This window comes from Vombatus ursinus, unplaced genomic scaffold (assembly GCF_900497805.2).
Source record: "Vombatus ursinus unplaced genomic scaffold, bare-nosed wombat genome assembly UNPS02014863.1, whole genome shotgun sequence".
Lineage (NCBI taxonomy): Eukaryota > Metazoa > Chordata > Mammalia > Diprotodontia > Vombatidae > Vombatus > Vombatus ursinus.
In genome coordinates, this window is record NW_020954641.1 from 208,372 (window position 1) to 280,460 (window position 72,089).

General features: G+C 40.6%; 1 protein-coding gene across 2 annotated transcripts; it reads right to left on the minus strand.

The window, feature by feature from the left end:
* Nucleotides 1-8,556: 8,556 nt before the first annotated feature.
* On the minus strand, nucleotides 8,557-58,445 carry HRH2 (histamine receptor H2). Of its 2 annotated transcripts, XR_003567284.1 has the most exons (5): nucleotides 58,237-58,445; nucleotides 49,465-49,560; nucleotides 26,870-28,718; nucleotides 15,923-16,052; nucleotides 11,645-11,733 (listed from the first exon to the last, which is right to left on the minus strand). XR_003567284.1 is itself a non-coding variant. In XM_027841860.1 (4 exons), the coding sequence occupies exons 3-4, from the start codon at nucleotides 27,949-27,951 to the stop codon at nucleotides 11,556-11,558; spliced, it is 1,260 nt and encodes a 419-aa protein (XP_027697661.1). In that variant the 5' UTR covers nucleotides 27,952-28,718; nucleotides 49,465-49,560; nucleotides 58,237-58,445; the 3' UTR covers nucleotides 8,557-11,555. The 2 variants fall into 2 exon arrangements, 1 of the variants encoding a protein (XP_027697661.1); XM_027841860.1 differs by lacking the exon at nucleotides 15,923-16,052 and having other exon boundaries at nucleotides 8,557-11,733.
* Nucleotides 58,446-72,089: the final 13,644 nt, after the last annotated feature.

A 72,089-nucleotide genomic window follows, 5' to 3' on the forward strand; every position in this document is an offset into this window, starting at 1 on the left:
AAGTGCCCTCCAGACTACTGGTACTGCTTCTAGTCTGGGGTCCCCAGCCATCAATGAGAGGAAAAATCTCTGTGGAGAAGGGACCCATCTTCCTTAATACCACCACCCCAAATGCTAGTATTGATAGGTGATCCCAAGAGCCCTGGAAGGGGTGACACCTTACTGCCCCCAGACCACTGGTTCTGCTTTCAGACCAGACCTACAGTTATCATCCTGGAAAGCAACTGCCATGGTAATTTGGCCTAGTGACTGCTTCTGTAGGTACTGTGGTCACAGCTACTGAAAAAAACTTGGCAGAAAAAAAGAGTTCTCACGGTCACATCCTTGACACTGCCAAATAGCTCAACACCAGAAATTGTTATAATCTTATCAGTGAAAACGACATGAAAGAAGATGCATTATCATCTGCTTTGCTTTTGTATCCTAAGGACCTAAAACCTTTTCTATGTGCTTTCTCCTCCACCAGAATGGAGGCTCCTTGATAACAGGGACTTATAATTTTTTACTGTTTGTTTCCAGTGCTTACTAGAGTGCTTTGTGCATGAGATTTAAGGAATGTTTTTCATTCATTCATTTCATTCAGTGAAATCTTCTGATCCATGCTCTCTACAAATTCTCTACAAATTCATGTGAAAATTAGAGCAAGGCATTGTGGATCAGTGGGGGATTGAATTCCAACTCTTCCACTTACTTGCTGTTGGACCCTGGTCAAATCAATTCAATTCAACAAACATTTATTTATATAGGACAATAGCTTCAAATGGGTGGTAAAGTCAAGAAAAGGTCTTTGAAAGGTCTCAGAATGACAGAGTGTTAGTTTGTTTCTGTTTTCTCTGCCAAGATGAATGACCTTTGTGCTAGAAATAGAACAAAAAATGGCTAACAGTGAGTTGATAAGCAAGGCAAGGAAGGAGATGGTGAGATAGTATCTTGTTGTCCTTGAAGAAATCAAGTCACCTTGCCCAGAAGAACTATATCTTTGGGTAATGAAAGAACTGGCCAATACGATTACTGAGTCACTATCAGTAGCATATGAAAAATTGTGGCAAACAAGTGAGGTATCATGAAATTGGAGAAGAGCAAATGTCCCAGTTTTCACAAAAGAGAAGAGAATAGTCTGCAAATTATAGAGCACTGAGCTTGGCTTTGATTTTTGAGAAAATCCCAAAATGAATTTTTACAAAGATTGTCAGAAAATATATAGAAAGGGGATCAATGATTGCAAAGAGTCAGCATAGCTTCATCAAGAACAGGTTACATTAGACTAACTTTATTTTTCTTTTTTTTTACAGGATTACTAAACTAGTAGATGAGAAAGCTGTCAATATAGTTTACCTAGATTTTAGAAAGGCTTTTGGTAAACTATTCCATACTATAATGGATTCAGATTTTGTTGGATGATTGGGCTCAAAAAGTAGTCAATGGTTCAAAATCAAAGTGGTAGGAGACCTCCAATGAAATATATCAGAGATCTGTGGTGGACCCTGTAATATTAAACATTTTTATCAGTCATTTGGATAAAGAAATAGATGACATGCTCTTAGAATTTGCAGGTGACACAAAGCTGGGAGGGATAGTTCATACATAGGATGAAAGGATCAGGATTCAAAAAGATTTTGACAGTCTAGAATATTGTACTGAGTCTAATAGGATGAAATTTAATTGATCACAGCAATAAACTTCAATCAATCGATTACTCAACAAGCATTTTAAAAGTACTGACTGAGCATCAGTCATTGTGGTAGGGACCAGTACATTTAGGTTTGATGTCAGGAAAAACTTCCTAACAATTAGGGCTGTCCCAAAGTGGAACCGACTACTTTGAGAAATGGAAGGCCTTGGAGGTCTTCAGGCACAGATGGGATGATGTAGGGAGGATTCCCTTTCAGGACCATGGGTTGGACCTAATAGTTACTAAGGCCCTTCCCAATTTTCGAAACTGTGTGTTTCTGCAATTATTAGTCATCTATCTTTTATAGACCACTATACTAGATTCTGGCTGCAGTTACAAAGACAAAAACAAAATGGTTCTTGCCTTCAAAAAACATGTTCTATTTGGGGAAACAGCATTCATTCAGAAATTACATGCAATATATATATACATACATACATATACACATATACATACATACATACATACATACATACACACGCACACATACAAATACAAAGTAATTTCCAGGGGAAGGGAATTATCTATCTCCCCTTTTCTTACCCTCCCCCCTCCCCCTCCAAGCCCCAGTATCAGTATAGGTTTCCTGTAGGAGGTGGTATTTCTGCTGAGCCTTGAAGGAAGCTAGGAGTTCTAAAGGGGAGAGGTGAGGATGGTGGGCATTTCAGGCATCAGGCATAGGGCATGCAAAGGCATAGACAAAAGAGATGGGAAGTTGTATAAAGAGAAGATGGAAGGAGTTCCGGGAAAAGCTCATAATCCAGCCTGGCTGGAACATAAAAGTCATGACATGGAGTGTTATGCAATAAGGCTAGTAAATCATGTAGAAGTCTGATTATGGAAGGCCTTAAATGCTACACTAAGGAGTTGATATTTTATTCCAGAGACTACTATCTCTGAAGATTTTTTTTTTGTTAGCAGGAAAGTGACACGAGGACAACTATGCCTTAGAAAGATTATTTTGGCAGCTATGTGAAGGACAGATAGGAGAAGGTGGAGACTGGAGTCAGGGTGACCAATTTTGAAACTGTCCAGTCATTGGAGAGAGGCAAAGAGGACCTGAACAAGGGTGAGGGCTGAGTGAGCAAAGAGCAGGAGAGAGATGCAAGACAAGTTGTAGAGGAAAAAGGGACAAGACTTGGGGGAGAAAAAGACTGCAGATGGTAGCAACAAAGATCCTTAATGGAATATGGACTGGCAGTGTGAACCTCCATGTTATTTATAGGGGTTGTTGGATGGTGGTGGTGGAGGAAGTACCTGGGGGTATCAATGAGAAGTAAGAAATATGCTTAATCCTTCTCCTAGCTAGATGTGTAAGGAGAATTAGTGAACATACAACCAGCCCTGAGGCAGATAGGTATAAGAGAGGTGTGCTTGCAAATGTTTAACAACAAGCTCTCCAGAAAAGAAAACTGCATATAGGACACATTTTAAAGTCTGGTCTGCATCATTAGCATTTTCTGCATCACTGAAGAAATTGAGTCTACAATAACAAACCAGAAAATCCAGCCCTGATCTGAAGTGTTTGCTGATTTCCAAGATATAGATTCTCAGACTAAAAATTTGACAATCAGTTCTATGTAAGTTGGCACCAGCAGATGTCAATATAATAAACCTTTCCAGAGAGAATTAATTTTCTGTGAGCTCCAGAAGACGGAAAGAGGATGAAAGGAAGAGCTCTAGGATGAAAGAAAGTTTGTCAATGATTGAAGGGGGTTGGAAGGAGGTTTCTAGGGGCCCAGTGGGAAAGTATGGAGGGCATGAAAGGGACCAGGGTTCAACTGGATAGGAATGAGAGCATGGGAAGAACTTTTATGGGGGGAAAAGGAGGTTTTTGCTTTGGAAGATGGTGATTCTGAATTACACAGACTAGGGGAGCAGGAAGTGAGAACTTGTTAGCCACAGGACTAGCGTAATATCTTTTGTTGGGGCCTCTACTGGCCAATCTTCTGTGATGATGGAGGGTGGGTGCAGGCATTTCTTCTTCAAACACATGCATCTTGGGGATGGTGACGACTGGGATTTCAGGCCAGAGGTCTGGTTCCCTGGGGACTAGGCTGAACTAACAAGTGACACCGATTTTAGGAATGTCCCAAGACAGTGAAGGATGAGGCTCATTCAGAAGATACATGCACTTAGTTCTGTGTCAAGTATGTTGTTGGAAGCTGTGGTACTTGTAATGTTAGGCTGAATGTCGGAGGTCTTGACTCTGAGGGACCATATGAGGCCTTTGCAAGACCCCAAAAGCCATTAGGCCTCAGTAAAATGAAGAGGCTGGACTAGTTGTTTTAAAAAGTTTCTTCCAGCTCTAAATACTATGATCTTAAACTTGCTTCCCATGGTGGTAGTAGTATGGGATTGTCTGAGTTCCTGTCCCAAAGGCGGGGACAGGGAAGATATGCCTAGGGAAAAGGCTTCTACTAAACATCTAAGACTCAGAGAGGAGAAAAGACTTATCTGTGAATGTTACACAGAGGTCAGCAGAGGCTAGGGCTAGGACACAGAGGCCTGGGAGGCTATGACCATTACTTTTTCTGGGTCTTTCCAGGACTCTGGGAATTTGCAAAGGAGAAGGGGTTGTTTGGTGGTGACCAACTTTGGTGGAACTATTGCTATCTTTTAGACTCAGAATATTAGAACTAGAATGGATTCTAGGGATCATGTATGCCATCCCTCTCATTTTATTTTGAGTATCTAGGTGGAATAGTTGCAAGGATCAAATGAGCTAACATGTGAAACACTTTGCAAATCTTAAAGCTCTATATAATGCTAGCCATTATTATTATCTTAAAATGCTTTATTGACATTCTTTTCTTACATCACTGTTACTTTCCAATGACTGATTCTTCTGCCCTTTCCCTCTGCCAATAAAACTTTACCTTATAACAAGTAAGTATGGGTAAGCAAAACAAATCAATAATTTGGCTATACCTAAAATTGTACACCTTTTTCTACATCTAGAGTCTACCTACCATCTCTCTGCCAAGAAGCAGGGGGCATATTTCATAATCCAATCCATGATTGGATTAATTAGATTGCATTAATCAGAGTTCTGAAGTCTTTTAGATTATTTTCCTATTGATTATCGTGGTCAACACATAATTTGTTCTCCTGGTTCTCACTTTGTTCAGCATCAGTTCATCTTTTCTTCTCAAGTTCTTTTGAATTCTTCATATACATCGTTTCTTATGGTGCAATAATACACCATTACATTTATATATAAATTTTTGCTTAGTCATTTGATGATTTGTGAGCACCTCCTTTTCTTCCAGTTCTTTACTACTGCAAAAAAAATGCTACTGTAGATGTTTTTATATATGGGACTCCTTTTTCTGTCTTGGACCACCTTTAGGTATATGCATTTTGGTGGCATACCTGGGTCAAGAGTCCCTTTCATTTTATAAAGGGAAAAAATGAATCCTAAAAGGAGAAAACTTCTTGCCAGATCCAGAGCTATGTAAAATACTGTAGATATACAGGAAACACAAATACCTACCAAATTTGGATCCAAACTAAACATTTGAAAACAAATTTGTTGCAAGTGTTTAGAGATATTTCTTAAATCTTAACAAAAAATGCTTTTAGAAAATAAATGCTAGCTCTTTTTGTTGTGGCAAAGAGTTGGAAATTGAGAGGATGCCCATCAATTGAGGAATGACTGAACAAGTTGTGGTATATGAATGTAATGGACTACTATTGTGCTATAAGAAATGATGAATAGGCAGACTTCAGAAAAACCTGGAAAGACTTGTATGGTCTGAAGCTGAGTGAAGTGAGCAGAACCAGAAGACTGTTGTACACAGTAACAGCCACATTGTGCGACGAGTAATATTGATAAACTTAACCCTTCCCAGCAATACAAAGATCTAAGACATCTCCAAAGGCCTAGTGATGGAAAATACTATCCACATCCAAAGAAAGAACTATGGAGTTTGAATGTAGATTGAAGCATATTATTTGCTATTTTTTTTCTTCTTCTGTTAAGTTTTGTTTCCTTTTTCTGGCAGTTCCTCCTATTGGTTCTAATTCTTACTTACAACACCACTAATGTGAAAATATGTTTAATAGGAATGTGTTTGTATAGCCTATATCAGATTGTGCACCCTTTTGGGGAGGGAGGTGGGGAGAGAGGGGGAGAAAAATTATAAACTCAAAAGCATATGGAAATTATTGTTGATAAATCAAAATAAATTAATAAAAAAATAAATAAAACTCAACATGTCACTGAATGTGTGACCCTGAATGAGTCATTTAACTTCTCAGCGGTCTAAGTTGCAGAGAAGGTAGGTGGAGGGAGTTTCCTCACCCTGGAGTTCCCTACACCAATGAAATCACAGGTCCAGTCCCTATCCCTTTGAATATTTCAGTTTTAGAAAGTATCATTCACAAGTATCATATTTATTGGATAGAATTTTGGTTTCTTATTATTTTTGAAAGCATATGAATACCTCCATCCTGTAAAATTAATAATGAGAAACCAAAGATCTAATTAAATAACTATAACACTTGTAATAATATTCTATTTATTACCTTAAAAATGGAATTTTTTGCTTTTTCATTCTTAATTGTAAAGGCCTGTGAATAGAATATCTCTCTTTAAAACATTGCATTAATTTCATTATAAAAATATAAAACTCAAAAAAAAGAAAATAAATGCTAACAAATCCTGTTAATTTTTTAATGGCATGTTATATTGAAATAAAAAGGAAGTAAAACAAGGAAAAAAAAGGCTGAAGGAGGGTCCCTGGTCTATTCCATGTTTTCTATCCCTCTGGGATAGTTTCCTCCTGAATAAAATGGGGAGAATGCTTCCCCCTGTGATAATAATAATAATAATAATGATAATGTTTACAAAGTACATTAAGTATACTAACTTATTTGAATCGTCTTCTGGGCTAGGTGTTGTAAGTAGTTATTCTCATCTTATTAATGAGGAACCTAAGGTTTAGAGAGAGGAAATGACTTTCTTCATTAATATGTGTTATAATCCAGATGTTCTGAATGCAAAATTTTGTGCTTTTTCTATTACACCACAGCTGTCTTAATTCAAAATCTGCCCTGGAGCTACATAGGAAGGCTTGTGGGGCCCCAGAGTGTGCTGGTTGGGATTATTTTGTGTGTCTCCTTGTAAAACTAGGACCTGGGTTCTTCCCTGATTACCAAGGGCCAGAAGGATTTGTTGGGAGGGACCACAAAAAGTGGATCCTGTGTTTGAAACCGAGATCTGCAGTGAGGGAACCATTGCCAGGAAGTGAGACTGTCTGTGTAGGGCTAACCCCTCTCTGTGTGAAGGGACATCTGTGAAGGGGTGGACCACTATTTTCATGAAGAGAAGCTTCTCTGAGAGCAAGGGGCTGGTGCTGTCAGTGTAGGGGTGAATATTTTCTGCATTTGACACCTTCCAAACACACAGACCTGGCTGTCTTTCTCCCAGTCACTAAATAGAATTGGGTCTGTAGTGAGAGAGCAAAGAATGCTGGCATAGAGGGCATATGAAGAGACATCTAGTCTTAGAATCCCTGTCAGAGCTAGAAGGGAGTCTAGAGATCGTTTTACAACTATTGGAACTTAGGCCAGAAAGGGGAAGTGAAAGCTGAAAGTCATAGAGCTGTAGGCTTCCAAATTTAGAAGGGAAAGCATCAAACTTTGCCTGGGTGTGGTGGTATGGGTGTGCCTGTTTTGCCAAGTCCATGCTTGAGCCCAAGCACTTCCCTGGCATTCTCTGTGTCCATGGGTGTTTGGATTGTTAGGGAGAGAGAATGGTGGGGGCATCAGGACCTTGTGGGAATTTCTCAACTCACACTCAGTCTCACTTCCTCATCCTGGTTTCCAGTATTCTGCATGGTCCTTTTCAGAAAGTCCTCTTCCTTTTACTTTCTCTCTCAGTCATGTGGTGAGGAATGAGGGGGCAGGACTCTGCCAAAGATGAAGTACGTGTGGATGATAACCTTCCCTAAGACCTGAAACAAAGGCAGTTAGAAGTATGCCCATGTCCACCCTTACCTGCATTCCTCCCCCAACCAGGTTTTTGGAAGGAAATGGAATGGGTTACTGTTTAAATGGGCAGGATAACCTCAAGGTAAGGTCAAAGACTTAGGTATTTGTTTCTGAGTAAGATTTGGAGTTTGTGGTATTCCTGGTTTAGTTAGGCATTAATCTAGTTTGGGACAATTTCCAAGGAGCTGACAAGAATAACTAATGTCTCATCTCCCAGCTTTCCGAAGGCCCTGGAGCTATCTCTATCTGTGGACAGTGCCATCTTAAGCTACTTTAACAGAAACCTAGCATCCAGAGGAAAGGAGCTCATAGCCCTACTGTCCTTTGCCTTCATTAGATAACATATGGAGTAATGTTTCCAGGTTGAGGTATCACATTTTAGGAAGGATGTTGACAAATTGGAACATATCCATGGAAGGTTGACCAGGGTAATGAGTGGATTGGAAATCAAGACAAGTGAGGATCAGTTGGAGGAAGAAAGGATGCTTATTCTGTAGAGGAGAAGATTTAAGAAGGATGTGACAATGACCTTCAAATATCTGAAGGGTTGCTTTGTGGAAGAAGGACCAACCTCAGGTTGGTCAGAGGGTAGAACTAGGAACAGCTCCTGGGATGTAGATTTCAGCTTGATACAAGGAAGGACCTCTTAGTAATCAGAGCTGTCCAGCAATGGAATGGTAGTGACAGAGTGAACTTAGTGTCACTTGAAGTACTCAAGTGGAGGCAGTATGAACACTTGATGGTTACGTAGACAGGGATTCAGGATAAATGTAACAATTGAACTAGACAGCCTCAATGATGCCTTTCACTTCAAAGATTCTATTGATTCTCTAGGCATAAATAATTGAGAAAAAATACAGAATGCATATTTCATGCCCTGCATGCTGTTTTCTACAAAAATAAACTCTTTATTAAAATAACAACATGAATTAGTTAATTACTCATGATACAAGGTGGCTAAACATTGAAGTACAACAAGGAACACAATTTCAGAGAAGCACAAACACAAGTTCATGTTGAAGCCTTCTTTCTCACTTTAAGCTCATATTTTAATCATTGGTCTTATTTCTTGTGCTTGGTCAGACTTTCACTTTTACCTTTTAGCTTTATTTCTCCTCACCTTTCTAATGGCGACTATCTGGTTTGCAAACCACTCTGGCATCCAAAGCTATATTTTACATACCTCAGCTACTTTGAGGCTTTTAGGGCTTTGGATTCATTCATTCATTCATTCATTCATTCATTCATTCATTCATTCCTCAATCATTTTTTTTAAAGCTTGTCGCTTTTTCCAATTAGTTCATCGGTATAAGCACCTTTGCTCACAACCTCTCACCTGCTTGCTCTAAAAGATGATTAGTGACTAGGAGTCTCTTTTAGTAACAGAGGAAAAAAAATAATGGAATCTTTTTCTATCACCTTAAGCTCAAATGGACCTAGGTGATACTGACCCTTGATAGATTTCAATAATATTCATTCAACAAACATTTATTAAGCACCTACTGTGTGCAGAGTCTTGTGTTTGTTGCTGGAGAAGATTCGAAGTTTATGAAAGGTGCAGTCCCTGTTCTCAAGGAACTCATAATCAGGGGATAAGATAGCAACACAGATAGGCATAATACACAAGGATACATGCATAAGAAAAGTGCAAACAAAGTGCTCTGTGAAGTTTCAGGAGGAAGGTCATTACTGTCAGGTTTCCCAGAGGTGGTCTCAAGGATCTTTTGTTGTTTTTGGAATCTCTGCCCTGGTAGTCCTTCTGCATTTCTGTTGGCTGCCTGATTTTTCCATGGAATGCTAGTGCTGAGAGGGCTCTTATAATGGAGTCCAGCCCCCTTAATTTTAAAGAGAAGGAAACTGAGGCCTGGAGGAGGGAAGGGAATCAGAGGCGGAAGAGACCTTAGAATTCCTAGTTCAACACCTTTCCCTGCTCCTCCTTGCCTTTTACAGATGTGGGGGCTGGGGCTCAAGAAAAGGAAGATATAAATCTGCCCAAGGTCATGGATCAAGTTACTGACTGGAGCCTGTCTCATATGTCTCATGACTCCTAGGTCAGTGCTCTTCTCAAAGCTGTCCTGCCTCCTTGATCACCCCTGTCCTGCCGTACTTTGTGGACTTTCCTGTTCTCACCAGGCAAGTTTTCCACTTTAAAAAAGGGGCCTTTGCTCAGAAGTTTCATTAATTCTGCCAGTTGGGTAGGTGAGGAAAGTCAGAGGGACCAGGAGGAGGAAGTGAAGGAGAATTTTTGATCACATGGCCCATTCGATGCACAGTTTGCTCAGTCCTCAGTTTTCAATAGTGTTTGGAAACTGAATCCTTACTTCCTGTGGGGCTTCTCTTAATAAAAATTCTTTACATCAGGACCTCCTCCGAGCTTCCCTTTTATTTTAGAAGAGTTCTTTCTTGTAAAATTCAGCAAATGTGAAATGTTGTTTGTTGTTGTTGTTGTTGTTGTTGTTGGTGGTGGTGGTGGTGGGGTGTGTGTGTGTGTGTGTGTGTGTGTGTGTTTGTGTGTGTTTGTGTGTGTTTCTCGGGGAAGGAGGAAATCTTTCCTCTCCAGGAAGTTAAAAATTCTGAAAGGATCTAAGGAGGATCTGGGAGGATATAATGGAGGCTTGGGTAGTGCCTTAGCTCCATGCTCTCAACTCATCTTCTGCAAGTTTCTCAATCTGCCACCTCTCATCTATTCTTTTGATCTCTCATTTTGCATTCCCTTCATTCCCCACCTCTCTTTCCCACTCTATCTCCACCCCCACCTCATATCAGTCTCATTCGCAGCTCTTATTCTGTTTTATTCCCCCACCCCTCATCTCCCTTGTCTCATATCTCAGATGCTCCTCATTCCTGAACTGGTACCCCCTAATCCTCCGCCTCACCCCTTCCTTCTTGTGTTCCCCTCATTCCCCACTTTTAACCCTGCTACTTCACTTATTCAAAGGAAAAGTGCTTAGCACAGTTCCTGGCACACAGTACATGCCACATCTATGTTTATTTCCTTCCCCTTCCTCTTTCTCACATCTCTCACATCATGTAGTTTATCTCATATGCCTTGTATCTCTCTTAGCCTCCTGTCAGCCTCCTTACATTATCCACTTTCTCCCTGAGGCTGTGGTGAGTCTGCTGGACATCTCTGGATTCACAATTATTTGTGTGTGTGTGTGTGTGTGTAGGTTTCAGGACTCCAAGCTCCTTAGAGGCCCCTTCTGCCTTCTTGCTGGAACTGTTCTAAGGCAGGGTTTCCTCATCATGAGTGAGATAAAAGGAAGTGTGAATTCCTTCCTCTTCGCTGTGGTTGGATGTGGGTTGAGGTGAGCCACAGATTTCAGTGGGGAGGATAAGAGGAAGTGGTGGGGTTGGGAAAAGGAAGGCATTTCAGAGGCCTGCAGGTGCCTCTGTAGCTCTAATCTTGGCTGGATGAAGATTAAAGGAATATTTCTCCTTTTTGCTTCTTTTCTGGGGTTCACAATCTCCCAAATGACTGACAGGCTTTTTAATGAGTGAGTTCTTTCTCTGTCCCAGTCAGTAGTCACATGTGCACATGTGTGCACACACTCATGTTTGGAGACTTATTTCACTATAAGGGGAGTCTCATAAACAGTTTTCTGACATCCAGGAATCTAAATTCAGGTTCCCAGACCTCAGTTTGAAAACTCCTGAATCATTGTTCTCCCAGTCTGGCACAAGAATTTGTCTTGAATGTCTGCCAATCAGACCATAGGAAATAAAATTCAACAATTCAGAGGGGAATAATGTACTCAGTGAATTGAGAGTGGAGAGGTGGCCTTATGTACCCAGGGTATGGTGTCCTTGGTAACCTGGCTGGTCTTGGGAATGCTGCCCTCATTGGCATGGGAGGGTTTCCAAGATAGCTTGGTGAATGATGTCCTCAGTGGTCTGAGAGGTGGTATCCTGAGTGATCTGGGGGTGGTGGTGTTCTCAGTATGTCAGAAAGTCCTCCCCCAGATTCCTCCACTTGCCTCTGGGAGAGGAACTTCAAGCCCCATACATTTTTCCAGCAGGTGAGGATGTTTCTAGAGTTGGAGGTAGAGGCCAGAAAATGCTTCCTGGAGGAAGGATAATAAACACAGTGATTAGTATGGCATTATCCATCTCAGGAATGTCCAATGTGTCCAGTGACTGTCAGGTTGTCATTATTTTCTATCCCACCCCAATCAAAACCTTTCTTTCCCCAAGGTGGGAGAGGGAAGAGGATTCATACAATATCAGAATTGGAAGGGACCCCAGAAGTCTTCTAGTTGACTTCTACTTCAATAGGAATCTTTTTAATTGCATTCTTGACGAGTAGTCAGCAAACCTTCATCCACAGACCTCTAGGGATAGGGAGCTTACCATGGAACAGTTTAGTATAGTGAAAAGATCTCTCAATTTGAAGTCAGAGGACATGGGTTTGAATCTTGGCTCCTATACTTACTGGCAAGTGACAGTCTCTCTGAATCTCAGCTTTGTAAAATGGGGCTAATAGTACTTATAATATTACACTTATATAATCCAGACTATGAAATGCAATTGGATGGATGTTCCATAGTCTTGACCTATTAGTGTATGGATCTTGGATAGACAATATGCATTGACCATGAGCTGGGTTCTGAACTGAATAGGAGGAAAGCAGGTAGGATTGTTTTTGGAAAATCAGGTCAGGCTTTTAATGAACCCAGGGTCCTCCCTGAAACACCAAGGGTCATGTCTTTTTAAAATTTGTTTTTTAAAAAGGTGATCTTTTGGTAACGTTGTAGTCATGGAAGTCATGCCAGTCTTGCAATACAAAGTCTCTAAAGACTAAAGTTGCGGGTCACCTGAAGAACCTTGCAACATCCATCATCAATCAAGAATTGCCCAAGAGGATGCCATAAAGGATGATATCAGGGAGATGTATGACCAGAGAAGAAGGTAAGTCTGTCATGTATCTAGAGTGAGGGATGACCAGTGGATTGGTTGGGTACTTCCTTGGCATCCATGTAAAGTCAAGAGGTCTAGAAGAAGGCCCTCCCCACCCCACATATGTTGGGTAGACCTCCTGTATTAGATATATAGGAGGATATAGATGAGTCAGCATGGGCCACTTGTATTAGATTTATGGGAGGATATGGGTAAGTCAGAATGGGCCCCCTGTATTAGATTTGGGGGAGTACATGGATAAGTCACATAGAATGGGCAGGTACGGATAGGTTATGAACTCAACCATTGTGGGGAGTACTTACTGATGACATCACAGATCCCTCAGAATATGAAATAGATGGACTTGTGCTACCTAGCTCACAGGGTATTGTGAGGAAGAGCTGGGTAAACCTTAAATTACTCCAGAATGATAAGTATATCATGAATGAGGCTGCCTATTTCATTTCTGGACAGCTTTGATGGTTTAAGAAGTTGTTTCTTACTTTAAACTTAAATCCATTTCTCTGTTACTTCTATCCAATATTCCTAGTTCTGTCTCCTGGGGCCAGGCAGAATAAGTACAGTCTCTCTCTTCTACAGGACAGCTCTTCAGATATTTCAAGAAAGTGATTCTTTCCCTTCCTCTCTATCTTTTGTCTTTTCAAGGTGAAATACCTTCAGTTTCTTCAACCAAATCTTGTCTGTCAAGGTTTACAGTCCCTCCCCCATCCTACTTTCCCTTCTCTGGCCCAGTTCCAAATTGTGATTGTTCTTAAAATGGGCACCTAATAATATGTGACAGTGCCTTTTATCTTCTGCTTAGCAATCAGGAGGATACTTAATCAGCTGTGAGTGATCTAGGGTTTGCAGAATGAGCTTAATTCAGAGTCCCTGAGGAGGACAATAGCAATCGGTGAATGGAAGCTTAGGTTAGATTCTAGGGGGCAGGGCAGGCACTGTGCTCTTTGGGGCCCATGAGACAGCTGGAAAGCATGTAATGGGCTCCTAGGATCTCATGAATGATAATTTAAACCTGGACAATTTTGATTGAACGTCAGGCCTTTTATTTACACAGTTAAAGATCTTACCTTGGGTGATATATTGCAAAGAACACTGAATCTAGAGTCAGAAGTTTATCTGGAGCCAGACTTTAAATGTGGGCTCTGCTACTTGTTACCTTTGTGATAGTGGATAAATCACTAAAATTCTTTGGGCCTCAGTTTCTTCTTCTGTGAAATGAGGAGGCTGGACTAGATGAGCTATGGTACCTTAGTGTTCTAAATTCTATGATTATTTCTGAATTTATCGATTCTCTCTCTTTTTAAAAAAACACTCAGAATATACTTGTGGTATGGATCATATAGGGTATGGAATATATAAGATTAGAAAAAAAGAGGGAGTGGTATTTAGTGATGGTGGAAGCAAGAGAGGAAGGAGATAGGCTAATTAGAGATTGGTTAAGGCAGATTCCTGAATATTGGAAAATAATAATAATAATAACTAGCATTTATATAGCACTTTAAGATTTCCAAAGTGTTTTATATATTATCTTATTTGATCCTTATAACAGTAAGGTAGGTGCTATTATTAACCCCATTGTATAGATGAAGAAACTGAGACTGACAGAGGTTAAGTAACTTGCCAAGGGTCATACAGCTGGTAAGTGACTGAAGAAAAATTTGAATTCAGAGACTCTATGATCGATCAGGTGCATGGAACACTAAAGTTGTTACTTGCTGGAGAAGGAGGTTAGACCATGCTGGGAGTGATATATTCAATTTGGGGGCCTCATTTGAGAAAGGACCTTAACACTCAGGAGGATGTTTGAAGGAGGGTGATTTGAATGCTGAGGGAATGGAGATTATGCCAAATGCGGATTGATTGAAAGGATTAGTGGTGTTTACCTTGGAGAAGAGGTTTAGTGAGCATAAGCCAGCAATCTCCAGTTATTTGAAAGACTAGAAAGGGATCATAGGTCTAGATCTGTAAGTGACCTCAGATGTCATCTACTCCACACACCCTACCCCCTCATTTCACAGATCAGGGAGCTGAGGTCCAGGGAAGATAAGAAACTTTACCAAGGTTACACAGATAGTAAACATCAGAGACTAGATTTGAATCTACGTCCTTGGTCCCAGGAGCCAGTGCCTCTCTCTCTCTCTCTCTCTCTCTCTCTCTCTCTCTCTCTCTCTCTTTTCCTTGCTCCTGTAACACACTGTTTCTTTGATAGAAAGGAAATTAGATATGTTCTGCTTAGATCCAGGAGGAAGAATTAGGAAATTGCAGAGATAGATTTCAATTCATTGTAAAGAAAGAGTTCCTAACAATTTTGTTGTTGTTGAATCATTTCAGTTGTGCCTAATTCTTCGTGACCCCATTTGGAATTTTCTTGATATAAATACTAGACTGGTTTGCCGTTTCCTTCTCTAGCTTATTTTACAGATGAGGAAAATGAGGTAAACTGGGTTAAGTGACTTGTTCAGGGTCCCCCAGCTAGTAAATGTTTGAGGCCAGATTTGAACTCAGGAAGATGAGTCTTTCTGATCTCAGGCCAGACATTCTGCACCACCTAGCTGCCCCTTCTAACAATTAGAACTTTTCAAAAGAAAACTGGGCAGCCTTCTGAAGGAGATAGAAGCCTTTCCTTATAGGTCCTGTAGGTCCTCTAGGAGAGGCTGGGTGTCTAATTGCTTGGGACATTGTAGAGGAGATTCCTGTTCAGCAGAGAATAGGACTCAATGGACCATGGGTTGGTCTGGTCCAACTCTAGGGATCTGTGATTCTGTGGTTTGAAATTATGGATCCATAAAATGGGGATGGTAATTGGAGGATGTTGGTAATAAAGTACTTTGTCAACCTTAAAGAGCCACAAAAATGAGAATTACTATTATTTTGCTATTTTTCAAATTCTTGGGAACAAACTCAAGATTAGGCAAGCTCTACTTGTTGACAAAATAGCTCCTTGAAATCACTTTAAGGCTGAGCAACCTTGGGCAGGATAGAGTACTACTGACAGTAGGGCTCTGGGTAGGTCCTACATAGATCAGTCTGATCTGCACAGTCAACTTAGTGAAAGGGAGTAGGGAGTAGGATCATCTTTGCTTGCAAAGGTTTTTGAGTAAGGAAGTCACCTAGTCAAACAGAAGAAGTGCATTCCCATTTCATATTTGTTAATTGCTTCTCAGAGTCACAGAATGTTAGAACTGGAAAGGACCTTAGATGTCATATAGTTCAAATTCTTCCTTTTATAGATGAGGAAAGTGAGGCCCAAAGAGGTGAAGTCACTTAATGATGAGAAGAAATAATGTTTACTCTTTTCTAGATTTGCATGCACCCATAATGTCTCCAGATACTCACCAAAGAGCCCCGCTTCTGCCTTTCCTGTTTCCAGTTGTAAGTCTAAGCGTGGCCTTAACCTCAATCGAATTAGGAAAGGATTGGGCTTTTCTACACCGGGACTCATGGAGACTTAGGAAACTGTCCAGAGCTAGAAAAGGTTAAATTACAGACAAAAAAAATTAAATTGATCAGGGATCCATTGCATAACTTGAATTTCAAAGACCTTGTTTATGGTGCCTAAACCTCAATGTACAATTTGAAAAAAAAAATTAGTGGTTTCCTATTGCTGAAGGAACCATGCTCTGACTCCTTTGCTGGCATTCAAAATTCTCTCTAACCTTCAACCACTGTGCATCCCTAGCATTACCTTATACCATTCCCCTCCATATACTCTAACAAGTGTAGCAGCATACAACTCTCCCTTCTCTGAATGTGCATTGTATCTTTAAACCTTTGCTCAGGCTGTTACAGGTGGCTAGGTGATATAATGGAGACAGCACTGGAGTTGGAATCAGGAAGACTTGAGGTTGAATCCTGCCTCAGATATTAGCTGAATGACACTAGGAAAGTCATTTAACCTCTCATAAATGGTTTCCTTATCTCTAAAATGGAGATAACAATAATACCTGCACGCAAGGTTGTTGAAGATCAAATGAGATAACATATGTAAACATGCTTTACAAAGCTTAAACACGCTAAATAAATACAAGCTATTATTATTAAGTAGTATTCCCTATTCCCATTTTATGAGTAGCTAGATAGTGTAGTGGATAGAGTGCTGGACCTGGACTCAGGAAGACTCATCTTTCTGAGTTCAAATCTGGCCTCAGACACTTACTGTGTGATCCTGCGCAAGTCACTTAACCCTGTTTATCTCACTTTCCTCATCTGTAAAATGAGCTGAAGGAAGAAATGGCAAACTACTCTAGTATCTTTGCTAAGAAAATCCTAAATGGTGTCATAAAGAGTCAGATGTGACAGAAAAATGACTTAACAACAGGTATAAGATGCAGAAGGCGTCAGAAAAAAAGATACGAGGATTTTCATGAACTTGAAGTTCAGGAGCTTCTGAGTCAACAGTATAGACTGGTGGTCAGAAAATCTAATGTGATCTGAGATCAGGCATGGTATCCAGAATGAGGGAAATTAGGGGGCAGCTAGGTGGTGCTTTGGATAGAGCACTGGCCTTGAAGTCAGGAGGACCTGAGTTCAAATTCAGTCTCAGACCAAACACTTGACACTTACTAGCTGTGTGACCCTAGGCAAGTCACTTAACCCCAATTGTCTAAAAATAAAAAAAAAACAATCCTTTACAAAAAAAAAAGCAAATGACAAAAAAAGGATTAAAAAAAACAAAACAAAACCAAAAAAGCAAATGACAGAATGAGGGAAGTGATAGTCCTGTTATACTCCTGTCAGCCTATATCTGCTGTACTGAGTTCCATACTTCTCTATACTATATTTTGCAATGGATATTGATAACCTGGAGGGTGCTCAGAAGAGACCTGCCAGGATGGTGCAGGTCCTCAAGATTCTGCTTTGTCAGGATCACTTGGGGGAACTAGGATGTTAACCTAGAAAAGAGATCGGGGTAGGGTGACATGGTAGTAGTCTTCAAGCATTTTAAGAATTGTCCTGTGGAAGGGGGAATTAGACTTGTTCTTCTTCCAGGTGTGGGGAACCTGCGGCCTCAAGGCCATACGTGACCCTATAGGTCCTCAAGTATGGCCCTTTGACTGAATCCAAAATTTGGAGTTTGGATTGAAGGTTCAGTCAAATTGAGGATCTAGAAAGCCACATGTGGCCCTGAGGCCACCAGTTCTCCATCCCTGAGAAGGGAGAACTAGGAGCAATGGGTGGATGTTGAAGAAACATTTGTTGTTCAGGCATTTTTTGGTCATGTCTGACTATTTTTGACCCCTTTTGGGTTTTTCTGGGCATAGATATTGGAGTGATTTGCCATTTCCTTCTCTAGCTCATTTTACAGATGAGGAACTGAGGCAAACTGGGTTAAGTGACTTGTCCAGGGTCACACAGCTTGTAATTATCTGAGGCCAGATTTGAACTCAGGAAGATGAGTCTTCTTGACTCCGGGCCCTGCACTCTATCTATTGCTGCTACCTAGCTGCCATGAAGAGAGACATCTTTAGGCTCAAAGTAAGGAAAAATATCCAAACAAGTACAACTATCTAAAAGTGGAATGAGTTGCCTTGGGACATAGTTCATTCCCTCTTACTAGATGTCTTCAAGCAAAGGAATGAGAACTACTTTTGGAGTATTTTGTAGAGGAGCCCTGTTTAGGCATGGATTGGGCTAGGCCTCTAAGGGCCTTTCCAACTCTTGTAATTCTGTGCTTCTTCACCTTGCCCAATCTACCACACAGCGTTGTTGTGAAGGAAGTGTTTCTAAATCTCAAAAAAATACTACATATATGAGAGGCAGCAGATGCATAGGGGTTCTAAGCCTGGGCTATGGAAACTTGGTTTTCACATATTTTGAAAACTATATTTCAGATGAATGGTTTTCCTTTGTAATCCTATGTATTTTATTTTATGCATTTAAATATGTTATTATGAGCTGGGGTCAGTAGACTTCACTAGACTGCTGGAGGGGTCTATGACCCCCTTTCCCCCAAAAAGGTTGAGAATTCCTGGTGGGCTGGCCTTAAAGTCAGGAAGAACTGTGTTTAAGTCCTTTCTCTTACACATACTGGCTATATGACCATGGACAAATCCCTTCATCCCCAGGCACTCGGTACCTTAAGTTAGAGGAGTTAGAAGAGACTTGCTGAGTTTGTGGTGGAAATTTCCACATAGCAAGAAGTGCTGACACATATGAAACCACAGGTCTGCAGCAAAACAAATATATGCACTTTTATTCATATTATTTATTCAGGTCCTCCTCTGAAGTCTTATTGTGGCCTTGGGATTACTTCAAAGGGCTCTGCCAGTTTAAAGTAAAATCTGGCAGATTTGAACAAGCTTGAAAGGCTTTCAATATGCGTTCAGTAATGTGTATCTATAGTCCAAGGACCAGCTAGATAAGAATAGAGAAGTTTGTCATTGGAGGGAAATCTCTTAAGGTTTTTAGCCTACTTGGGGACCTCATCAAATAAGGATTGAGGAGTATTTAGCATTTGCATTAGTTAAGAGGTCACTCACAATGATGAAACCATAGATCCTTAAAGCTTTCCTTACTCTTCTGACTTCCCAGGGCTGTTGACCTAACAGAAGCTTTACTCCCTTATATTGTACTGTCTCCCATGAGTATAATTGAATTATGGGTGTAGAGGGGCTCACATCTTGGTTTTTGTTTCCAAAGGAGGATGCCTGGTGGGAAATTCAGGACAACCTAGAAAGGATACCCTGGGCCAGCCATGTTGGCTATTGGCACTGAGCTGAGGATGAGGCAAAAGCAAAACCAGCACATAGGTCAAACAATGGTCCAGGGAAGATCTGTTTGCTAGGGGATCTGGACTCTTTGTGGGGCAGGTTAGTGATGCTCCCTGGAGCTTGTGGGTAGTGGGAGTATCTGTGGGAGTCAGATCAATTCCTCTAATACATGGTAGCTAATAAGTATATCCTGTGAAATGAATCTCAGACTCAGAGTACTTCCTTTTTCAGCGATATAGGAAGTGACCCCGCATTTCTGTGAAGTGGATGGGGCTGCTGAGGAGTAGAGGAGGTGGTGAGGGGCACTCTCTTAGAGAAAGGCAGTAGTGGGCTCAGTGGTTTTTGAGTGTAATGAGAGGTTCATCCCCATTCTAAGTGAGAGGTCTTCATCTCCCACATGTGCTACCACCCTAACATCATGGTGGCCTCATGGAAAGAGCCCTGGAGAAGGAGGCAAGGGATCTGGGTTCTAGTTTGACTCTACTGCTCACTTCCACTGTGTCCTTGGCAAGTCACTTAACCTCTCTGAGGCTCAATTACCTCGTTTTAAAATGAGGATGCTAGTGGTGTGCTAGATGACCTCTAATATTCTTTCCAGCTTTAAATCTGTGATCCTCTGACTAGATGATCTCTAAGGTCCCTTCCAGTTCTAAATGCATGACCTGATCAATGGAAGCCAATGGCACTAGCTTTCTATGTTTTGTCTCTGTTTTGAGGCTATGAATCTGGTACAGTAGAAAGTTTACCAGCTTTGTTGTCAGAAACAAGTTTTCAAATCTCACCTCTGATGTTTACTATCTGTGTGCCAACGGGCAAGTCCCTTGCCTTCTCCGGTCCTCAGTTTCTCCATCTTTCAAGTGAGGGGGTTGGACTAGGTGATCTCTATGCTCCCTTCCAGTTCTGCCAGCCATTCTTCATTCGTGGACTTTTATGTTCAGCTTTGAGTGCTCTCCCTGACCTCCAGCAATTCCTTTCTATTTACCTTGTGTCTAGAGAGTATGTGTTTGTTTCTATACATGTTTTCTCCCGTATTGAGTGTAAACTCTTTGAGGCAAGGACTGTCACACCTTTTGTATCTCTAGCACCCAGAAAAGTGGAGGACACACACCTGGGGCTTAGTCACTCAGCCAATCAACAAGCACTGAAATGCTGGGAATACAAATGAAAAAGAATTAACAATCCTTACTTTGAAGGAACTTACTTTTTTTTTTTTAAAACTGCTTAATATGTTTTCTGATCAATGAACTATTTGTATCTTCCAGTTCTGCCCTTCTGTGCTCTGTGTCCTAAGGTCTTTTCTAGCTATAGGTTCCTATGAAAATCTGTGATCATATAACTAGTTTCAGCTGGTCTTGCATGGTTAGAAGAAGGCTGAAACCACTGAGTTGATAAAGCATAGCTAACATGGGCCACCATCTTTTTAACCCCAAGGGCTGCCTGAGTAAGCCCTCTAAGTGGATGGGTGGTAACTCAATTATTGCTCTCTGTGTGTGCTCTAAGAGCTTGTCTGTTTCTCCTGGACACAGCAGACTCAACTATCTCTCTCTAATGCGTAGTGTGTGTGTGTGTGTGTGTGTGTGTGTGTATGTGTGTGTGTGTGTGCGTGTGTGTGTGTGTGTGTGTGTGTGTATGTATAAAACAAATCTCCACCATCACCTTCCTCTCTCTCCTAACCCCTCCTGGGGAGCTATTCTCCAATGGAAATACTGGGTCCCTGGAGTTGCCAGTGTTTAGCTAAGAAATAGTCAAAGACTCTAAGCCAGCATTCCCAGACAAGGAGGGGACCAACATTCAGAGTAGAACCTCACCCCAGCCTTGGTGCTTCCTGAGGTCTTCTTTCTTCTAGGGCAGGGATTCTTAACCTTTTTTAGTGTGGCAAAACTCTTTGGCAGTCTGGTGAAGTCTATGGACCCCTTATCAGAATAAAGTTTTTCAATGCATAAAATAAAATCCTTAGTGTTACAAAGGTAATTATAATTGCAATTATACTGAATTATTGTTTTCAAAATATTAAAAAGCCCAAAATTCATTGATCCTGTGCAATCTGTCCAAGGACACCCAAGGTTAAGAACCCTTGATCTAAAGTTTCCCTTTCCTGGATCTGCTGGGCTGGTGACCTGTTATCTCCTTCTCATAGCTTTATATGCAAAGAAATAGCCTGGTGAGGCTGGAGATAGAAGCAACAGAAGAGGGACCAGCAGTCCTAGGGTACTGAAAAGCTGGGTCAGGATTACCACAATTAGTCAAACAAGCAAGGCTTATGATCACAGAATCCCAGAACCCCAAAAGTACTGAGGACTCCTCTGGTCTAGACCTTTGCTCTTTACTTTATAGTTTTTGTCTTTTTAGTCTGGGCCCCACTACCTCTCATTGGGACCAGAACCCCAAAGAGTTGGCCCATTCTTGGTCCAGGGCAATCCCCAGAAAGTCAATTCTCCTGGGAATCCTCATTCCTCACTCCCACAGGCTGGTGGTGATAAGCCTCAAGAATGAACTCATTGTTCTGTGCTCTAATGAATGAGTACATGTTATCAGTCAGGTGGGAAGCCAGGAACCAGGCTTATCAAGGTTAGTCAAAGACTTCAAATAGTTTGTTCTGTCTTCCTCCCTTCCTCCAGGTTGCTGTCTGACCTTCTCAGTGGTGGAGGCTAGCTCTCCTTCACTCCATCAGCAGCCTCCAGTTTAGGACCAAAATGAATGGCCCATTATCATAATTATCATCAATAATAACTTTAGCTCACATTTCTATAGTGTTTTGACCTTAATAAAATTCTTCCGTCCCAATATCCTGCGAGGCAGGTAGTTAGCATGAGCATTATGATTGCCCTTTATAGAAGAGAAGACAGAAGTCCAGACAAAGTAAGTGAGTTGCTTATAGTCACATACCTAGTTTAAGTGATGGGGGATAAAAGTAGGTTCCAAGTCTCTGGAGTTCAAGTGCAGTGTTCTTTCTGCTGTCCTTGTCTGCCTCTTTAAATTTCCTACATTTGGGTTAGACTCAGTGCTAGGTTTTCTTAGGTTCAGAGCATGGTGTAGTATTGAATTTGGAAGCAGAGCACCTAGCATAAAATCCTCTGTCATTTCCTAGCTGGGTAACCATGACCTTCCTTGCTGTCAGAACAATTATAAAATGAGAGGGTTAGATTAGATTAGAGGTATCAAACACCTCTTTATTGTGGCTTTCAGCACACCTGAGTACTGCCTGAACCAGATTAAAATGTAATTAGGAAATATTTAGCAAAATGGAAATAAAACATAGGTAATGTTAATATGTGGTTTTCTAAGTCAATATGCAGCTAGCAGGGACACTTAAATATGGTTTAGTGGCCCCTGTTTCTATTTGAGTTTGACACTATTGAACTAGATGACACTGTAGACCCCTTTGGTCTCTAAATCTGTGATGCTATGATTTGAGGGCCTTCCCATAGAGCCACATTCAAAATACCCTGAAGTACTATTTCTCTTTCCATGTTCCTTCAGAAATCATCTAGTCCTACTCTCTTATTGTACTGATTAGGAAATGGAGATGAGCTGACTTGCAGAAGGTCACAATCAGTAAGGGGCAGGATTGGCATTTGAACCCAAGTCTTCTGACTCCAAGTCTTTCCATCTGTTTATTTCTTCCCAGGCTGTTACACACATATGGCATAACTTGGTACCATGTGGATTTGTGTATGTCAGGTTGAATCATGCCCCAAGACAGAGCTAGGCTGGTTGGCCTTGTTGGACAATTGTCATGTGTGGCGCTTACTCTCATAGAAGTCGTGTCAGGAGTGGAGGAAGCCCTAGCTTGGGAATTAGGAGACAAGCTCTATCCTGGTTTCTTCCACTAACTTTCCATCTGACCTCTTCTCCCTAAGCTTTGATTTTTCCCCTGTAAAACGAGGGGGTTAATTATACTAGATCACCTCTAAGGTTCCTCCCCGTGCTAATGCTCTATGAGTCAAAGGTCCCTCAGCACCAGCTTGTCTTCATTCTGTGAAGGCGTTAATTTCTGATCTGGTCCCTAGCTCCCTCTTCACTTGGTGCTGCAGGTGGTAAGGCTGTCAGCACAGATGAGTTGGTAGTTGGCGGAATCTCTCGCGTAGCAGCTGGTCGTGCATAAGTAATGCGTGCCTATGCTCACGACTCTTTTATGGCCTCATATGTCCCTTGGCTGGAGGTTGGAATACCTACTTGGGAAAGACCCTAATAACTGTCTGGGCAGCTTCCAGAGCCTCTCAACTTTCTGGAAAATGAGGACAATCATTCTAATATAGAGCAATTAAGAGACCTTAGAATATAAAACTCAGAATTTAAGATTCAGACCATTAGAACCAGAACAGGCCTTAGAACACAGGATGTTAGAGCAGAAAAAGAACTTAGAATTGTAGAATATAGAACCCCAGAGATAGAAGGGACCTTTGGATACAGGCTGTTGGAGCTGTAGGAGACCTGAGAATCATTGTGAGTAGAATGTCAGATGGGAAGGACTTTAGAAATTGTTTTCTGCATTGTTGGAGAGAAAACCTACATTAAAGAGAGTATTAGAATATGATGTGTATTGTTATGTGATAACAACTTCTAACATCTTCCTTACATTTTATGTTCTACATCATAAAATATGAACTATATAATAATAGAGTATGTTATTTAGAACGGAATTGTCAAACATGTAGCCCCCAACACTCTCATCTGTGACCTGAACCAGATTAAAATATAATAGAGAAATATTGAACAAAATAAATAAAAATACCATAAAACATAGATAATGTTACTATGTGATTTTCTAAACCAATATGCAGCTCCCAGGTATCCTTACCTATGGTTTAGTGGCTGCTGTTTCTATTTGAGTTTGGTACCGTTGATTTAGAATATTAATAATAATATAATTTACAGTTCAGTATAACTCTTCTAATTCTAATGTAATACTATGTTATGCCCTGTCTGAGCGTCACATTCCTTGTCTGTGAAATGAGACTTCTAGTACCTGAACCACCCATCTCACAGGTTTGTTGTGAGGGCAAATGGACACAGCTATTCTCATAATAACAGGAATACCTTGGCTTGTGTGCAGAGTTGGAAGGGACCTTAAACGTCATTCAGTTCAACCCTCTCATTTTACAGATGGGGAAAATGAGGCCTAGGGAGGTTATGTGATTTGGCCAAGATTACACAAATAGTATAAGTTTGGGACTTTGATCCAGTACTCTTCCCCCTACTACAATTGGCTCTCCAAAATTACAGTGTTAGGAAGAATGTTTCCTTGGGATGGGGTGGGGTTAAGGTGCTATATTTAGCAACATGGGAACAAGGTCACAGACTTTGAATCAGTTGCCAAAGAACAAGGGTTCCAACCCCACTTCTGTTATTTACATCTGATGTGACCTTGGGCAAGTCACGACTCCCCAGGTGCTCATTTTCTATCTCTGTCAAACAAAAGGGAGAGGGATTGCATTAGATATCTCCAGCTTCCTTCCAACTCTAAAACTCTGATTCTATGACATGAAACTTCCTACCAGGCTATGGAGAAGCTGCAGTCTGAACTAGAGGAAGGAACAAGGCTTTTTTGGTAATATTGAGCGCTTCTCATTCTTACACTTCATTTGAGAACTGGAACTAAGGCACCAAGGAGTTCCTGAAACTTTTGCAACTGAGCTTGTTTTTGCTGTGCCTGCTAGAAGCACACACAGATAACTTGAAGCAATAGCTCTAAGAGGAATTACAAACCAGAAAAAAATGGTTTCCCATGATGGCAGCTGTTTCTTTCACCTTCTTTGCTGAGCTGAGCATCAAGACCACATGATTTAAATGTTTTTTTGTCTATTCAGCTGAGAGAGGATGATTCAAGAAACTAGATAACCAGCGGGGAATTTTTCAAGTGTTCAAAGGGAACTCTTTGACATGTAAGTCAAACCAAGGAGATGATTAATTCACTAAAACAACATATGGTGCGTAATAAACAAGTTTGGCCAAAGGTGAAATTTTCTTTAGCATGAACCACTTAGAACATTTGATCCGGAATGAGAGAACCAGGGTACACAACATAGCTCTGCCACTTACTTCTGGTATGACCTTGGTCAAGTTATTTAATATCTTCCTTGGATTTCAGTTTCTCATCTGTGAAATGAGAGGATTGTTTCAGATGCCCTCTGAAGTCCCTTCTGACTCTAAATCTGAAATACTGTGAAAGCAACATAGTTTGACTGACTGGCTGCATTGGGTCAGCCAGGGATTTCCCTCCCTGAGAGGGGCATCAGGGTACGTGTGGTTGGATGATGGAAGGATTGTATTCCTAAATACTTGCCTCAGATAGTTAAGGATAGTTTAAAAATAGCCAAATAACAATAATAGCTAACATTTATATAGTACCTACTGTGTGCCAGGCACTGTACTAAGTGCTTTACAAATATCTCGACAGATTCCCATGACAACCATGGGGAGCAGGTACTATTATTAACCCCATTTTTACAGTTGAGAAAATTGAGACAAACAGAGGTCATGGCTTGCCCAGGGTCACACAGCTAGCAAGTGTTTGAAGCTAGATTTGAACTTAGGTCTTCCGGATTCCAAGTCCGGCTCTCTATCTACTACACTAACTAGCTTCCTCTAAATTTCCTTTAATAACCTGTTCTCCATCTAGCATCTGTAAGATTGGCGTAGTAGAAAGAGCATGAGAGAGCACTTAGAGACTTGGGTTTTTATTTCAGCTCTACCATTGATGGAAGACCTGGGCCAAATAACTGCCCCTCTCTGGGTCTTTGTTTTCTGGCCTATAAAATGAGAGTATTGGTCTAGATAATCTTTAGAACTTCTTTCATCATTAACTTTGTTCTTTGTACTAAAGTCCTTTCCAGCTCTAATATTTTATGTGCCTATTACCAGTATTTCCTTCCTGCAATGAAATTCTACCTTCTATTTTCTAAAGTTCTTTGCAGTTGTAACATTTAATGTTTTATGTTCTAAGATCTCTTCCAGCTTTAACATTATATTCTTCTCTCTAAGGTACCTTCCATCTTTTTCCATCATTTTTTTAAAACAGAGAAACAATAATAAATTGAACAAATGGAAATTTTATTCCTAGCTTTAGACTTTTCAGATCCAGAGGATGAATGTCTCATTTGAGGGTCCTGAAAAGTAACCAAGGGTGTGCCTATTTTATTTTTTCAATCAGGATTAAGCAACTTGCCCAGGGTCACACAGCTGGTAAGTGTCTGAGATTGGATTTGAATTGAGGTCCTCCTGACTCCAGGACCTGTGCTCTATCTACTGTACCACATAGCTACCCATGGCTGTGCCTTCCTACGGGTCAAGAGATATCATAAAGACCAGAGAGGTGGGACTTTGGGATCTGGACTGGATCTTAAGGCCAAGAACTTTATTTGTGGATGAGAACAGGGCATGGCTAACACTTAGGGTGGCTCTCAGAACTATCCCCAGACTCACAGTCATTATTCTCTCTTGGGTACCCTTCTTTAATGGAGTCCGGGAAATATGGGACAAAGGGGAGACAGAGCTAAAAAACCACCTGTTAGGACAATTTAGGAAACCATTGCTACTCGGCTAGCGTTCCCTCCCTCTTCCTTGCTCGTACCTCTGGCCAGCCAAACTTGAAGTTCCATAATTATCTGGTTCCTGGGGGAATGGGACTTCACTTCCATTTTGCACTGGGAGTCTCAGAGATGTCTCTTCTTGAAGTCCTAGTGTAACTTGGCGAGATTGGCTCTGGGCCTGGCGGGAGGTGCCAGGAGACAGGGAGGACCCCCTGGAAGTGATGGCACTGCTCCTGCAACAGAAGAGGCACTGGTATGCTGTGCGGAAGTCCCTATTCAGAGCAGCATACAAGATGGGATTCAGAGCTGAGTTGACATATCCAAGCCACAGGACGATAGTTTCAAAGGTCTCATTGATGTCACCCCATATTCCTCGGTAAACAAACACTGTAAAGTAAGGGAACCAGCAGATGATGAAGGCTCCCATCACAACTGCCAGTGTAACGGTGGCTTTGTGCTCACGGATGGTGACAGCCTTGTTGTAGTAGCTATGGTTAATTCTCTTGGCCTGTTCACGGGCAATTTTGAAAATGCGATAGTAGGTGGCACACATCACCAGCAGTGGGATATAGAATGTGATCAGCCCATCCACCAGGCCGTAGGCCTTATTGACCTGTAGTTTACATTTGTTGGGGGTCAAGTTTAAGTTAGTGATGTTTTGAGTGTTCCACTCTAAGTGGATGGGCAGGAATGAGAAGGTGATGGAGATCATCCAGATTAGGATAAGTATAATGGCCACACGTTTGGGTGTCACTACCATGGTGTAGCGAAGTGGGGCTGTTATGGCGTAGTACCGGTCCAGGCTGATCATGAAGAGGTTAAGAATAGATGCAGTGCAGAGCATCACGTCTAGACTGGTATAAATCTTACAAAGGGGTTTTGCAAAGTTGCATGTCTGGCCCAGCTCACAGGCAGCTGAGAATGGCAGCACCAAGAGGCCCAAGAGGAGGTCGGTGATGGCCAAGGACACGATGAAGCAGTTGGTAAGGCTCCGGAGCCTGCGATTCAATCCCACGGCCAGGCACACCACCACATTACCCAAGACCGTGATGAGGATTAGGAGTATGAGGACTAGGCCAGTCAAAACCTGGCGCCAACTTGAGCTTTGGCTGTGAGCATCCATTTTGGGCCTCCAATTCTAAAGACCACAACACAGTAAAGTTTCTGGGACCAGACCTCCACGAGAAGGCTTCTCAATAGATGATCTCTCCTGGCTGTTTTTCTATTTAAATATCCTATCCATGGTTATTGAGGTGTTAATGATTCTTTAGATCTTCTTTCTTAATTAAATTAAGAGATAGAGTTATGGATCCTAACCAGGCAGTGCTAATGTGGACTTCCTAGATGAATAAATGAGAGGCAGTATAGTGGAGTAGAGAAAACATTGGGTTCAGAAACAGAGGACTTGGGTAAAAATACCAACTTCATTCCCTGCATGCTCTTGGGTAAGTCATTACCTATTTCAAGGTCTCAGTTTCTTCATCAGTAAAATGAGTTTGGATGAGATAAGGTTCAAGGTCCCTTCCAGCTCTTATTCCCTATACTCATACGGCTCTTGAGACAGCATCTTATGATCACACTCTGATTCAAGTGTCATGCATGAGATAGTCCTGAGAAGACTTGAGGCCTGAATGGGGATGACATGTGGTGTTTCATTTTTTGCTTTCCGATGTTCCTTATTCTCTTTGTTTTATGAAGGCCATGACAGTTATGGAAAGTCTATTAGGAATTGGCTTTAGCTTCATGACAGAAGAAGATGGGTGGGTGAGACATGTCATGGCAACTTCCTTCTTCACAGTAAGGCCATAATCTAGTCAGATATAGAGCGAGGAAAAGAGAATCCAGAGACAGTGGCAGGTTAAGTTAGAACTGTAGTGGAGAGGTCTTGATCTGAAAAGAAAAAAAATCAAACATTCAGAATTTTGAAATAAGATGGAGGACAATAGATTCAGAGTCCCAAAGGGACCTCAGAAGTCATCTAGCCTGACCCTTTCATGTTAAAGACGTAGGGAGTAGGCCCATAGAGCTTAAGTGGTTTGCCCAAGGTCACCCAGGTGGTAAATGGCAGAGTCAGGATTGGAACTCAGGTCTTATTCTTCTAAGTGCAGCTCTCTTTCCCATGTATCACAAGTTCACACTGAATATGTTCTCTATAAAGTCCTCTTGTGTAGACCACAACTGGTGTGTTGAGTCCAGCTCTGAGTGTCCCATCTTAGGAAGGACATTGTCAAGAAGAAGGTATCAGGCTGGTGATAGGACTGGATGCCAAATAAGGATTGGTGGAGGGAAGTAGAAGTGTTTAGCCCAGAGAAAAGAAGACTCAGGAACTGGAAAATTAAAGGTATGGACTGAATAATATCTAAGGTCTCTTCTAGCTTTGAATCCTGTGATTTCTTCAGACAACTTTTAGTCCTGTGAATCTATGGAAGAAATATGTCTTCCATTTTCTTTAATTTAAATTTTATGTTTATTGGTGACCTACTTGTGCAGGTAGGTGGAGCCATAGTGTACAGAGCCCCAGACCTAGAGTCTGGAAGACTCATGAGTTCAAATCTGGCCTCAGGCACTTACTATTCGTGTGACCCTGGGCAAATCACTTAACCCTGTGTGCCTCCATTTCCTCATCTGTACAATGAGCTGGAGAAGGAAATGGAAAACCACTCTAGTATCTTTGTCAAGAAAAACCCTAATGGGGTCACAAAGAGTCAGACTGAAAACAATTGAACAACAACAGCACAGTACAAAACTCTTACCTGAGTGCTGTGGGGGAGGAAGAGTTGACTAAGATGAAATTTCTGTGTGATGTAGTGGATAGAGCACTAGATTTGAATTCAAATCTTGTTTCAGCTGTTTAGTAGTTGTGTGATCCTGGCCAAATCAACTAACCTCTCTCTGTTTCCCCATCTATAAAATAGGGATGCCATTAGAACTTACCTCTTACAGTTGTTGTAGGGATCAAGTGAGATAATACATATAAACTTTTTAAATGTGCTGTAGATACGAACTGTTAATATTCTCAGGGAGCTCAAAGTCTAGTAAAGGGTATGAGACATCAGTTCAGTTCAGCCATTTCATTCGTGTCTGATTCTTTGTGACCCATTTGGGATTTTCTTGGCAGAGATACTGGAGTGGTTTACCATTTTCTTCTCCGGCTCATTTTGTAGATGAGGAACAAAGGCAAACAGGGTTAAATGACTTGCCCAGGGTCACACAGCTATTAGTGTCTGAGGTCAGATTTGAACTCAGGAAGATGAGTCTTCTTGACTTTAGGCCTGGCACTCTATCCACTGAATCACCTAGCTGCCCACATAAGACAAGTTCAGAATAAATAGAATGCAAAGTATAGGGCGAATGTATGCAAGAGAACTTTGAGAAACATCTTGTGAAAATTAAAAGGCATGAGTGATCCTTTTCATCTTAGGAGAACAGGAAAGGCTCAGTAAGGAAGTGGCATGTGAACTGGGCATTGACAAATAAGCAGGATTTCAACTGGTGGAAATAAGGCAGGAGGAATTCTAGACATGTACTGGATTTTGGAAATAATGTGTGGTTCAATGGGGCTGAAGCAGTGGGTTTATGAGAGAAGCAATGGGAGGATGTCTGGAAGAGCAGAATAGAGCCAGACTGTTGGAGGGCCTCAAAATTAAAATTGAAGAGTTGGGTCTTCATTCAGTAGGAAATGAAGAGGAACCAAAGGTTTTGGGGACAAAGGAGTGATATGATGAGACCTGTAATTTAAGAAAATTAATTTGGTTGCTTTTGTAAGATGGTTTGAAAGGAGAGAATTCTGCGGCTCATCTATTGCAGTAATGTAGGCAACGAGGGCCTGAATTAAAGTCGTAGCAGTGAGAGTGGAAAGGAGGGGCCTGCTGTCAGAGATATTACTGAAGTAGAATTGATGGTATATAGAGACCAATCATGGGTCTAATTCTGAGGAAGGCTAGATAAAGCTTTATCACTATTTGAATGGCTTCCTAATTGGTCTCCCTGCTTCAAATTTCTCCCTCCTATCAGCTGTCCTCTATCCACAGCTGCCAAAGAGATTTTCATTAGGCATGGATCTGACCATGTCGCTTCTCCACTCAGTAAACTTCAGTTAGTGGTTAGCTGTTGCCTCTGGGGTATGATAAAACTTCCTGTGTTGGCTTTTAATGCCTTCACAACCTGGTCCCAACTCATCTCTTTTGCTTCATTATGCGTTATTCTCCTTCCTGCCTCAAGCTTCCATTTGCCTTAGACTTTCCTCTGTTTCCCACATATGGTGCTCCAACTCTCATCTTTGGAGAATTGCACTGATCATCCCCTGCGTTTGAAACACTCTCCCTCTTCATGTCTGTTTCACAGATTCTTTCACTTCCTTCAAGACACAGGCTAGGCACCACGTTCTGCACTTGGGCGTTTCCTGATGCCCGAAACTGCCGGTGCCCTCCTTAATTATCTTGTACTTGGACCTAGTACTTTGTACTCCCAATACCTAGCATAATACCCAGGTCATAGTAGGCATTTAATAAATACTTCTGGACTTGTTTTGATTTGTTGAAATACTTTATGTTTTTGTATTGATTCTGCATATTTTGTGTGTCTTTATATCTGTAGACCTTGTCTTCCCCAGTAGAGTGTAAGCTACCTGAAACTAGGTACTATTTTACTTCTGTTTTTGTATCTCTATCAATCAATTAACCAATAAGCACTTATTAAGCTCCTTCTTTATACCAGTTACTATGCTAGGTGCTGGGGATTCAAAGACAAAGAAATAGTCCCTGCCCTCAAAGAGCTTATAACTTTAATGGGAGGAGATAATATATGTGTATATGCATATATACATTTATATGCATATGCAGAATAATTGCAAAATACATAATAGGTAGTTACATACAAGCCCCTAGCAGAGTGCCTGATACGTAGGTTCTTTTTTGCGGGGACAGGGGGAAGATGATTGGGGTTAAGTGACTTGTCCAGGGTCACACAATAGTAAGTGCCCAAGTCTAGATTTGAACTCAGATTCTCTTGACTACGGGGCTCATGCTCTATCTACTGCATCACTTAGATGCCCTATACATAGTAGGTTCTTAATAAACATTTATTGATTGATTGATGAGGGTGAGAGAAAAAGAAGAGTTGAATATGACTCTGAGTTTTTGAGCATGGGAAACTAAGACAGTGACGTCAGTGACAGAAACAGTTCTCTGAAGGAGAACTTGGTTTAGGGAGAAGGATCATAGGCTTGGTTTTTAACATGGCAACCAGTGTGGCCTAGTAGGTAGAGAGCTGGCCCCAAAGCCAGGAGGACCTGTGTTCAAATCCTGCCTCTGGGTGATCTTGAAAAGTCATTTAACCTCTCAGTGCTCTAGGCAACGAACTCCTTTAAACGTGTTGAGTTTGAGGCACCAGTGGATATGTCCTGTGGGTTATCGGAGATGTAGGTTGAGAGGTCCGTATAGAACTTCTCTACAGAACTGTACATAGAGACTTAGGAGGCAGCTGCAGGGAAGCTGGAACTAAAGCCATGGGAAGAGATGAGAGTGTGAGGGAGGGAGCATGGAGAGAAGAGAAGGGGACTAAGCTGCACAACAAAGCATGTCACGGGAGAAGGCGCACCGGACGTGGAGAAGGAAGAAAACCTGGGTTTAAGTCCCAAGTCTTCCTTTTACTAGCCGTGCAACCCATAGGCAAGTTGCTTTCACTCTCAGGACCTTGTTTTCCTCATTTGTAAAATGAAAGGGTTGTACTAGATGGTCTCGAAGGTCCTTTCCAGGCCTGGCATCCAAAGCACTCTGAGCACCATTACCTGCTACTTTACATGCACATTCCCCAGTTTTTCAGAGAGGGCTGCAGTGGATTTTTATTATAACAGCTAGAGCTGATAATCTCATATGGGGTGGGGGAAGGAAAATGCAGAATGGTAAGAAATCAAGCAGTCATCACAACTCTTTCCAGAAGCAGCATTATTTCCATACTCCTTTCCAACGGAACATCTGTAACTTAAAATTAAAATTAAAATTCTACTGAGTCCTTGCCTGAAGCCCTGCCACTCTATGAATACAACCAGCTTCATTTAATCATAACTACTTAATAGATTTGGGGAGCACGAATCTGGAGCATGTTTCAGCACTCCAGCCAGTCCCATTAATTAGGTGCAAAATGCTTGATCTTTCTCATATTTCCTGTGGAAGAGTCTTAGTTAAAAATATCTCTCTTTGTTAAAAAAAAAATCCCTTGGGTCTACCCTGCCAGGGCTAATTAACTTTGGATATGTTGGTGAGCAAGAATGAATTTTGGAGAGTCTCTTTTTCTGCTCAAAGCACTTCCCATCCTTCCCATCAGCCCTTGCCTGTGGTTGATTTGCATAGAATTTTAATTCTGGGGACCTTAAATAGCTCATTGGCTCAGGTCCCATGTGGTAGAGCCAGAAGATGCCTTAGAATATAGAATATTAGAACATTAGAAAGGGACCTTGGAACATAGAACATAAAATGTTTTAGTTGGAAAGAGTTTCATTTTTTTCTTTTATCTTTTTATTTCTTAAATTTTTTTTTTACTGTGAATTTAACAATTATCATCAAACACTGACATTTCAAGATACGAAGAATAGGATAGAGGATTATATAAGAAATTGTGAACTTTTGTTATGTATGGTTTTAAAGAAAAAATATACACACTCATGCACATGTATACACATGTATACACAAATACTCATACACACATACACATATAACACACACATACACATGTATACATATACATATTTGTTGTTGTTCAGACATTTCAGTTGTTTCTGACTCTGTGACTCCATCTGTGGTTTTCTTGGCAAAGATACTGGAATGGTTTGACATTTCCTGTTCCAGCTCATTGTACAAGTGAAGAAACTGAAGCTAATAGGGTTAAGTGACTTGTCTAGGATCACATAGCTAGTAAGTATCTGAGGCTAGATTGAACCAAGGTCTTCCTTTACTACAGGCTCTGCTCTATATCTAGTGTGCTACCTAGCTGCTGTACATATACACATACACATACATATACATATACATATATATGCATATATGCATACACACATACATATACCTACATACATACACACACATATACACATACATGCATATATACACATGCACACACATATATCCACACATATATACATATATGTGTGTATATGTATATATATATTTTTTATACTTGACCAGCAAAGATGTCAGAGTAGAAGGAAGCAGTATAGCCTGGCTCTCTCCCATAATTATTCCCACAAAGGTCAAGGAAGAGCACCAGACTGAATGGTGTGATCAAGAAATCCAAGGATGATCTCTATTAGGTCATTTTTCTAGTTTAGGCCAGCATAGGGAGCTAAGCTGTGGACATGGGGAGGGAGTCAGAAGGCTGGCACAGAGAAGGAACAGAAGTGTTTCTCTGACTCTGGAGCTGGGTCAAAAATCCAATGTGGATGGAGGTTGAGACCTGCCCCCTACATACTGGGGCATGGAGTGGGGTATGGCTTGGAATAGTCCTAGGCCTGTACATAGTACAGAGAACAGCGGCTCTTTTGCTTTGACCTTGGAGCAGAAGCTTGCATTAGGACATTATTATAATTATAATTAGGAGCATTCCATAGACCTGAGCTGAGTCTTGTTTTATAATTAGGAGCATTCCATAGACCTGGGCTGAGTCTTGTTTTATAATTAGGAGCATTCCATAGACCTGGGCTGTTTTGTAGCTGAGTGGGAGGCGAGATAGCTGAGACCAACAACAAGTTTATAGTTCTATGTCTTCAAAATGCAGGGCCTTCTGAGTGGATTATAGGCACTGGGCCAGCAGCTGTCTATTGGAGTAGCTGGTGCGGTGCATAGAGTGTTGGGACTGGAGTGAGGAAGACCTGAATTCAAATCCTTTCCCAGAAGTTTATTAGCTGTGTGACCCTGCTTAAGTCACTTGATTTATCTCAGTCTTAGTTTTCTCATCTGTAAAAAACTGCTAATAATAATAGCACTTACATCAGAGGGTTTTTTGTAAGGATCGAATGAGATAATATATATATATATATATATATATATATATATATAAAACCCTTTGTAATCCTTAAAGGAACTTATAAATGCTGGCTATTATTATATTATTGTTATTATTACTCAAATTACAACTAGAGATAAACCCGCAGTTCTGCTACCCAAACTCACACTGGGTTTGGGAGTCTACAAAGCTCAGACCAGGAGCAATTATTAGATTTTGTCCTGTATTAGACTACAAAGGGCTAAATGAAAGTTTGCAGCTCCCTGGCCTGAGTTGCCTCCAAGATCTTTGAAGAATGAAGTGCTCATTATCTAGAGGAAGCAGTAGCATGACACCAGAGAAATATATCATAAATAAACAAGGCTCTGTCATTCCCTTCTGAAGTGGACAGAGCCTGGCACAAATTAAAGTTCCTGATTCAGGTAGTAAGGCTGGAAGAAATGAATAAACAAACAAAAAAAAAGATATCCATGATAAAGGAATGCTTTAGATCCAGGGATGCCTAAGACACAAATCCAGAAAAAGGGAATAACTCCATCATGTCTACAAGCAAAGCCTTGAAGAAAAATGCAGTTTGGCCACAAGGTCAACTATAATTCCTGGAAGAATGAAGCAAGAGTTTTAAAAAAAAAATCACATTATAAATGAAATTAGATCTCTAGATGAAAGAATTGGAAAGGAAATGAGAGCACTAAAGAAAAAACTTAGAAGGAAAATTAATAGCTTGATACAAGAGGTGCAAAAATTTACCCAAGTAACAGATTCCCAGAAAATCAGACCAGACCAAATAGAAGCTAATGACTCCATGAAATAAGGAGAATTATTTAAACTAAATCAAAAACTGAAAAAAATGTGAGGTTCTTCATATCAAAAACAACTGGTCTGGAAAACAACTCAAGGGGGAAAAAAACATAAGAATTATAATTATTTGACTTCCTTAAAGCCATGACACACACACACACACACACACACACACACACTCACACACACACACACACACACAAAAGACTCTGGGTGGCATAATGGATAAAGTATTGGACTTGGAATCAAGGAGACTTGAGTTCCATCCTTCTTTAGACATTTACTATCTATGTGACTGAGCAAGCCAACTGGCCTCTGTAAGCCTCAGTTCCTTATCTGTAAAACGGGGATACTTACATCATATATATCATGGAACTGATGGGAGTATAAAAGGTGATACATATGTAAAGAAATTTACAAGTAGTGCTACATAAATGTTAACTATTTCAAGAATAGTTATTTCAAGCATTTTTTCTTTCATATTTCAAGAAATCAAGGGAAACTGCCAAGTTCTATTTGAGAGCAAAATGAAAATAGAAAGAATCCACCACTCACTTCTGTAAAGAAACTCCCAAGTGAAAACTCCTAGGAATATCATAGCACAAATCCATAGTTTCCAGGCAAAAGAAAAAAAAATTCTGCAAGCACCGAGACAGAACTCAAATACTGAGAAGCCACTGTCAGGTTCACATAAGAGTTGGTAGCTACCAGCATACTAGAAGAGGAGAGGTTGGGATGTGATATTTCAAGAGACAAACAATATAGTTTTACAACCAAGAGGAATTTACCTAGAATTCATCTCTGAGTATAATCTTACAGGAGAAAAATGAACTTTTCTTGAAATAGAGGACTTTCAAGCAAGAAAAAGCCTAGCGATGAGTAGAAATAAAAACATAGGACCCAAGAATATCATAAAAAATAAATATATTTGAGTAACTGAAAGGGTCTAAAGAAATAAGCATCTCCTAAAAGTCCTAAAGTCATTAATGGTCACAAAGGGAATTAAATAAAACTAAATGCCTGGGAGTGGTTGTGTTGTATTTTGATAATCTTAAAAAGAAAGAAAGAAAAGGAAGGGAAAAAGGAATACATTATTGAAGAAAGGGGGTTAAAGGAAATGAATGCTAAAAGTTTGGTAGAAATACATTCAACTCAACATGGGAACTGGGCGAGGGGAGAGGTGGGAATAAGAGGAAGGGTAGAAGAGGGATATATCACATGCAAAACAAACTCCAAACTCAGAGAGTGGATTATAAAAGAAGGAAGGTTTAGAAGAGAAGAATAAGGACAAGAATCCATGATTGGCATCTGGGTAAGGAGAAAAGAAGGGCAGGGGCATGAAAGGTGTAGGTTACTAGTGCTAACAGCACTCCTCCACTCTCACTACCCTCTTATTTGTAAAGAGGAGGCAGGGGACAAAATTAGCAAAAAGCAGAAGAGAGCAGGAGGGAGTGGTGGTCAGGAATACATAAATAATTATGTGAATGGGGATGAACTCACTCATAAAATGGAAGAAGATAGCAGAATAGATTAAAAAACAGAAGGCAAAATATGTTTATAAGAAACACATTTGAAACATAAAATTCATGGAGTTAAAATCAATGGCTAGAGCAAAATCTATATGCTTTAGTTGAACTCAAAAAGCAAGGTAGCAATCATGATCTCAAATAAAGAATAACAAAAACATATTTGACTGAAAGAGATAAAGAGGAAAACATTTTTATGCTGATATGCACTGAATGAAATAGAATCTAAATATTTAAGGGAAAAGTTAAATGACGTATAGGGAGAAATAGACAAAGCTATAACAGTTGGGACCTCAAGTTACCCCTTCAGACCTACATTAATCTAAGAAAAATATAAATAAGAAAGAAAGAATAAAATACCTATAGAATTTTAGAAAATTCAAATATGACAGGACTCTGGCAACTACAGAATGGGCATAGAAAGTAGTATATGTATTTCTCAGTTGTACATGGAATCATTGTAAAAAAATCACTATGCATTAAGGCATAAAACCTCATACACAAATATAAAAATTAAACACAACCTTTACTGACCAATGTAATAAAAATTATATTCAATAAAAATAAAAAATCATTGAAAGGATTGGAGACTGAATAACTTAATCTTAAAGAATTGGTGTGTCAAAAAATAAATCATAGAAATATTAGACAATTTTATCTAAGGAAATTACAACGAGACAACATACCAACATTTGTGAGAGTCAGTCAAAGCAGTCCTTAGAGGAAAATTTATATCTCTAAACACTTTAATAAAAATAAGAGAAAGAACGAAGAGATCAATGAATTTTACATGGAATGAAAAAAATCTCTAGAAAGCCAACAAAATAAAAAAAAGCCTCAATAAAATAACAAAATGAAAATTTTGAACATCAAAGAAGCGATTAATAAAGTTGAAAGAAAAAACCAATTAAAATTAATGAATAAAGCCAGGAGCTGTTTTTTTTTGGGGGGGGGAAAGAAAGGATACAAACCAGATAAATTATTAGCTAATTTGATTTTTAAAAGTAAGAAGAAAACAAAATTGCAAGTATGAAAAATGAACAAAGGAAAATTTATAACAAATATGGAAGAAATAAAGAAAAGTATAAGAAAATATTTTGTCTAAGTACATGACAATAAAATTGACAATTTAAATAAGATGGATGAATATTTACAAAACCATAAGATTCCCAGATTTGCAGAACAAAAAATAGAGAGCTTTAAAAACCCAGTATTAGAGAAAATGAACAAGTAGTAAATGAGCTCCCAGGACCAGATGGATTTACAAGCAAATTCTATCAAACATTCAAAGAAAAAATTAATTTTAATATTACATAAACTGTTTGCAAAAATTAGGAAAAGAAGGGATCCTTCTAAATGCTTTCTATGATACAAATATGGTCTTAAACCTAAACCAGGGAGAAACAAAGCTGAGAAAGAAAACTATAGACTAATAAACCTAGTGAATTGCCACACAAACATTTTAGATAAAGTATTAGTAAAGAGGCTATAGTAATATATTAAAATGATTATACACTGTGACCAAATTGGATTTATAACAGGAATGCAGGGTTGGCACAATATTAGGAAAACTATCAATACAACAGACCACATTAATAAAAAGAACAATCAAAATCATGATAATAAATATGGACTAAGAAAATGCTTTTGACAAAATTCAGCACCAATTTCTATTCAAAATACTAGACATCATAGGAATAAATGCTTGCTGTTGTTCAGTCATTTCAGTTATGTCCAACTCTCTGTGATCCCACTTGGGGTTTTCTTGGCAAAATTATTGGAGTGGTTTGCCATTTCCTTCTCCAGCTCATTTTATAGACACGGAAACTGAGGCAAACAGGGTTAAGTGACGTGCCCAGGGTCACACAGCTAGTAGGTGTCTGAAGCCAGATTTGAACTCAGGAAGATGAATCTTCCAGACCTCAGACTTTGCACTCTATTCACTGAGCCACCTAGCTGCCCAGGAATAAATAGACTTTTCCTTAATATAATAATATCTATATAAAATCGAGAACCAGCATTATATGAAATGGAGATAAATTAAATACCTTTCCAATAAGATCAGAGGTAAAACAAGCATGACCATCATCACGACTAATATTTGGTATAGTACTAGAAGTGGTAGGCAAAGCATTAAGACAAAAAAAAAAAAAGAAATCAAGGGCATAGGCATAGGTAAACAGGAAAGCATTGCTTTTTGAAGATGATATGACCGTTTACCTAAAGAATAAAGCAATCAATTAATTGAAATAATAACTTCAATAAAGTTTCAAGATATAAAAAAATCCACATAAATTGTTAGCATTTCTCTTTATTACTAACAAAACCCAGGAGAGGGAGAGAGAGAGAGAGAGAGAGAGAGAAATTATGCTTAAAATACCTATAGAATGTATACAATATTTGGGAGTCTACATGTCATCACACACATAGGAACCACACAGATAAACTTAGGATGAATGCTCTGTTTACAGAAACAGAAACATAAATAATTCAAGAAATATTAATAGCTTATAGGTAGGCCTAAGCAATAGGATCCAAATGATAGGGTTATCTAAATTAGTTCATTTATTCAGTGCCATACCAATCAAACAGCCAATGGAAAAAATAATAATGAAGTTAATCTGGAGAAACCAAACCTCAAAAATCTCGAGGAAATAATGAAAAAAGTTCTAAGGAAGTAGGCCTAAAAGAATCACATTTCAAACTATAAAACAAAGCAGTAATCATCAAAACCAATAAAAATTGATTAAAAATTAAAATCGATCAGTGGTACTAGGTAAGCAAAGGACAGAAATGAATGAACCTGTTAGCCTAGTTGGTGTTCTATAAAGTCATAGACCCCAGCAACTGGGGTATGGACTTACTTTTTAACAAAAGCTACTGGGAAAATAGGAAAGCAGTCTGACAGAAATTAGGTATAGATCAACATCTCACATTAATATACCAAGCTAAGCTCCAACTAGATACATGAGAGGAAAAAAAAAAGTCATATCATATACAAATTATAGGGGCAAGAAGGAAATTTCCTTTTGGATAAGGGAAGAGTTCATGACCAAATAAAGGATTGATTTCATAGAAGATAAAATGGATTTTTGTTACATAAACTTAAACAAAGTTTTTGCACAAACCAAATGGGAAAGGAAACAATTTACTAAGAAAAAAATACTTTACAGATACTTTCTCTGATAAAGGTCTTGTTTCCAAAACATATAAGGCATGTACTCAAATTTACAAGAACAAAGACCATTCCCTAATCAATAAATGGTCAAAGGCTATCAACAGTTTTCTCATTAGCAGCCATGTAAAAAATTTTTAAATCATTCATAATTAGAAAATTGCAAAATAAAGCAAATCTGAGTTTCTACCTTATACCCATCATATTAGCAAAGATAAGGAAAATGACAAATTTTGGAGGGGGTTTAGGAAAACAGGCACATTAATGTGCTGTTGGTGGGAATGAGTCTAACCATTTTGGAAAGCAATTTGGAATTAAGCCTCTAAAGTCACTGAACTGTACATAACCTTTGACTTAGTCGAGCTTGTCTCATTGTCTCCATGGTCACAGAGCAAAACATTTTCATGTGTTACTAACTCCCTCTTTCCCCCCTTTAATGACTTGAGCAGGCTCTAAAGTTTCTTATAAGCATTCGGAGTGTGGAAGAGAAAAGCGTATTTTCCGTACTGCTGTCACCACCAGGGAGAACAGAAATTGTTCCCATTTCTTGCTAACATTTTATAGATTGATGGACTCAGAGGGGGAAACAGAGGTGGGTGTCTGGTTTGGCATCTCCTCCCCTGTAGGAAAAATCATTTTACCTAAGCCCAAGATCTCCATATCCCTAGTCAGGGGATACTCAGGACCAGTAAGGGCTTTTTAGCCTACATTATAGATTCCCAGATTCCTGAATTAATAGGCTTGTTTCCCTGGACATATCCTTGGAGCTGGGATGTGAACATATTAATGAGAGAATCACAGAATTTCAGAGCTAGACATTTAACCCTTAAGTGAAAAGAAATGCCCATTGTAACATACCCAACACATGAATATCTAGCCTTTCCTTAAAGACCTCTGATGAGGGGAAACTCACTACCTCCCATGTGATCCATTCCATTTTGGGATAGCTCTAATTGTTAGGAAGTTTTTCCTCACATCAAATCTTTGGTTGCAAGTATATATGTCCCAAACTAAGATGTTAGCAGTGCCTGGCACATAGCAAATACTCAGTAAATACTTACTGATTGTTTGGGAAGGATACATAATAACAATAGGATCACAAAAACATGTGATTTAGAGCTTTAAAGGATCTTAGAGAGCATCTCCCTAGGTTCTTAACCTGAGGTCTGTGAAGTTCTTTTTTAAGAAATATTTTACTCAGGGGCAGCTAGATGGTGCAGTGGATAGAGCACTGGCCCTGAAGTCAGGAGGACTGAGTTCAAATCTGCCCTCAGACCAAACACTTGACACTTACTAGCTGAGTGACCCTGGGCAAGTCACTTAACCCCAATTGTTTAAAAAGAAAAAAAATGTTAAAAAAAGAAATATTTTGCTTGACTGAATTTCAGTATAATTAGTTTCCTTTGTAATCCTATTTATTTTATTTTAAGTGTTAAACACCTTATTCTGAGAAGAGGTCCTTAGGTATCACCAAACTTCCAGAGAGGTCCATGCAAAACACATGCAAAAAAGTTAAGAATGGCCTGATCTAGTTCTACATCCATCAGTGGCCATTTCCAAAGGGATTTAAAATTTTCAAAGCAGTTTGCATCATTCCTTGGTCTGATCCTCACCACAATCTCATAAGGTGGGTGGTGCAGGTATTATAACCCACCCCCCTAATGATAGTGAAGAGGCAGGTTCAGAGAGATTCAACTGTAGCACACAGAAAGCAAATTCGAACTCAGGTCTTTTGGTTAATTATTCAGTGTTCTTTCCACTATACTAAAGCTGTCATTTACCTATTGGCAGGAATGAGAACATCTTGATGATTGTGTTTTTGTCCAGGCTGAGCGAACTTAGGTTAAGGTTGGGTAGGGTGAATCTAATTTCTGAATTCTAGAGGCTCTAATGCACACAATAAGGGCTGATGCGACATTCAGGATGATTAATTGACGAGCATTATTTGGCCAATTTGCAAGCAACCATTTAGAACAGTGAGTCGTTTTTACCAAGTGCCCAGCCCATAGTGAGCACTCAGTGCACGCTAACCACCACAGAGACAGCAGATACATTTTAAAGCTGTGACAGGAAAATCGATTTTCTCTATGCAGATTCAAGCCGTTGGGATTTCTCTTTTCAAAGCTTAAATGATTATATGTTTGTGTCTACTGTGAAGCCAATTGAAGTACCAACAGTAGAATGGAAGCCAGGAGAACCGGGTGCAGTCCCACCTCTGGAACCATTGTATGGCCTTATTGTATGACCTTAGGCAAGTCAGTTTCCCTCACTGAACCCCGGTTTTCCATATCTGGGGCATGCTTTTCTTACACATGGGCGTCTCAGAATAGCTACTTTCATTTCGCAGTACTATGTCAGTATGCATTCACTAAAAAAACATAGCACATGAGCCCTCATTGATGTATTTAGGTTTTCTTTAGTTGCTCATATGACACAACTCTCAATGCAAAGGCTTTAAGGAAATAGCACAGTAAGAAAATTTGCAACAGAACACTCCCCCCTCCTCTCCCAACTAATGCGCATTCTTCCACGCTATCAGTGGAGATGGGAAGCTCTCATAGAGATCGTGCATGGGCACACATGTAAGGAATGTATTGGCCAGGGCACATGTATGGAGGAAAATATCATGTCTCTGATGTTGCAGGACCACTGAAGTCTTCTGGTATATTAATACACTGCCCTAACTGGTCCTGCTCTCTGCTGAATGCATCATCTCGCCGAGAGTATTGCTCCACTGATCCCTACCCTGAGTGATTGCTGGGTACATAGTATCAGTTGGGAACTGTTTTGCTGGTCTTGTGATGGCTGCTGGGTTTGGTGGTAGTCTTTGCTGGGACAAAATATTTCTTAAAAAGCATTGCCCCAGTGTGCACATAGGTGCTGAGATGCTTAGAAAATATAGGAATACATCTCCTTTAGGGAGTGGCACAGTGGATAGAGCGCTAGGCCTGGAGTCAGGAAACATGAGTTCAGATCCAGCCTCAGACGCTCATTAGCTGTATGACCCTGGGCAACCTTAGTTTCGTCAACTGTAAAATGGTGATAATAATAGTAGCTACTTCTCGGGGTTGTTACAGTGAGGATTAAATGAGATAATATTTGTAGAGGGCTTAACACAGTGCCTGGCATATAGTAGATGATTAATAAATATTTGTTCTCTTCCTTCCCATGGTCCCTTCTAGCCCTGACATTCTCTATTTTGTCTTCTAAAAGCCCTCACAACTATATCCTGTATTCTGTGATTATAAGGTTGCATCTATCTCTCACAATCTATCTTTCATCTTAAAATAATTTCTAGTTCTGACTTTCTATGCCCTAAAATCCTTCTGAATTCTGACATTTTATATTCTAACGGCCTTCCCAGCTGTGACATTTTATAATTTATATCCTAATGTTCCTCACAACTGATGCAATCTCTGAGCTTCTGACTGAGTCGTACAATCAAACTAAGCATTGCCCCAGTGTGTGGATAGGTGCCGAGATGCTTAGAAAATAAATAGAAATGTTTCCCCCTTCAGAATAAAAATTGTGCTATTTAAACAATCCCCAAGTTTCTGTTCCCTGTGATTATCTGATTAGAGGTGGGTGAGTGTATTCACCACTTCCCAAGAATACTTACAGGGTCTCTGCTGTAAATATAATGTACTTACCTGGAACATTTTAAGTGGTATTAAAAATAAGTTTCTGAGAATTTATAGTCCAAGACAAAGAGGAAGTGACAACTCCGGGGGCAAGAGTGACATTTTTTTCACCCACTAGAAAGAGCTGGAGTCCACTTGCCAGATGACCATAACCTATTCTACTCAGCTTACTTGCTTTCATTACCCTCTCACCTGGCTGAGAAGGCCTCAGAATCATAATTACAGACTGCTAGAGATAGGTTCTTTGGCTCAATCTCCTGATAACACAGATGGGCAAACTGGAGGCCAGAGAGACCAGAGTAGCTTGTTCATGGTGGAGCCTGGAGTCAGAAGAGCCAAGGCCTCCTGGCTCCAGGTCCATTCTCTCTGTCTACTATACATGTCATTTTGGCCTAAGTCCTTGCTGTAGTTCTTATCTTTTAAAGTCAGTATGTAAAAAATTACATTCTTCTTGGGCAGTTAGTTATTGTGCTTACGTGAAAAGAGCCCACTCAAACTCTTTGAAAGCAGTTGACGACATTTGCTCAAACAGTGGGTGGCTTAGGTTCATTAACATTCTCCTACATATTGTTGACAGTGGTTTTAGGCATTTAAAAAGGAGAGAAAACATATCCCTGCCACAGGGAGGAGAGAGAATCACAGTGAGGACGTCAAGAAGTGAGCTATAAGGAGCTCTAGTAGCTTGGGGAAGTGGTTAGTATACTGGATAAGGAGTTATAAGACCTGGATCCAATCCTGTCCCTGACCCTTACCAGATGGGCAATCATAGACAAATCACTTATCCCCTCAGAGCCTCAATTTTCCCACTTGTAAAATGGGAGAAACAATCTTGGAATCAATTCAAAGTCAACCTCTTTGTTAACTATCTTACATAGGGTCTAGTTCTGTCTGCCTTCTGATATTAGGCAAAACATGTCTTTTAAAAATAATATTTTATTTTTTCCCAATTAATGTAAAAACAATTTTTAACATTCTTTTTTTTTTTTAAGTTTTGAGTTCCAAATTCTATTCTTCCCCCCTTCTTGGTTTCTCCCCTCCCTGAGATGGAAAAATGATATAGATTATACATGTATAATTATGTAAAACATTTCCGTATTAGTTTTTTTGTGCAAGAAAACTAGAACTAAAAAGAGAAAGAATGTGAAAAAAGTATGTTTCAGTCCGTATTCAGATGCTATCAGTTCTTTCTCTGGAAGTGGATAACATTTTTCATCATGAATCCTTTGGGATTGTCTTAGATCATTGTACTGCTGAGAATAGCTGAGTCATATACTTGGGGGACTGATATCAAGTGGGCTCTTGGGCCTCTGTCCTAAAAGGCAAGTAAATCATCTATGTCAATTTTTTCTTCTGTTCCCTTCTCAAAGAGCCCTTGCCCTGGTGCTCTTAATAGAATGATCCTATGATTTCCTTTTGCGCTTCAGTCTCCTCAGTTGTAAAATAGGGAGTAATACCCGTACCACCCACTTTCCAAAGGATTTTCATGAAGAAATATTTATGACTCCTGCACGATTACACAGCTAATAAGTGGCAGAGAAGGGTCATGAATCCAGGTCTTCTGACATGCTCATTCTACTATAGGACTGAAGGAGAAAGAGAGAGAGAGATGCTGAAATCCTGGTAATGTTCCTTTGCTGAGAAATCTAAGGCTGCTTTCTCCGGATCTAACACTGGCATCCAAGTCCTGCTACTGTACTTAGCTTCTAACAATCCTCGGGGGAGGGCTGAACAGTGCCCTGAAGACTAGGATGGAATCTTTGATTTCAGTAGTATGGGCAACTGCCAGGTGAGGGAATTCCCTCTACCAATGCAGGTTGGCACCTCTTCTGCAACTTCTAGTCTTACAGGGTTGCTTAGAGCACTGGGAGGTTAAATCACTTGCCTAGAGTCACAAAGCCAGTTATGGATCAGAGGTAGGACTCAAACCCAGGTCCTTTTGACTTTACAGTCAAGTTTCTATTCAGTGTGCCATGCCACATCTTCAGTAACTGAATGAATACACATATGTGGGAACAGAGCTAGAAGGGACCCTCGAGGTTACTTACTCCAAGTCCCTTATCTTGAAGATGAGGAAACCAGGCTCAGAGAGATAAAGAGATTTGTCACATAGGGAATAAATGGCAGAGCCAGGATTTGAACTCAGTTTTGTTGACTCCAAATCCAGTGCTCTTTCTACTGTTCCACACTGAGCCAGGAGGGACTGTAGAGGTCACTGAGTCCACCTGAGTTGTGAAGTCCTGTCAACTTATTCCCTCTATAATATATCTCACATACATCTCCTTTCACTCACACATTCACCACCATAGTGCAAGCCATCTTGCTGGGGCTATTAGAATAGTTTCCAAATATCCTCATCTCTCTCCTCTTCCATCCATACTTTACACAGCTGCCAACACATTTCTAAAATATAGTACTGACTAAATCACGTCTCTGCTCAATAATCTCCTGTGGCTCCCTATTGCCTCTATAGGATCGAATACAGACTCTTCTGTTTGACATTTAAAATATTCTACAACTTGGTTCCAATCTACCATTCCAGGCTTATTACACATTATTTCCCTTTGCTCACTCTGTGGTCCAGAAGAACTGACCTTCTTGTTGTACTTCACGCATGGCATTCCATCTCCTTTGTTTTCTCTGTTCCCCATGCCAGGAATTCACTCACCTCTGTCAGTCCAACTCCGTTATTAGACAGATGAGGACATATGGATATCTTCAGTCAATGAATTGGCCTATTTCACCCAAGCAGGAAGTAGTAGCACAGCTGAGATTAGAATCTCTAGTTTTTTTCAGAGTACAACTCATACATCATGTCCTACAGGAAGTCTTTTTTGATTCCTCCATATTTTAGTTCTTAACTGCCCTCTCCTCCCCCATTTGCCTTCTATATACTTAGAATTTGTTTCCTCTCTCTTTCCCCTCCCCCTCTCCAATGCAATTAGGGGCAAGGACTATTTCATTTTAGTCTTTGTATCTCTAGTACCTTGCATACTGCCTGGCACATTTTTGTTGTGGTTTAGTCATTTTCAGTCATTTCCAACACTTTGTGACGCTATTTGGGGTTTTCTTGGCAAAGCTACTGGAGTGGTTTACCATTTCCTTCTCCAGCTCATTTTACAGATGAGGAAACTGAGGCAAACAGTGTTAAGTGACTTGCCCAGGGTCACACAGCTACTAAGTGTCTGAGCTTAGATTTGAACTCAACAAGATGAATCTTCCTGACTCCAGGCTTGGGGCTCTGTGCACTATGGCACCAGCTAGCAGCCCTTCCTGGCACATAAGTGCTTAATCAATTGTTCATTGGATCATAGACATAGACCCATCTAGTCATCTAGTCCAACTCCCTCATTTTGTAGATGGGGAAACTGAGGGTCAGGGAAGTCAGGTGCCTTGCCCAGGGTCACACAGTAAGTATATCACAGGAGGGACTCAGATGCCCATTCGATGACTTAAGAGCTAGTGTTCTTCCTGCTGTGGCAGATACTTCATTGATTGCTTCATTTCCCTCAGTATCCAGAGGTAGAGGCTCAGTGGTAGCATGACCAGCATTAGAAGCCCCTTTATCTGAGTCCTGCTCTAAGTATTTTGCTCCTGCACTGTGACTCCTCTGTCCAGTTGGTATTATAACGAAAAGAGCTAACATTTCTATAGTGATTTAAGGGTTGCGAAGCTCTTTCCCAATAGCAACCCTGTGAGACAAGAGGGCTAGTATATTTATCTCCATGTTACAGATGGGGAAACTGAGGGACAGAGAGTAAAAGGATTTGGCCCAGGGTCACAAAACAAGTAAATGTTTGAGTTAGGATTCGAACTTTGGTCTCCTATATCTAAATTTGCACATTTTCTACTTCTACGTACTGCCTTCCTTCCCATCAGTTAAAGAGAAAGCTGTCTGGGCATCCCACATTGTTGCCTCAATCCTTGCATCTCAGTGCAGCGGCTGAAGAAAGCCACTGAGTGTGAGTGTGGACTGGGGTGTGTAGGAGGTCAGGACCACAGATTGGATCCTTCTGATTTACAGCTCCACCCTTTAGCTCTCCCCCTCACAGATCCCTGGGCCCTCCTGGCTTCCTCCGGCCAAGTCCCAGATGCTCCCCGCCAGACTGGATGTCCCACAGTGGCCTGGAACTCAGAGTCCCTAGATGCTGGCGGGGAGCCTCAGGCTTCACGCTGAGCAGAGGGCTAAGTGCTCTGGGCTCCCAGATCTCCCAACCTCAGCCCGAGCTCACTGATTTCTAAGCCTGCAGCATTGTCATCATTTTGCTTTTAGTCCTGAGTGATCAAGTGGGGATTTCATTCTGTTTTCCAAGGTGGATGCATTACCTCATTATGCAAAGAAGCGGATGAGGATCTCATTTGTTTGAAAAGCAGTTTCCATCCAAAATGATCCCTCTCCACCTCAGGCCATAACCTCCATTCTCCCATGCCCTCCTTTCTTTGTGACCATCCCTTTTCTTCTTTCCCAGAAGCCCAGAAAATGGGATGGCAGGAGCTGTATGCCAGTTTCAGATGCAGAAAGAACTCCAGCCTCAGGGTTCTCAGGAAAGGAACATTTCCAGAGGATGGGAAGATTATTGTCTTCCCTTCACTCTGATTCCTTTCTCCCTCTGTGGCCACCCCACTCCTGAGTCTTTTAACCCTGCCCCTCCCCATGCTCCACTTGTCTTTGTGATTATCCCTTTTTTTATCTGATCATGCCCCTTCCCCTCCCTGACCTTCCTCCTCCCCTTTTTTTTGTGTTCATTCGCCTCCCTGTAGTGATCTTCTACCATCCCCTTTTCTTCTCTTTGCTCCCCTTCTTTCTCTATGACATCTCCTCACTCTTTAATCATCCCTTCCTCTCTTAGATCCTGTTTTCTTTCTCTGTAACTGTCTCTCGTCTCTCTCTTAAAGCATCTCCCTTTTCTTATTTCTGATCTCCTTCTCTGTAAGACCATTCTTTCCTTTCTCTCGTCTTCCCTCTCTGACCACCTTCTCCTTGCTCTCTGACCTTCCTGTTTACTTCCTTCTGATCTTCTTTCCCTCTGTGCCCATGGTCGCCTCTGATTATTACTATTCTTTCCTTCTGATTCTCTTCTCTCCCTGTAATTATCTCCTTCTTTCTGATCACCTTCTTTCTTGTTCTCTGAGCCCCTTTCTTTCTGTAACTACCTCTTCCCTTTGTAACCCTCACTTCACTCCCTCTGATCCTCTCTCTTCTCTCTGTGTAACTATGCCCTCCTCTTTCTGTGACATCAATCACTGCTCCCTTTCTCCCACTGTGACCATCCCTTTTCCATTTCTAATCATCCTTCCCTATATCTACCCTATCTCCCTTCTTCCTCTCTGATTCTCTTTCCCCTCTATGACTACTTCCTTCCTTTTTCTCAGGACAATCCTTTCTTATCCAAACAAAATCCCATCTGGTCTCTGTTAAGTGTGTGTTTGGCATCCTAACATCCACATTCCAAGCTGTTCCAAGAGGAAAGCCTTTTGGTCAATCCAACATAACATACTTCTTCTCTCCAGATGGAGATCCTGGGCTCCAATCTTCTTTAGCAGCTGCAGGAACTTGAGACTGAAATTCTTAAAGCCAAGCTCATGGTCATTGCCTAGAAGCAAATACAAATGGGAAGTGATGGTGTGGGTCTCTCAAGATGCTCCATGTTTGTAGACGGAAAATGAAGCACTTCCTTCTCTATCACTGGCCAGGCAGAATGATGGTCATAGTACCGGCCACCCCTTTTGCTCATAATATACATCCTCCCCCCCTCCACCTCTGGAAACTCCTTGCTCCATTAAAGACCTTATTCAAGTGCCATCTCCTTCAAGAGGACTTTCCAGATTTTTTAAGTTGTCATTCTCTCTCCCATCCCCCCCACCAATCACCTTGTATTTATTTTTTATATCTCCTATTTACATATCTATGCACATTATGTTCCCCAGTAGAATGTAAGCTCTTTGAGGACAAGGGCTGACTTACTAATGCAAAAGCAACATAATAAGGGCCTAACAAATGCTGTCTGACATATACCATGCTAGTCTCTAGGTTTTCATGCCTCCCCTGATTCTTCTCCTACCTGTTTGAGTGCTCTGTCTGAGTCTCCTTTACTGGATCATTGTCTGTCTCCACCCCTTACTCTTAGTGATCTCATTAATTCCCATGGGTTCCATGATCATCTCCATGCAGATGACCCCCAGATCTGTATATCCAGCTCTAGTTCTCCTGATCTCCACTCTTACATCACCAACGGCCTATTGGATATCTCCAAATGGATGTTCCAGAGGCACTTCAAATATAATATGGCCATAACAGAACTCATTTGTCTCTTCCTAATTCTCCAATTTACATTGAAGGCACCAGTAACTTTAGACTCGCCCAGGCTTTCAACCTCAGCATCAGAGAGAAATTCTCCAATTTCCCTCATTCCTTCTTGGAATCTCTAGCTCTTTTCAAGATTCATCTCAAGCACTACCTACAAGAGGCCTTTCTTGATTTTACCATTTGTTCTTGATCCTCCTGAAATCATTTAGTCTTTGTTTAGCATATATTTTGTATTAATTTATCTGTGTCCTTGGTTTGTATCCCCAATAGAATGGAAGCTCCTTGAGTGCAGGGACTGTTTTCACTTTTTAATCTTTGTTCCCCTAGAGCCTAGCACAGTCTCTCGCACATAGTAATGGCTTAATAAATGCTCATTGAATTGAATAGGGATCAGAAGGTACCGAGAATCATGTAATTTTTAAAGACAATTTATAAACATTGATTTAACCACTACTATTCATTGAAGAATTGAACCACATCAGTATTAACATCCTGAGAGAGTTGTGGAAATTTTGTGAATCAAACTGACTCTGCTGTGTAAAACTGACTCCATTTTGAGCATTTTTCCTGTAAATTCCACCTGCTTGCTAATTGTGTTTTACATCCTGTTTTACATCTGGAAAATTGTACCTGTTTGCTCTCCCGTTCCCAACTTGGAAAGTCCATAATCTTTTCTCCAATTAGAAATCCAATGACTTACTCTTGTATCCTGGTTTATATACTATTAATTATTTTCTTTTAATGCATAAAGGTCTGTTTCCCTCTGTATTTGGGGTCCAGTGCCAGGCTGAAGAGGCCTGGTTCCGATTTGTTATGTAACTGGCATGCATTGCTAAATAAATCAGTATGCTTGGAAGCTCAAACCTTGGTTGCCTTAGTTATTTCAGATTTCACTTGTTACAGTCCTCAAATGTACTATTGAAAAAATGTAAGGGTTAGAAAAAATGTAGTGAGGTGGGGGACAATAATAGCTAGAGGATCACTCTAGTAGATTCCTGAAATACAGGAATATGTAGAAGAAGGTCTCTACAACATTGGGTAGACCTTCTCTGGAGGATTTCTGGTAGAATAAGGACAAGAGATACAGCTGGCTAATAATCTACATCAAGGGAATGAGTGCTTGCCTCAGTGAGATCATAGATCTATGGAAGTACTAAAATATATTCTCTCTTCTAGCTTTGGCATTCAATGGTCTAATATTCTACGCATCAGCAAGAAGAGAAACATCATGATGTCAGACTTGGCCTGAGGGCTACAAGCAGCTGGCAACCTCTCCCCTCCCCCCACAATGAGTCTGAATCAGATTAAAATAGAATTGGGAAATATGTACCAAAATAAATAAACATACAATATAACAGAGATAATGTTAATTTGTGGTTTTCTAAGCAATGTGCTGGAATACCACTGGTATAGTGGATAAAGAAGGAGATTCAGGTAGGCCACAATTCCAGTCCTACTTGCGTAAGAAAACATACTGGTTGTGTGATTCTGGGTAAGCCAGTTCAAAGCTCACTGTCCCCAAGAAAGTAATCTAAGATTCTAAGGTTGGCGACTGCTCTGTACCAGTAAAGAGAGTTTTTCTCCCTGGGAGTTCTCACATTTTTGTTGTTGTTGTTACATTTCAGAGGTGACAAAGCAGCTGGGGAAGGTGCCCCAAAACGTGACAAGTTAAGATCTCTGGAATGAAATGGGAATGTTTAACCTGGAGAAAAGAAAGGAAGATAAGATAGTTTTCTCTGTATATCTGAAGAGCTATATATATGAGGACGACAGTCGGGAGGAGCTTTCTATTTAGAGTCAAATGACCACAGTTCAAATCCTGGCTATGTCACTTTTTGCCTGCGTAAATGTGGACAAATTGTTTAACGACCTGGGATTTCTCCACCTGTAGAACAAGGGGGTTGAATTAGATGATCTTTATGATATTTTTCAGTTCTAAATCTATGATCTTATTTTGTAGAATTCTAAGGGAAGAACTAGATGGAAGTTGCAGGAAGGTAGATTTTGGCTCAAAAGAAAGAGCTTCTTGTCAGAGCTGTCCAGTTAATTAGCTGGCTGTCTAAGGAGGGAGAGAAGTCATTGTCCCAGGCAGAGCTACATGACTGACCATTTGGTGGGATACCGTAAAGGGGCTTGCATAGGTTTATAGATTCATAGGATGTCAGGATGGCAGCAAGGTGGCGCCATAGTGCACAGAACGCTGGGTCTGAAGTCAGAAAGATTGGTTTTCCTGAGTTCAAATCTGGCCTCAGACATTTCCTAGCTGTGTGACCCTGAGAAAGTTATTTAACCCTGTTTGCCTCAGTTTCCTCATCTGTAAAATGAACTGGAGAAGGAAACGGCAAACCACTCCAGTGTCTTTGCCAAGAAAATCCTAAATGAGGTCACAGAGAGCAGGACATGACTGAAAACGACTGAATAACAAAGAATGTCAAAGGAATAACAAAGAATGTAAAGGGTTAGTAGAAGGTCACTTAGGACAAACTCGTGGCCCACAAGCCAGCTGTAAAATTCCTGAGTGCAGCCCAAATCAGATTATGAGTTGGAAGGAGCCTTAGAACATAGCACAGAGAACACAGAAGACCCTTGGCATATAGGACATAGGAATGTCAGTGCTAGAAGGAATCTTAGACCACAGGGAAAAAAATATGGAAGAGCTGGGATTGACCTTGGAGTATAGAATTTTAGAGATAGAAGGTGCTTTAATCCAAAATCCCATCTCACAGAAAACTACTTTCCATTGTCTCATGGAGGCATGAAATTCCCTGACATTATGATGTCAAGTATTGTGACCTGAGATTTTCTTAGTTAGTCATCTGCTAAAAATCTTCCAGGATACAACCCCTATATCTATTATTAAAACGAATAATGTGTTTATTGAAGTAACTTTCAGGGAAACTCTCAGCCAATTTCACTAATCCTTCAGCCCTGGGGTGGGGTATCCTTTAAGCCTTTCCCCCCTTTTCCAGCTGGAAAATCTAACCTCCCTGTCAGACTTTCTGTACCCCTAAGTCTGTAGGTCACCCTGAGGATAAGGGCAGCCTAAGAGGCTGGGAAATGTGCTGGGAGCTCCAGCATATGTGATCATGGGATTTAGAGAAGGAAAGGAGTTTAGAGAAGGAAAGGAGTTTAGAGATCCTCTAGTCTAATATCCTCAGAGGAAGTAACTGAAGGCCAAAGAGGTGAAATGTCATGTAGGTAACAGAGGTGATGGAGGTGCCATGTGGATAGAGAGCTGGAATTGGAGTGAGATAGACCTGAATTAAAATCCTGCCCCATCAGACACTAACTAGCTGTGTGATGTTGCCTCAGTTTCCTCAATTATAAAATGCGATAATAATACTTTCCTTATAGAGTAGCTTTCAGGATCAAATGCGGTAATATATGCCAAGCTCTTTGCAAATCCATGCAAGTCAGCCATTACTATCATTAATAATAGTAATTAGCACAGCAAGTATCCCAATCCATGTCCTTTGATCCCACATTCTTTCTCTAGAGGGGTGACTCTTCATGTACATAGGCAGACTTTCTGGAACAGCTCTGAGCCCCATGTGGCATGATCCCAGTGGATGGAATTCTGGACCTGAAGTCAGGAAGACCTGACTTCAAATCCAGCCTCCCATACTTACTAGCTGTGTGACCCTAGGCAAGTCATTTAACCCATCTCCCTTAATTTCTTCATTTATGAAATGGAGGTGATGATAACACCTACCTCCTGGGATTATCTTCTTCATTTATAAAATGGAGGTGATGATAACACCTACCTCCTGGGATTATGGTATTAATCAAATAACATGACATATGTAAAATACTTTGCAAACTGTAAAGTGATATATAAATGCCATTTATTATTTTTAGTCATATTACCATGGTCGTGATGATGATGTCTACAGGCAGCCTATTCTACTTTTGAATAATTCTAATTATTAGGAAGTTTTTTCTTATGTCAAGTTGAAATTTGTCTGCCTTCAACTCCCTGCTCATTACACCTACTTCTTCGCTTTGGGGCTAAAAAGAATGAGTCCAATCCCTCTCCTAGACAATCAGAGGCAGCAGGAGCCACCAGGTTCTCGTGGGATCTGTAATGTCCAGGATGATATCTGGACAGCCACTAGCTCCTCTTGGGATGGAGAAGCAGGGCAGACCCTGGACCATTGATCTTTTATGGCTGCCCTGGACTCTCTTGGTTCCCACCTTTGAATCTCAAGGTCTGAGAACATTTATCTGGGTTGTGCCAACTCTGGTAACCTTGGGTACAAGCAAACTCCTTCCTCCCTGCTCTAATACTGGGTTTCTGGCCTACCCGGCTGCAAGTGTGTCTCATCCATATCCAAGTTTGTCCCATGACTGTTAGTTGAAGAGAGGACAACCTTTAAACTGTCTGGTCTTGACTACCTCCTAACCTTTCTTCACAAACCCCCTACTCCATTTCTCTGTTCTAGCCTGGAGCCTCCCTGCTGAACTTCTTTTTTTCAACTTGGTTTTCCTGGAGCTTTGGAAACCTGTAGTTTCAGCCAGTTCTGGGGGTGGTGGTGGTGTGTGTCACATTTTAGGGAGGATGTTGGTAAGCTGCAGTAAGTCTCAAGAAGGGGTCATAGGACTATGGTATCATTGATTTAGAGCTAGAAGGGACTTCAGAGGCCAAATCTGATCTCCTCACTTTACAGATTAGGACACTGAGGCACAGGGAGGTTAAATGACTTGCCCAGGTTCATACAGTTAGTTAATTGTCTGAGTTGGGAGTTGAACCAAGATCTTTCTGACATTAGGCCTGAGGTCCTACCTGTTATACCTTGCTACTACTCTGACCAAGGCTAGATGGGGATTAGAGACCATGCCATGCAAAGGCCTGTTGAAGGAACCTGGAATATTTAGATTGAAGGAGAGAAGTCTTGGGGGAGTGAGACATGAATATTATCTTCAAGGAAGGCCGTAGATATAGTACAAGGAGCACTGAAGTGAAAGTCAAGGAGACAGAGATCTGAGTCCTGGATATACCCCTGTCACCTTTGGGCAAGTAACTTTCTCCCTGTTCTTTATCTGTATAATTAGGGGGGTTGGATTAAATGGTCTCTAAGGTTTTAGAATGTCTATAGTGACATTCTACAGTGTGTGCTCTGAAGTCCCTTTAATCTCTGATATCCTACGTTCTATGCTCTGTCCTCTTCCAACTCTGACATTCCACATTTTCTAAGCTTTCTAGGCCTGCAATTTAGTGTTCTGTCTAGCCCCGACATGCTGTGTTTTAATTGGCTCGTCCCCAACCTCCTTGGATCACCCTACTTTTCCACTGATGGGAATTTCCTCCTTTAACAGAACTGAATTCTTGTATAAGTAGATAAATCCTGTTTCCTCAGTGGGGATGAGAAGCAGCTGGTCCTTCTCTTCTCTCCTCACAAACATTCTGCAGACTGGCTGGAGGTTCCATGCCAGGTAATCATCAGCCTGCACCTTATTGGCTGTCCTGGTCCCAGTGCTGGCAATGTGGTACAGTCTTAGGGCACTGGACTTGGAGCCAAAACACCTGGGTTTGACCCTCAACTCTGTTACCTACTACTAACTGCATGACTTTGGCAAAATTACTTTCTCTCTCTGGCCTTCAGTCCCCGAAAGCTTTAATATTTTGTGACTCCTATTAACTAAGAGCAGCCAGGAGCACCTTAGAAGATGGGGCACGGTCAGCATTCATATGGACAAAAAGAGGTCAGGAGGACTTGAAGGATGATACTTCCCAAGGTTCTCAGTGAGCTAGGTTGAGCAAGTAGGTCCATCTTAAAGGGCTCCTCGCTTCCCTGTTACTCTTTTCTCCTTAGCTAGCTCTCTACCATTCTTAGTATCCCAGGAAACCTCAGCTAATGTATTGATCCCACATACTCTGTATGGTCCACCCTCCCTGAAACATGCCTTGTGTTTTAAGTGGCAATTAGATTTCACTTAGATTTTCAAGAGGCATTTCAAGCAGTGGTTCCGACCTCTTTGCCTTTTTAGCTACCTCTGCCAGGAATGGATGGTTATTATTAACATTTTAAAGATGAATTTGAAGTATAGAGGCCCTTTCCCAGTCAGATTAGAGTAAATGGTTGGAACCTGTGTGTATCACAGACTAACAGAATGTTAGAGCTGGAAGAATCTGGAGCTGGAACATTGAGACTAGATCAGAGCTGGGAAGGACTATTTTTGCAAGTGAGGAAACTGAGGCCCAAAGAGGGAAAGTGACTTGTCAAAGGATACATAGTGAATTAGTGGCAAAGATTAGCACTAGAACCCAGATGCCCCAACTCCAAGTTGCTTGATGTGTAAGCCTAGCCTAGCTCTATTTGGTGATTTCAGATTTATAGTGGGGTAGAAGACATTGAGACTGAAAGCCAAGAGACCTGTTTCTATGTCCCAACTTCTTCGCTAACGTATTCTGTAACCTTGTTCCTTCATTTAGTAGTGAGAGAGTTAAAGTAGATTATCTTTAAGGTATCTTTCAACTCTAATAGTTTGTATTTCTTAATTTAAGGAAAGATTAATGAAGGTGGGTTGCCCTGCACACATGTGTGGTCCTCTGTCCTTTCTCACCTTCATCCAAATCTGTTTTCTAGAAATATAAGAATGGAATAATTCCAAAGTAGGCAGACAGGTAAGGAGTTTTCTGGGACCCTCTTGGGAGTCAACTTCTGGGATCCCTTAAATTAAAATTCAGGGAAAAGGAAAAAAAAACAATCAAAGGTCAGATTCCTGCTTTGGGCAGGGGCTTAGAATCTCAGAACTGGAAGGAAGCTTAGAGGTGATTTAGTTTAGCCTCTGCCTGAAGCCAATACCTCCTCTGCCATATCCTTTTAGAGATGTAAGATCTCTCACGATTCTAGGCTTCTAAGACTTCATGATTCTAAGATTCCATAATTCTAAGATTCCATAATTCTAAAATCCCCTGAGTCCATGATTCCAAAATTCTAATATTCCAAGAGACTAAATCTTTATAAAGTTCCAAAACTTCATAATTATAAGATTATAATTACATAAATATAAATACATTATAATTACATGATTTCAAAATTTGAAAACTCTCAAATTCTAAGAGTCTGAAGATCTAAGGTCCCAAAGTTTCATAAACCTAACATTCCAGTCTTCCCTGATTTTAAGCACTATGAATAACTACACAGACTAGGTCTGAGGGGCTCCATGTCCACAGAGATATTGCCTATTGCCGTCTGTATATACAGCTTCTACACACACAGCCCTTACACCCAGGTACACAGCAGTCTCCAGCTTTTGGCACACATAGTCTCATGGGAGAATAGGAGTCATTGAGTTTCTATACATTCAGTAGGCACCTTGGGGGAAACTGTGCTTCCCAACACCAAAAGGCATATACCTGAATGAACACACACATCTCATTGCTTGGCTTGCTAAAGCCAAATGAATGGTTCTGAGATAAAGAGACTGAATCTAAGGGGACTCAGGGTTCTTGTTGCTGCTTTCTTGCCCCATGCTGTGGGCAAGCAGAGCAGAGACATTCCTAAGGCCCAGGCACTGATCCACCTTGAGAAACTGCCACAATAAGCCACGATATAACTCCGTGGGTAGGAAAAAGATTTCCCTACCAGGAATGATGTGGCAGCAGTTCAGAAGAAATGTGACTGATGAAATGCTGTGATAAGCCCACTCAGATGATTTTTGTTACTTTCCAAATCTACCTCTAAATCGACTCCCCCAATCTCCTTCAGCCTTCAGGTAACTTTATCACATTTCAGCCTCTTTTCCAGCCTTAAAGAACTCCAGCCCTCTCAAACCCCTGTGGAGAGATAAGGCATTCAGACTCTTCCTCAGCACCTCCTCATGTGGTCACTGATTTCTACAACTCGCTGCATCTAGGTTTCATCCCTTTGCCTATATTGCACCCACTTCCTGCTCAGCACCGAAGAATATCCAAGTTGGGGGGGGGAATATAAAGATAATAAAGTGTGCACTACTGTACCTGATGCAGTAAGCAGCTGGAGGATTGGCTGACAAGGTAGGAGAGCCCCTGATTCTCAGTGCCTCTCGTGGTCGTCTCCCTGGCTCAACTTCCTGCAGCACCCGATTTAACGACTTGGAGCTCTCCCAGACCCCAATAGGATGGCAGTGGTTATAGTGAGTGACAGAGGTTTTACTCCCTCCCTCTGCCTCCTCCTCCCCCTTCTCTTCTCGCCTCTCTCTCTCTCTCTCTCTCTCTCTCTCTCTCTCTCTCTCTCTCTCTCTCTCTCTCTCTCTCTCCCCCTCTCCCCCTCTCTTTCCCTCTCTCTCTTTACTTCTCTCTCTCTCTTTCTCTATCGCCCGCGCGCACACACACACACACACACACACACACACACACACACACAGAGGCAGGCAGCATGTATATGTGAGTCACAGTCAGAGTGGGAGGGATCAGATATTTGACTGCAGAGTAGTGGAGAAGTTGAAAATATCCCCAGTGAATTTAGAATCATAGAATGCCAGAGCTGTATGGAAACATAAAGTAATGACTAGATATTAGAGGCGCACAGGAGTTTAGAATACAGAGCACAGAATACCAGAGAAGGACAGTCTTAGAACACATGATGTACAATATCAAGGCTGAAAGGGACCATAAGTCATAGAACACAGAATACCACAGCAGGGAGGGACCTTACAACACAGAACGTAGGATTTCATGTTTCTGACTTGCCCAAGGCCAGTAACCTGAACCTCAGCTTCCTGATGGATAAAATGTGAATAATAATATCTGCATGATCACCTCATCAATTATGAACTAGATAGCTTCTGATAGTCCCTTCCAACTCTGAGATGCTGTGTATGACAGTGCTTTGTAAACTTTAATATAATGAAGAAATAGGAGTTATTTCTTTTTTCATTCATTTATTTGTTTATTTGCCCATCAAGGTCCATGATAAAAGCCACCTCACTCAGGAAGCCTTCCCAATTCCCCTACCCTGTGTCATATATCACTTTCATACACTCCCTTGTATTGGAGCTTTTTAGGTCCTTATCTCTCTTCTAGACTGTCAATTCCTTGAGGCCAGGGACTCATCTCTTTTTCAGTGACAGACAGACAGGGTTAGTTGTTGAGTTAAATTTGGATTCAGATGAAATCTGTGTAATTTTCCAGAGATAGAGGTGGATCCTAATGTAGGGCATCTGTGACCTTGAGTAGTAAGGTGGTACCATCACTGCCTTTACCCCTGCCCCTAGACCATGAAAGGACTAGTCCCTGGGTAGCACTTCTCTGCAGCACTCTCTCCCTTGTTGATCTCATTGGCTCCCATGGGTTCAATTATTAACTCTATACAGATAACTCCTCCAGTTCCACATCACCAACTGCCCATTGGGCATTTCTAATTGGATGCCTTACAGGTATTTCAAACCCAATATGTCCAAAATAGAACTGATTATCTTTTCCTCCAGACTGACCGCTCTTTTAAACTCCTCTCTTCCTACTGAGGATACCACAATCCTCCAAGTTGCAAGTCATCCTTGACTCTTCAGTCCACAAGGTGAGTCACTTCATATACTCAATCAATTGCCAGATCTTGTTGCTTTTACCTCCACGGTATCTTTCATGTATGTTCCCTTTTCTGTATTAATATGGTCACCATCCTAGTTCTGTCTCTTATCACCTCTCACTTGCAGTAATGCAATAGCTTCCAACTGGCTCCCTACTTCAACTATCTCCCCATTCCTACTCATTCTTCACATAGCTGCCAAATTGATTTTCCTAAAGCACAGGTCTGACCATGTCATCTCCTACTCATTAAATTCCAGTGACTCCCTATTACCCCTAAGATCAGATTTAAATTCCTCTATTTGACTTTAAAGCTCTTAACAACCTGGCCCCTTGCTCTCTTTCTAGTTGTCTCACTTACTATTTTCTATTTGATTTGTCCATACTGACTTACTTGCTGTTCCTCATACACAATTCTCTATTTTCTGTCTATGCCTTCAGACTGGCTGCCCCCCCCCCATGTCTGGAATAATCTCCCTACTTGCATACACTTCCTAGGTTTTCTTTAAGAGTCAGCTAAAATGCTGTCTTCTACAGAAGACTTTTTCTGGCTCCCGCAGCTGCTAGTGTTACCCTTTATCTATTCTACATATATCACGTATATAAGTACTTATATACATGCTGCCTCCCCTATTAGAATGTAAGTTCTTAAAGCCCCAAGACAATATAGAAGGTTGCCAGGAAAAGTCTGTTTCACTGGAGTGAGAGTGGAGCATAGGCCAGGGCAGGCCACACCCAGCAAGCCTTCATTAAGCCAGAGCCCCAGTGCAAGCCAGCAGGAAGGCCCCGGGAAAAAGCCAGCAGTGAGGCCCCATTCCCCTGTGCAAGCCAGAAGCAAGGCACCAGACCACTGCACCAAGCAGCCAGTAGTGGGCACAAGCCAGCAGCAGGTCTTGGGGGTGACTTAATTGGCAGCAGTGCCTTCTGGGGCTCTCAGCTCATAGATGGTAAGGAGATTAGACAAGTGGTTGGAAGGAAATTACAGGGGATCCTTTGCTGGTACTGGGGGGCAGGACTCTGTTGCATTGCCCATACACAGTTCTGGGTCACCGTTCCACGGCTAGGAGGAACACTAGCACACTAGAGCATATGGGTACAGAGGGGAGCCTGGTCATAGTCCAGGGCAGAAAACAGTGCTTGTGGTTACTCACAGACCAGAGCACAAGCCAGCAGAATAGTGACCACACCTCTCCATAGATCATACCACCTTGGAAGAACTGAAAACTTACAGACCCACAGAACTATCTCTGTAAACAACAGCACAAAAAACCTGAAGCTTAGAACAGTGCCTTCTCTACCCTAGGAGTGGAGTCCAACTTTAATATAAAGTTAAAAGTCAAGAAACAAGCTGGGAAATGAGCAAAAAACAACAAAAAAGGTCCTGATCGTAGAAATTACTATGGTGACAAGAAAGATCAAAACACAAATTCAGAAGACTACAAAGTCAAAACAGCTACATTCAAGGCCTCAAAGAGAGATGTGAATTGGTCTCAGGACCAAAAAGAATTCCTGGAAGAGTTCAAAAAGGATTTTGAAAATCAAATAAGAGAGGTAGAGGAAAAATTGGGAAAAGAAATGAGAGTGATGCAAAAAAAAAATTGTGAAAAAAGAGCCTACAGCTTGGTAGAGGAAGCTCAAAAAATACTGAAGAAAATAACATCTAAAAATCAGAATTGGCCAAATGGAAAAAGAAGTACAAAAATTCACTGAGGAAAATAACTCCTTAAAAAGTAGAATTAGCAAGTGGAAGCTGATAACATCAAGCAACAGACAAAGCAAAAGAATGAAAAAATAGAAGAAAATGCAAAATAGCTTATTGGAAAAACAACTGACCTGGAAAATAGATCCAAGAGAGGTAATTTAAGAATTACTGAACTCTCTGAAAGTCATGATTAAAAAAAAGAGCCTAGACAAATGTTTCAAGAAATTATCAAAGAAATCTACCCTGATATCCTAGAACCAGGAGGTAAAACAGAAACTGAAAGAATTCACTGATCACTTCCTGAAAGAGATCCCCAAATGAAAATTCCCAGGAATATTATAACTAAATTCCAGAGCTCTCAGGTCAAGAAGAAAATATTGTAAGCAGCCTGAAAGAAACAATCCAAAGATCATGGAGCCATACAAGATTTAACGGCTTCCACATTAAAGGATTGGAGGGCTTGGAATACGATATTCTGGAGGGCAAAGGAACTAGGCTTACAACCAAGAATCACCTACCCAGCAAAATTGAGTATAATCATTCCAGGGAAAAATGGAAATTTAATGAAATAGAGTACTTTCAAGCATTCCTGATGAAAAGAACAGAGCTGAATAAAAAAAAAATTTGACTTTCAAATACAAGACTCAAAGGAAGCATAAAAAGGTAAACCGGAAAGAGAAATCATAAGGGACTTAACAAGGTTAAATTGGATTTACATTCCTACATAGGAAAAAGATCCTTTTAACTCCAAAAGATTTTCTCATTATTAGGGCATTTAGACAGAGGGCACAGATATGAGTTGACCATGATGGGATGATATCCAAAAACATAAAATTAAGAGATGAGAAAGAGGGATGTACTGGGAGAAGGAGAAAGGGAGAGGTAGAATGAGATAAACTATTGCACATAAAAGAGACACAAAAGAGCTTTTATAGTGGAGGGGAACATGGGTGGTGACGGTGGTAGAAAATGCTGGAACCTTACCCTCATCAGAATTGGCTCAAAGAAGGTATTACGTATATACTAATTTTGGTATAGAAGTCTATCTTACCCTACAGGTGACTAGGATAGGAGGGGAAGGAGATAAAAAGGGGGATGGGGCTGATAGAAGGGAGGGTGGATTGGGGTAGGCAGTGGTCAGAGGCAAAACACTTTTGAGAAGGGACAGGGTAAAAGCAGAGAGAGAGAGAAAAGGATATGAACAGGTGGTTTTCAGATGAAGAAATAAAAACTGTCTATAGTTATATGAAAAAATGTTCTAAATCACTATTGATTAGAGATGCAAATTAAAACAACTCTGAGATACCACCTTACACCTATCAGATTAGCTAATCTGACAGAAAAGGAAAATGACAAATGTTGGAGGGGATGTGGGAAAACTGGGAGACTAAAACACTGTTTAGTGGAGTTGTGAGTTGATCCAACCACTCTGGAGAGCAATTTGGAATTATGCCTAAAGAGCTATACAATTATGCATACCCTTTGACCCAGCAATACCACTACTAGGTCTGTATCCTAAAGAGATAACAAAAAAGAAAAAAGGAAAATGACCCATATATACGAAAAATATTTATAGCAGCTCTTTTTGTAGTGGTGGAGAACTGGAAATTGAGGGGATGCCCATTAATTGGAGAATGGCTGAAAAAGTTGTGGAATATGATTGTGATAGAATGCTATTGTGCTATTAGAAGTGATGAGCAGGATGGCTTCAGAAAAACCTGGAAAGACTTACATGAACTGATGCAAAGTGAAGTGAGCAGATCCAGGAGAACCATGTACACAGGAACAGAAATATTTTATGATGATCAACTGTGAATGACTTAGTTATTTTCAGAAATGTAATGATCCAAGACAATTCCAAAGGATCTATGATGAGAAATGCTACCCACCTCCAGAGAAGGAACTCATGAGGTCTGAATGCAGATTAAAGCATACTTTAAAATTTTTTTCTTAACTTTTCTGTTTTTTTGTCTTTTCTTTTACAACACGACTACTATGTAAATATATTTTGCGTGACTGCACATATATAACTTATATCAAATTGTTTGCTGTCTCAGGGAGGGGAGGAAGGAGAAAGAAAAAGGACTAGATAGTCTTAGACAGACTAAATTTAGTTTAATCAGGATCAACTAGATTAGACTAGAGTCTGGCTGACTTTTGCTGGCTTTCCTTAGGTATTTTGACAGTTTAACCATGTAAAAATGTAGCTCCTGAGGCACCCACTCATACATGAACCTCAAAAAAGCTACCTTAGGTTTGGAATACTCTGTGGGTCAGCAACTACTCAAAAACATAGCTAATGATCCCCTGCCTATGTGTTTATTTTTATCAGTCAGAAGACGCATTAGTTCAAAACAAACAAACAAACAAAACCTCACTTTAAGCAGTTTAGCAAACAAAGTGACAGTAAAATAATCCCTCCTGCTCTCTCACATGGGCACATTCTTCCCCAGGTTATCATATCCCTAGTGGGAGGAGAGCACAAATTCAGGTAAGGTATACATGATAAGTATGGAGGGCACATACATAGGAAATATTCCTGAGGGGTCATGTGTTAGGAACTTATATAACCAGGGTATAAAATAAGGACAAATGCGTGAGCAAGAGAACTCCTGTCTCTGACACTATAGGGTTGTCAAAGTTCTCTGGTAATGCTGTCATCCTGTTCTCTGTTGTTCTCTGTTGGATGTTACATCTCTTCTCTCCCTGGGTGTGTCTCTGTGCTGGGTGTTGAGTCTCTGCTCTTTTATCTCTTCTGAGTATTTCCATTGGTCTCATGGTCCCTGAGCTTCTTTCTTTGACCCTTCTGTGCCTCATTATCTTCAGGGCTATCTACTGGCTTTCTGCTCCTATCTGCTAAAACGTGGCAGTCAGAAAGCTTTTCTCTGACAAGGGCAGGCTTGTTGCTTTTAGTGCTTCGATGTCCCAGATATGAATCAATTATGAACCATCATATTCACTTAAAGGCAGCTAACAAAAAACCAGTCAGTGTGCCTCTTGACTAAGATTAGGTCTACTTATTTTAACTACTTATATCTGGTTCTGATTTGAAGTCCATTGTCCCAGACAACTATCTGACTTAGGGATAGAATGTTCTTCATGATTTAATCAGATTTAATCCCTGATCGGGTTCCTGTGCCCTACTCCCACCGCCAACTCCATTTCAAGGATTCTGCCCCAAAGTCCCCTACAGCAGCTGTGCAAAGGCTGTCTTTGCTCTCAAAATAATCTTTGGCAGTTGAGAAAGGAAAAAAATATAAGTGAAGAAAACAAGATCATTGCCCTCTTACTCCTTGAATAACATTACTGCCTCATTTATGTGTATCTGCCGGCGACAAGAAAACCCCTTAATTTTTGTTGATGTATTTTTACTACAATAGACACATCATTATCTCTCTATGTTGTCATATTCCACATTTTAGGGAAAAAGCATATCCCAAGGCTTTATTCCATGTAGACCCTAGTATTGCATGTTATGAGAAAGACATCTGTCTTTGTATTGCTGTCTAATTTCAACTATATCTTATTAAAACTTGGTATCTTCCCTAGCACCTAGAATATATAGTACTACACACAGTAGGCACTTAACAAATATTTGCTGATTATTGATTGGTTGGTTGCTTTGTGACCTTGGGAAAATTATTTTTCTTTTTCCTAGATAGCAATTTCCTCTGAAATTAGAGGCTAATCCAGATAATTACTAAGATCCTTTTCCAGGCTGACATTCTATTTTAATAGGGTCATTATAATTTTAGAGCTGGAAGAGTCCTTAGAAATCATCTCCTCAGGCCCTCTCATTTTATAGACTGGGAAACCAAAGTTCAGTGAAGGTAAGTGAATTGTCCCAGGTCACTGAGGTAGTAAGGAGTAAAGCCAGGATTGGAAGCCAGGTCCTCTGATTTCAAGTTCAGCAGCTTTTCCACCACAGAATTGCTTTTGAGCTCTGATAATTCAACTTCTAAATACCCTTTCAGTTCTCATATTCTCCTTTCTATGTTCTTGCATCCCTTCCAAATCTAACTCTCTATGGCTCCATGAATCTATAAACTACCTCTCCAATTAAACACACCAAAGATCCTGATTTGAGGGAATATACAAAGCTCTGAAAGGCCAGGGGGGTTGGGCTGAGAGCAGGAAATAGCAGTCTGATGATAAGCAGATAGCCCTTGCCATCAATAGTCAATACCATGAGCCAAGGATGGGGGGCAACCAGCCAGGCAAGAACTGGAGGCAGCTAATGAATGGGGTAGGCATCCATTTTCTGGGTCTTTGTTACAGGATTTTTTTCCTCCCAATACTGAAACCAGGATTTTTGGGAAAGAAGCAAATTAATCTTTGGTTGGGCTAGAGTTTAGTTATAGAAATGTTCAGTTTTGAAATCCTAAGTGGACAAATCTTTCCATCTTTTTTATCTTCCCCAGGTAAGATTTTTTTTGGTGGGGAACACAGAGTAGAAAGTCTCAGTCTTGAAATGAGAGGATCTGGATTTAAACCTGTGTTTAATCAACATGGATTTATTAAGCATCAGTTATGTGCTTACTACAATAGACACCCAGGGATACAAAGACAAATGTAAAAGAATGCCTGCCTTCAAGAAGCTTGCATTCTAAAAGGAGAGAGAAATGCATATCTACAGGTATTTATAAAACACATACAAAAAAGATCCAAAGTGACCTGGATGTAGGCCATAGAGGGACCAAGAAAGACACCATCCAGAAGGTGGTGCCTGAACTGAATCTTAAATGGGAATCATGGATTCCATGAGGCAGATGTGAAGAGAGAGTTCATTTCAGGTATGGGGGATAACTAGGTTAAAGGTACAGAGACTGGAGATGGAGGGTCTTATATAAGCTACAGTAAGAAGGCCAATATGATCACAGTGTGGAATGCTCAGAGGGCAGTGAAGTAGAAAAAGGCTGGAAAGGTAGGAAGGGGCCAGATTGTGAAAAGCTTTAAATGACAATGGAGTTTATATTTGATCCTAGAGGTGATAGGAAACAATCAGAGTTTGCTTAAAAGGATGTTTTTCCTTCCTAATTTTCATTATCACTCATTTCCTGACTGTTCTCTCTGGTTGTGGTTTCTCTGAGGGAACAAAGAACAGAGTGTTAGAAATGTTAGAAATGACATTATTTTATCTTGTTGCCTGATTCTGACGAGAAACTGAGATCCAGGAAGGGGAATGACTTGCCCATTTCCTTTTGAGCCCCAATCCATAATCTCTAGTTATCCATTGGCTGTATCAACAGCATTATGGGCGAAACTGATTTTATCATCTTTCCTTCTCAACCTGCTTTCTCCCCTCTCTCCCCTAGTAGCAATAGTTTCTCTAAGTTAGAGAAATTAGAAAATATGACATTGGAAGGTATGCTTGTTTAGGTGGGCCTGACACGAGACCTTGCATCCCTGGTGGCTTTTCTCTGCCTTTTGTTTCCTTCTTTAATCAGTAGTCCTGGAAAATGGGTATTTCCACCCTTCGTTCTGAAGAGTCCAGGCTGCCCAATCTTTAGTCCCCTCTTGACTCCGCTTCTGAATTTCTATACTTTGTCACCATACTTCAGATGTTGTATCATCCTTGAATATAATATCCCTTCACTATGTTGATTCCCTTCTCCCACTGGCAACTTTTTCCCTGGGAGGAAAGATATCTATATCTATATATATACACATGCACATATGTATATATACATATATATTGTATGTGCATAATATCTATGTAATGCACATTACAGTTATTTCTGTACATATGATTGTTCTGCATCCAAGTAGAATATGAGTTTCGTGAGGTCAGAGACTATGCTACCTTTCATCTTTATATTATCATAAACAACAAACCCATTGGTTATAATTTAGGGCACAAGGTGGTAATCTGTTTCTTCATGTCATCCATAGTTACAAATCAAGGCAGAGAGAAGCATAAGTTGGTCCGTGGAGAGGGAAAGTCTCCATGGGGCAAGTGGGCTTCTGAATACTTGCATTTTCCCTAGGTACTTACAGTACGCAGAAAACGTCAAGAAATGCTAGATTCATGACCAGTCAGTCACCTGCACTGGGGCAGTTTGTTTTTTTCCTAGGTGAGGGCATAAAAACTTCCTAGTCTGTTATTGGCCTCCAGAATCTAAGTCTGAGGCAGAGTAGTTCCTGTTTGTCTTTGGTTAGTATTGCACAACATCTGAGTTAAAGGAGAACCAAAACATTGGTGTGTCTAACTACTTAGATTAAAAATGAGGTTTATTCTTACATGGTATTACTCATATCAAGAGAGGAAAAGGGTAGCTAGGTTGCACAGTGGATAGAGCACTGGCCCTGAAGTCAGGAGGACCTGAGTTCAAATCCGGTCTCAGACCAAACACTTGACACTTACTAGCTGTGTGACCCTGGGCAGGTCACTTAACCCCAATTGCCTAAAAGTAGAAAAAAAAAAAAAGACAGGAAAGACACCGCCTCACTATCTCATATCCTTGAAACTAGCACAGAAACTTGGGCATAATGACTTAACTAATTTTTCTTAACTGAAAATTGAATTATCAAAGCTCACACAGCCAATCAATGATAGGTTTTAAAAATATTTTTAACGATAATTTAATATTATTCCTTAGTTTAAAGTTTGAACCTAGGCAGTGATGCTACTTGATACAGTGTAGCTCATTGGTGGTAGTGGTGGTTGTGGTGGTGGTGGTGGTGGGGACTTGGGAGGAGTATTCTAAATATTTGGAGGCTAATAACTTTCTGGAGCTAGTGTCCAGAGAAATTTCAGTCTTTTGGGGTGCTGCAATACTCATGTGCTGGTGAAGAATAAAGATGGCTGCTAGGCTAGTGGCTCGAGGAGGATGCCAACTAGTAAAAAAAAAATCAGATTTTTATTCCTTTGCTATATAATTAATATAGTGACACACTGCCTTTCTGTAGGCTTAAGGAAGGCAACACCTAAACCAATTAGGGCTTCTTACTCTGCTGTGCCACTATTACAGTGCTCCAAGTATCCCATGGTGTATACATAAAGTACCCCACAAAGTCCACAGGTATCATATACAAATGGGGAAACTAGGCCTCAGAGAGGTGGAGTGACTTATCCATCACATAGTCAAGTAGCTTTCACAAGACTCTAAATGGCACAGATTGGATGAAAAATTTACATTCTTCCCAAAAGGAATGTCTTTCCCTTGTCTTCTGTGAAGCAAATTTTACTAACTTGCCTAGTACTGTCTGGGAAATGTGAAACAGGGCTGGAAAGTAAGTGAAGTTCCCTAGAGGCTCTGGCCATAGATTGTGCTTGCCAGGATAGGTCTTGCCTGATTGATATCCAAGCATTTCCGAAAAACTTGTGTGGAAAGTGCTCCACATTGTGGAGCACAATGAGTCACCTTTTAAACATACTTTGGGGAATTCATGGCCAAGTCAAAAGGAATGCTTTTCATTGGCTTTGTCGGTTCAGATTTTGTTAAGTGAGAGAGCTGTTATAGACCATGGGGTTGTATCCGTCAGATTCCTAAAAGTTGGTATCATTTAAGTCAAGCTTGGCTCAGTAAGCAACGCTACTTGCACCAATACTCAGATCTCCCTGAATGATGGAGCTCAAACAAATAGACTCTGTGATAAGGAAAAAGAGACCTGACCTGTGAGTGAGGAGATGGGCTTGGGTCCCAGTTCTGCCACTAATTTGCTTTTCAATTTTTTTTTTTTTAGGCAATTGGGGTTAAGTGACTTGCCCAGGGTTACACAGCTAGTAAGTGTCAAGTGTCTGGTCTGAGGCCAAATTTGAACTCAGGTCCTCCTGACTTCAGGGCCAGTGCTCTATCCCTGCACTTTTCAATTTTTTGAGAATAAATCACTTTCCATTTTTGTGCTCCCTTTTCCTATCCTATAAAATAATAATAGTAGTTTGCATTTCTATTGTGAATTAAGCTTTGCGAAATGCTTTACATACTCTATCTCATTTGATTCTCACTTTTGAAGGAAGTACTTTGATTATTCCCATTTTATAGAGGAGCAAACTGAGGCTCAGAGAAAGTTAAGTGACTTGTCTAGGGACAGCTGATAAGTATCTGATGTGGAATTTGAACTTCGGTTTTCTGGGCTCCTAATTTGGTGTTCTAACCACTTGACTGGATTGGCTCTCAGACTGGAATTTTTTATTCAACATTTTTTGAACCCACTATGTTTTGGAGCATTTTCTACATGAATTATCCGAGTCTCACAGCAATCTTATCAAGTGTATCTCAGATACTATTATTCTCATTTTATAGATTACTCACATTTATATAGTGCCTTAAGCAAAAGGACAGCTGGCCCATACTTCTCACCAAGATGAGGAGTTTGACCCATGGTGCAGTCAGTCAGCCTCCCGGTGGAGTCCTGAGAAGCCAGAGTTTGGGACTCAAGTTGGATTTGGGGCTTAGTCCTTGGAATTTGGGACTGTGCTCTATTGGAAACTAAGCTGAACTAGGAACCCAATATCCTTCTCCTTCCTAGAGACTGAGGTGGTGCAGGAGAGGATTAAACACCTCTTATTAGGGGATTATTAAGGGAATAAGGTTGTTATTTTGTGATTTTACCTTTGAAATAAAGATTTCTTTTAAAAAGTTAATCTGAGGGGCAGCTAGGTCACGCAGTGGATAGAGCCCCGTCCCTGAAGTCAGGAGGACCTGAGTTCAAATCTGGCCTCAGACCAAACACTTGACACTTACTAGCTGTTTGAACCTGGGCAAGTCACTTAACCCCAATTGCCTAAAAACAAAAAACAAAAAACAAATAAAAAGTTAATCTGTTAGTGGGAACTGGGGTAGAGAGGATCCTCCCTCACTCTGTGAGGAAAACTATTGGTGCAGACTGCAGTTATTGGCAGAAGTCTGCTCAACTTTTGATGTTCTGTTTTTCTATGTCATCTAGATCTGACATTTGATGAGAGCTGTTAAGAGTTCTAGAGATAACTAAGCTTTTGTGTCACCAGGAATGGCTACTCAGCAATGACCAAATATTTGCTGTATGTTTTGATCAGAGGTATATTCAGAGGTCACAGGCTATAGTAAAGCCCAGGCTAGATATTAGGAAACTGGGTTCTAACACCAGCTCTGCCTCTAACTGTGTGACTCTGGGTAATTCTCTTACCCTCTGTGGGCCTTAGTTTTCCTATGAGTCAAATGAGAGGAGGTAGATGTTCTCTACTGGTCCATCCAGCTCTGAAAGTCTGGGCAACTTGAGAGGGTCTTAAGGGTGAAATCTTGGTAATGGGTACTGGCTTCTTTTGCTGAAGGTAGTGCAGGTTAGTGTTAGAGTGAGGGCCAATATGTGAAACATGAAAGGTAGGGGGAGAATGAAGGAAGAAGTCTAAATGAGGCGGAGAGTGGCCCAGTGGATAGAGTAGTATCTGGAATCAGTATCTGGAATCAGAAAGACCTGAGTACAAGTCTGGCTTCAGACACTTACTAGATGTGTGACTGGGTAAATCTATTTGCCTCAGTTTCCTGTACTGAACATACAAAATATACATGAAAATACATCATTATACAAAATAAAGCTAATAATAGCTCTTCCCCTACAAAGTTGTTTGGAGGATCAAATGAGATAATATTTGTAAAAAGTGCTTAGGATAGTGCCTTCCACATAGTAGGTGCTGTATAAATGCTTATTCCCTTTCCTTAGTGCCCTGAAGTTCAAAATGGAGATTCCCTTTGTTACTCACCTTGAAGTTAAGTCCCAAGGTCTGGCCTAATTGTTTCCTGACAGTCTGAATCTATATTCAACCCAGTCCATCAAAGAAAGTGGAGCTGGTAAGTTTTAATTTAGAGGAAATGTCAATTATTGTTTTCAACAGAGCTAAGAATCAGCCAAGGAGGAAAGTTCTCAAACAAGGGAATTTTGGAGAATTCTTACTTTAATACATATAGGGAAATGAGAGTAATTTCTTTGGAAATTTCTGCTGAAAATTCCAATGAAAAAACTATCCAAAGAATCATATAAACTCAGAGAAGGAGGCACTTTAACTAACAGAATCTCAGGGAAGGAAAGGAATTTAGGAACTAGAATACCAAAGTTGGAAAGGACTCCAGAGGGGATCTGGCCCAACCTCTTATTTTATAGATGGTTAATAACTTAGAGTCAAGAACCTGAGTTTGAATGTGGACTCCATCATTTACTATCTGTGTGACTTTGGCCAATCACTTAGGCTCTCTAGGCTTCAGTTTACTCACCTGTAAAATGAAGGAGTTGGAGACTTTTGAGGTCCTTCCAGTTTTAGATTTATGATCTTATAATGTTTTTAATAATGACTCACCACCTCTTCCCTCCTCTGACATTGAATGTTCTATTTTGTCAGGGTCCTTTTGGTTCTGATTTAAAAAAATTAATTTATGTTTTCTGTTTCTTACTTTACCGCAGTTATTCCAAATATCCCTTCTCTCCTCCTCCCAGAGAACTATCACATCTGACAAACAGTACTTTTTTAGAGATGAAAAAAAAGTCCATGTGCAATGTATAACACCTGTGGACTGCCCATCTCCATGAAGGGGTAGGTTGTCCTCTTATAATCCATCTTTATGATTTTGTTACATTTACTTTTGATTTTTTGCTGTGTGGTTATATTTAATATTGTTGTTATTACTGTGTA

What these genes read in the sequence shown, in the direction of transcription:
- HRH2 (XM_027841860.1), bottom strand. Translation starts at nt 27,951, where the DNA reads ATGGATGCTCACAGCCAAAGCTCAAGTTGGCGCCAGGTTTTGACTGGC. An exon ending in TCAAGTTTGGCTGGCCAGAG is followed by an intron (nt 11,734 to 26,869) that starts GTACGAGCAAGG and finishes TCCTTCCTCCAG; the next exon opens with GAAGCATTTTCTGGCCTCTA.